Here is a 51,796-nt window from a genome sequence, read left to right on the forward strand (position 1 = left end):
AGTACAAGGGAAAGTATATCAATGTCTAGCAAAAGTCTTCATTTTGCATGAGCCATCTCCTATAGTAATTGTTAAAACGGGACCGCATTCATGCCAGTGCAAAATAAAAAAATTAAATAAATTAAATGAGATTATAAGTGGCATTCATTTTTATATGTATACAAAGATATGGCATTCAATATTATTTAATCATATTGGAGCATTATTAAATCCGATTAGATGGTTAACTTTAAGTGCTGTAATTATTGAATATGATTATGTATAATAACATTGTTATCATTAGTATTCTTATTTATAAGATTTAATTTGTGTACTTAACCTGATTTAAAATAAGTTTAATTCCTTCTATTTAACTTAATTACTGTTAGTTTTTTTTTTAAAAAAAAATTTCATAAGTTTTATACGGGTCCTAATTAAGGGCTTTGATGTAGGCTGTTGGCTGTACACGGTACAATCAAGAAGGGGTTGATGAGGCCATTAAGATGTTTTGAATTCATCCGGCCGTTAGGCCATCAACCTTTTTTTTTTCAAAATAAAAAATCAATTATCTAAACTGAAGAAAATTATACAAATAAGGTAGTTGTTATAGAGTTTGAGGAATGGAAAATTAATAAAGCATCAATTTTGTACAAGGAATGACTGAAAAAAAAGATTGAAGCAGCATACTAATTAATAGTACCATTTTTCCAGATGCTACTGTAATCAGAATGGATCAAGAAGCTATTATTGAGCAAATTCTTGTTACATGTGAGTATGTGGTGATCAATGTGGTTCAAGGATGCAGAAAATGTCGGGACAACTTGAGTAACCCAACATAGCATCAGTTGCAAGAGAGACAAGAATTATACGAACGCAATTTCATGGACATGAAAGCTTAAATTTCATCACGTCCAAGAAAAATTGTGAATATGTAAGAAGTATACCTTTGAATTTTAACATTTTTCATGTGGATTGTCCAGTCTTATATATGCTTTGTGCATTTATTTTTTGTCCCATTTTAATTGTCAATTATTAATACATACAAGTTTCATTTTTATTAGATATTTCACCTACCATATTATCACTTATAATAATTATGTTGTTTATTTAGGGCGTGGCAGCACGTTTGCACTCTTTTACATGTTACTCATTTACCCAAAATAATATACTCCTCTGGTTCTTAATATAGAACCTAATTGTTGAATATAAGACCATTTCTTATATTTATCAATTTTTTCTAAATTACCTTTATGGATACTCCCTCATCCATAATCAAGCAGAAATAGGAGAGAGGATATTAAAGAAGATGATTATGGTGTTTTAGAAAAAACATGTCATTTTTTTATAATTAACCAACTTATCTAACTTTCTTAATCTCATTAAATTAATTAAACAGGTCTTATATCAAGGATCGAAGAAGTACCATTTTTATATGATCATTATCCAAAAGTATGGATGGGGTCTTTATCTTCTTTTACCCCATAGAAGAAACTTACGTGAGTGCATCCAAGTAGGGTGGCATATGCAAACTCATGCAAAACCAATGGTAGCCGCGCTATATATCTTTTGAAAGCAAGCATGTGAATTCCTTCTAATGATGCAGCTTCAAAGTAACATGTATGTACTGCTGAGTGTTCATGCGTTGAAGAGAAATTATAAGTGTAGCCAGAGACTTAAGCTTTGGACGGTCTCAAACCTGCTGCTAAATTGGAGACTACAATCAAATCCGGGCCTGCTTTAATTTATGTGGTGTTATTTACCTCTTTTCTATTCTCGTTATTTTAGTTTTTTCAGTTGTTTTTGTTGTTGGCTTATCCTGCTTTCTTATTTCACTCGTGTTAGGCCGACCTTCTTCTTTGATTCATTTGAGCTTTGCTCAAATTGATCGAGAGTAATTGGCCAGCCTTTTTATTTAATCTTTTTATTTGAATTTGAATAAATTTGACATTTTATCAAAAACAAAAGACTCAAGCAAGCGTTAAATTGAGCGAAATGGTTCAGAAATGAATAAGGTAATATGCAATAATATGAATGAGGTAAAAATGATTTGGGAAAATCCAAAAAAAAAAATAACTGTTGAATTTTAAAATGACAAATTAGGAATTACTACAAAAATATGTTGTTATTTACTTTGTAGGTATAGTCATTTTTTTATAAATATAATAACCAATACTAATTTGTCATTTTAAAATTTAACCGTGATTTTTTAGGATTTTTCCAAATGATTTTTAGTAGTACTATTGGAGCCGCGCCAGGTCATTTTGGTATGGAAAGAAGTCAATGCTTTGGACCGAAAGGTCGGTCAAATGGACACCGATTATCATATTAAAATCGGCTCCATCAATAAAAAGAAGCGATAAACCCCGCCAATCACGCGACGTGCCTGAAGCAAAACCCCACCGCTCCTTCACTCGGTTCACACCCCCAATACCGTTCTTGTTTCTTCTGAGCCCCATTTATACATTTCGCAGCGGAATCCCACACTCGGAAGCTCACAAAGCTCGAAAATTTTGTGGCAATGGAGGACAACGAGGAGGTGGGTGAGGAGTATCTCTTCAAGATTGTCCTAATTGGCGACTCTGCTGTTGGCAAGTCCAATTTGCTCTCTCGCTTTGCTCGCAACGAGTTCGATAACAATTCTAAGGCTACAATTGGGGTTGAGTTTCAGACCCAAGCTGTGGAAATTGATGGCAAAGAAGTTAAGGCTCAGATCTGGGACACTGCTGGCCAAGAACGATTCAGAGCTGTCACTTCTGCTTACTACAGAGGTGCTGTTGGGGCTCTCGTTGTTTACGATATCAGTAGGAGAAGCACTTTTGATAGCACCAAAAGGTGGCTCGAGGAGCTTTCTAGTATGTTTATTCTAACACGCTGCTCTTAATTTCTGTTTGCTTTTATCTTTATCTGATATCGACATGATAAGATTAAATATGCAGTGTATGAATGTAAGTTGAAATATCATGGTGTGTCTAGCGTAAGTGTTCTAAATTCTATACCGTGTTTTTCTTTTTGAACTACTGGTGATTCATGGATCTGTTTCATTTCTCCTGATAGTTTTGAAAGGGAAAGCAGGCTTGCCTTGTTCCTCTCCTTTTGTTTTCACGACTTCTGTTATTGGTGAATCTGCTTCGAGGGGTTTACTAGTATAATTAAAAAGGATTTTAAATAATAGTCAGCTGTATTAGATGAATTCTTAAGAAAGTATAACTAATAATGCAAACGAATGAACGTCAATAATCTCAATTGTTGATGCATTTGTTGTGAAACATTTTTAAGGTCTACAGCTGTTGATCAACTCAATGTGTGCGTACTGCATTGTTTGGTTGAAGAATTTAAAAGGATCAAGCAAGTCATTCTCAATAGATGAAAGCTATCTTGAAAACCGGATAGAGCCCCTAATCCGAATTAATTAGGATTGTTGGTAACAGTTGCGTACATTATGTAGCATCTCTTCTCATCATGCATTTGACATTTTGCTAGATGTTGCTTCAGTTTACTTCTTTGTTACTGTTACTCTCTGCTCTTAATTTTGGTTTGCTTTCATTGTTTTCTTGTTTTGGATTGCACTCAGAAGGAAAGTAGGCCTTCCCTTTTCCTCAGTTTTGCTTTCATGGTGATTAATTGTTTTGTAAGTGAAGTTAAATCAGAGTTGGGTTTCCTTCTTTATGTAATGCCTCTGCAATTCAATGTAGTAGGGTTTTTGTTACTTAAATTAGTTGCTGGCACTTGCTTAGCTGTTTGTTATTTCTTTCTTTATTGGAACAGAATATATATGAAAATAAGTCAATGAAAGTTCGGGTGGTTTTCATGGGGATATTATACCCAAATAACTACTTATGATCTGATGAGAAATTTTATAATAGAAATGAACTGTGCTTGTTAACTGATGATAAAAATGTCTGGCCAAGAAAAAACTGATGATAAAAGAATGTCATAAAATTATAATTTTGGAACTTATTCAAACTGGTAAAGTGACAGAGATGCTATCAATGATGGACCATCCATGTACATAATGGAATTGACAGCTTGTTTGGTGGCATTTATAAGGTTTATTAATTAATGTTATAGATGGTTGGAGTTTGAAGAACAAGGGGGTTTTTTTTTTTTGGGGAAGTTGGAAGATTCTTTTCTATTGGACATGAATAGCATTTTGCCTATAGCGTTAGATACACAATTAATTGAGATGACCTGTCTTCTTTGATGATGTTTACTAGAGTGCAATTTCTTAAGCCCATTTGGTATAAAAATAAAAAATAGACTCCGTTTCTAACGCAAAGAAAATGAAATATGCAATGTTTACTATGTCATTCGGATCGTTATCAACAGTGGCTTTTTTAATTCTTCTTTTTCTACCCATGGCAATGAGTGTCATTTTTTGCTTCATTCCCTCTCTATACGTAGCATTTGATATACCAAAGAGCTCCAAAGTGTTTGCTGTAATTTTTCTTTTTCAAAAATAGGAACAAGTGCCAAAGCACCCCCTAAAAATTAAAGAACTGAATCAGTTTGGCTTAGACTGCCTTCTAAGTAGAAAGAATAAGCATACCCAAGAATTTCTTTGCTGATAATTAACCCTTGATTTGCAGAATCGTTATTTAATGTGCTTATGATGATGAAACATCTATCAAAACAATTCTCAAGATCTCCCCCCCCCCCTTGGTTTTAAATAAGACTTCATTTTGAGGCCTGTATGGTTTGCCTTGCCATGTCATCTTTGATGCGACTTGAAACATTATGTAGTTACTTACTCTTCATTTAATGAATTGTTGTTTTGAAGTTCACGAGTTTCTGACTCTTGCATGAACGACCCTGCAGTTCATTGTGATACCACAGTGGCAAGAATGTTGGTGGGGAATAAGTGTGACCTGGAGAATATCAGAGAGGTTAGCATAGAGGATGGCAAAGGCCTCGCAGAAGCAGAAGGCTTGTTCTTCATGGAGACATCTGCACTTGATTCTACCAATGTTCAAACAGCTTTCGAGATTGTTATCAGGGAAATCTACAACAATATCAGCCGGAAAGTGTTGAACTCTGATTCTTACAAGGCCGAACTGTCTGTGAATCGAGTCAACCTCGCTAACGGGGCGGGATCAAAGCAAGGCCGGCTGAATTTTTCATGCTGTTCTTCATGAGCCTTGTTCCAGACTTGGTTTTGTTACTGCCGTGGATATTTTCGGTGTAGCCTTCCTTTACTTTTCCTTGATAGTATGAAATCTCCTCATCCTCTGTTGTGCCCCCCCAAAACAAAGGAGGTCAATATTTTTTCTAAAGGTTCACATATTGCAAAGCATGTTATTCATTTTCAATTTACTAGACCTTCTTCCTTAATTCTTGAGGCCCTTGATCCTGATGTGACTGAGACGGTACAAAAAAGGAGTATACTCTTCCTTATATCCATATGACCAAAAGCCTATTTGGACGAGTTTCATATGATTTCTCCCTGCCACCCTTGGTTTCCATCCATTTCTTGGATGGGATGATTAAATTTAGATGGTTTAGGCGTAATATTCTATAAAATGATTTTTTTTTTCACTTGCTTTATAATGCATATTTAAATTGTTCAAGTTGAATGCATGCTTGTTTAACTTTAAAAGAAAATGAAAAAATGATGTTGGTAAACCAAACATGAAACAACCATCACTTGCTTAAATCCTATTTTGATCAACTACTTGGATTAGCTTTTAGAAATAATTACTTAAAAAGTTAATTTAAGTGGTTAGTCAAAATAAAGGAAAATCATTTTTTTTCTTGTTAATTTGAGATATGGTTGTTTCATGTTATCTTATAAGAGCCACATTTTTCAAATAAACACATCCTAAATTTGAATAGTTTGGATTATTTATTTTATTGTTTTAAATTTTTAATAACCTTTTATAAAATATTAAAAATGACTAGTTTAAATATAAGAAAATAGTTTAAATGAGAAGTGGTGAATTCTAAATTTAATTTGTGACGACAGGCTTTGTGGTTAAGGCTAATTAGGAACGGAAAGAAAATCAAACTCAGATGAGCTTGGCTTTTATTTGTTATTTCAAACAAATATTGAGCTTTTAATTATTTTAGCTAGTTCAACATTTTAATTAAGTAATTATAATTTTTGACAAATCTCACATCTAAATCAACTGAGAGCCTGTTTGGTTAAGCGGTGGGATATCAAATAAGCCCGTTTAAATTCAAATAAGTGCTTATGAAGCATGTTTAGGGTGTTTGGACGATTTTTATAAAATCCCGATGAATCATGATTTTAACCTTTCACCGCACTTTTAGGATAAGCAATAAGAAGTAGCTTTTGCGTTTGAAAAATCCCAATGAATCTTCAGTAACTAAATTTTCTCTAATCTACCGCTCATTCTAATAGTAATTATTTTAATTTTTTTTATATTTTCATTCATCTCTTATTTATATGGGGTCTTTTATTTAATATTTGTACTACACATAAATTTTGTAAGTAATTTTAAATAATAATAATTTTAACATAAAATAATATTTAAATATTCATGTCATTTATTAAATTATATTTAATAAAATTTAATATTTAATAAAATTTATTATTAAATATAATAATTATGAAAATGTAAACAACTTTATTAACTTCATGTCCTTTTAGTAATTATACACCCATAAGTGATTTTAATAAATAAAAACCAAATATAATAACAATTCTTAAAATCACTTATAAAAAAAATATCCAAATATAATCACGATTAACTAGTGTCACTTATAGCCAGTATCATTTATAAAATTCACGATTATCTAAAATCACAGTTGTTCACCGCTAATCCAAACGGGCACTGAACAGTTATAATTCATTTTAAATGATATTCTTGTGTTTAATATTGAAAAAATTGTAGACCCTTGAGCTTGGTTTACTTTTACAACGTGTGTGTATACATCTACATAAGTGTTTGTCATCAAACACTTTATTAAAAATATTATATTCATTTTCTTAACAACTTAATACCACATTATTAGATGGTCCAAAAGAGTTCCTTTTCCACCCTATGCCATCTTATGTTGACCTGTGATCTTAATAGTAAATAATTAGTTCAATTATATCCTTAATATAGAAATTATACAACCAATTTGATGATATTAAAAAATTAGTTATTTGTCACAAATATGTGTTAGTCTTCTTAAACTAATTTGAAAATATTAAAACAATTAATTAAGTTAATTATTTGTCACAAATGCAGTCTTCTTAAAATATCCTCTCCAATCACACTTAACAGAAGTATTTTGAGAAAAGATTAGGAACAAAATAGATTAAGATATTATATTTAGGATCAAATCTAACCCTTCCAGCTAGCTCTTATATTAAGAACAGGAGATAGCATTTTTTTTTTTGGGGTTTTGACGTGGAAATTTGTATCAAGACTAACTTTATTTCTGCAATTAAGTGAATGCTACCACTTTAAGAAATAAGTTAAATGACCCACGTGATTGTGGGAAGCTTCAGGGAAGCTTGATTTGTATCTCAATCTTGTAGGCTTAGTCCCCAAGGCTCCCTCATTCCAGGTTTAATTCTGCAGATCTAAGCTTTTCTTTACTGCCTCGGAAGGTTGCAATAAAGCTATCAATACTCTGTAGCTCCCATCCTCAAACAAGAGGAAAAGAAGAAAATTTGTGAAATACAGATTATACTTCAATGCGCTCAAATTTAATCATAAGGCAAACATAACCTAGCTCAAATCATAACAGAAGCTTTGCAGGTCGCTGATTGGATGACAGAGTTTGCTCTGCAGCTGCAAATTGGTTTGCATTTTTTTTTGGTTGGTTGCTCGGAATATCCTCCCACCCGCATAATAAAAGACTAATCTCTTACTGTTTGCATGTTTTTTATATAAACGGAAAACACGTGTGCTATTGATATAATCAAAAAATATTTTTTTAACCTCATTAAATATCCATCTTACACGTAACATCCAAGAAAAGAATGAAATTCTAATAACATGAGCACCTGCACATAACCTATACAACCTAATTTCTATTGCGCGATACTAAAAGCATAGTTTCAATCGTAAAAGAGGAGAGGAGTTGAAAATTGGACCCTCTACAATCATATAAAGTCATACATTCAAGGAGAAAGTGACATTAAAAGAGTGTCTGTGGATGACATGTACCTCTGTTCAAGCTCATTCTCTTTCATCTCTATCTCTCTCTGAATGCATCATATGTCATCACTTATAAGTGTAAAGGATTTGAATTGGTCCTTACGGTTTCCTCAAGGCAGATGCTGCCCCATTACAATGGCCATCACAATGCCGATACCAGCCCCTATTGATGCGCCCACTGCTGCGGAATTCAACGAATTTGCCTTCGCTGTGGCATCTTTACTTGCATCGATTGACATTGGATGTTCTCGTGCCAACTCCATCATTAGTCTATCTCTAGCAAGTTCCTGTAATAAAGGAATTAACAATGAAATTACTATTATCCATGTTTGTTATAAATTTTGCTCTATCAAATGAACAAGTAAACCGATTCGCTTATGGAAAACCCTTCACAGCTAGCTCTTCCTGGAGTTGACAACCACCAATCCTGATACTGATTGATAGACACGTAAGAGGGATGGGGAAACCCTCCTAGGAGAACCAATCCACTTGAATATCACATGAAGCATCACATATTACTCAATGTGAAAGTTCAACTAGATGTCACATATTATGTTGGTTCACATAAGAAAGCTATAAATTTCACGCTCCTAATTTGAATTTACATCACACCCCGCTTATTGACTTTGCACATTCAAACTTGAATCTTTGGACGAAATTTCTAAAAAGAAGCTTCACTTAAACCTCAATTTGACTGCATTAGACCTTTCGATTGTGAACTACTCAATGACTGACCAGTTTTTGCAACTTTTGTTTGCATGTCCTTTCCTAATTTTTTGTTTCAGATATAGGAAAAAATATAAACAAATAAAGTAAAATGTCATGTACATGTCAAAATAAGAATATTAATTGAGAACAAAGAGATCTGATACTATGACAAAAGATTCTCACCTGAAATGAAGCCTCTTCGTGATTACGTAGAACGCTGTGGACCCGCTGACAGAGGGAGTTAACACCTTCAACTGGAAAAACAATTTCCTTTCTCCGGAAAGGCCTCCTAACAACATTAATAGGAGCAAATAAAAGCTTTTGAACACCAATTCTTCTATTGAGTTTTTCATTGCTCACATGTGGTGACAAGGAAGCCTCAGAAACAGTAGCCATAACATATGGACTGGAATTTAAAACTTCAGTTGTGCTTGGAGATGCTTGGTATGCTTTTAAAACTGCTTCAATTGCAGCCCTTTGGTGGTGTGCACTAACAGAGAATTTGTTTGTTATTGCAAGAACACAAGGAATCCCAAGAGATTTAGCCTCATCCAGAAACAGGGACAGGACAGGCTTTTGTTCAGGCACACTGGAAGTATTGTATCGAGGTATGGTATGTGATAGATTATGAACAAAAACAATCAAATCTGTCTTCGAACTCAGATCACGGATTCCCAACCAGAGTTCATCCTTGAAGCGAGAACTTTCTTTATTCAGCTCCTGCAAAACAATGGGATTGCAAGTGAGTGAGTGTTGCCATACACAAACAAAGAAACCAGTTGAAGAGATGGCTGAAAAGTTGATCCATAGACTGGGCCTTGCAACTTATCTCTTTATTGACAATAGAATTGTACATATATAACTTAGGAATTATATAACCAACCACACAACATGCACATCATATCAGCAAAATATCTGTTATCAGAGAGAAAGGAGAGAACGAACATCTCAAAAGGCAAGTTTTGGGGGGAAAAAACAATTTTGAAAGTTAAGGCTTCTGAATTAGGAGTGTTATAGGATAAGTATCAGCATACACGAGGTTTAGAGTTTATTATTGTCCAAGTGTTTTTAAGTTATTTCTCGAGATTATATAGCACATAGATAGTGTATGTTGGAGGAAATTTGGTCTCTTGGAAAAGCAAGAAAGAATATGTGGTTGCAGGGTCTTTGTTGAGCATGGGCCTCAGTATACTTATGTCAGAAAGAAAGCCCATATGTAAACCGATCTACGTGAGGGGGCATGAGTTGTTTGTTGAGGGTAATTGTGGCATTTACTTGGGGGACGGTTAGAGAGGGAAAGGATATATGTGAGGATTGGTCATGGAGAGAGGCACGAAAATAGTTTGAGAGTGGTGAGGAGAGTGGTGTTCTCGAATACACCAGGCCACCGGGTTGTATCTTCCATGAGGTTATACCCTGTGAATTGTTTTCTGTTCAGTGAGTAATATAGGAGCCGGAGTAATTTCCATCAGTCTTGCACAGAATCTAAAATCATGCCATGTCCTAGCAAAACATCTGAGCTTATTTGGCTAAAGCAATATCGTCTGGAGTTGAAGTTCGGAAGTATTGATGAGAGGGACTTGGTTTTTGACAACCAGGCAGCAACGTATATTGCTTCTAATCCAGTGATTCATGAGAGGACCAAATATATTGAAGTTAAATTGTCACTTCAATAAGAGAAAATATTCAATCCGGACATCTTGTTACCAAAATTGCAACTCAAATGATCAACAAGCAAATTTACTTCCTCTCTTAGAGGCCCTCCAACTTGCATCAGTATCTCAATTTCAATTCAAACATGGGTTTGATTCACACCATGTTCTGAAATTAACTATGTGTAACAAGCTTGGTGCAAATCACCTTTAGATACTCCAAATTGAAAGGGATTGTTAGAATAGCAGTACTAGTATACGGTCTAGTATAGCCTCTAGGGTTTAAGTAGTACATTGCGCTGCACTGTACCTGTCCCTTTCCACATTTTTCGCCCCCTATATATAGACGTGTAGAGGAGGGAACAAACAAAACTTAAATTCATTCGGCTACTTTTTTATCTAGTACTCCCTCCATTCTTTTCTCTAAGAGACAGTTAATCGTTGATTAAAAAAAAGATAAAATTGGTTAGAGACAATAAGTATGTAAAAGCTATAAACTTTTTTTTTCAAATAAGAAATACCCTCACTTATAGGGTGAGAAAGAGTATAAGAGAAACAATAAGGAGATTATTAGAATAAAGAAGATTGTGAGAGAGAATGTGTGGTGGAGAGAAAGTGTGAGTGAAAGGATTGATACTTCAAGGGCTGTGTGATAATAAATGCATTGATATTAAAATAAGTAATTAAATGGGGACAAAATGGGAAATAAACAGAAAATTTGAGACATACTCTAATGCTATGTTTGGATGGAGAGAAAAGGAGGGAGGAAGAAAAACTAAGAAGGAAAATGGGAGGAGAAATGGTTTTTTTCCTGTTTGGATGAGGGAAGAAAAGTGGGAGGAAAGAAAAGTTGGCGAGAAAATGAGGTGGGTCCTACAACCTATTTTCCTCCCAACTTTTTTCTCCATATATAGAGAGAGAAAATAAGAAGAAAACATATTTTTCCTCTCTACCCTTACATATATTTTTTCAGCAAATAATACCTATTTATGTTTTTCTTCATTTTTTCTCTTTATTTATTATTATCAAGTCTTTCTTCTGTGTTTGCTTGATTAAAAAAATAAAATAATTAAAATTAAAAAAATCCTTCTAAAATGAACTGAAGGGAAAAACAAGTAGTGTTTCGGTTTTTTTAGTATTACATTACACAAAATGTTATTTTTTTCTTTTGACAAAATATTTCATATTAAAATATAATAACATGATAATATATCTTTATCAAATAATTTGATTTTAAATTATCTGATTATGTTAATGTAAATATGGTTTTTTATTATGATATTTAATTTGATTTTAATCAAGATATATTTTGATATAACAGAAAAGATATTTTAGTCATTTATATATTTACTTATTTTCTTTTCTTTCTATTTTCTCTTGTCCATCCAAACATAAGAGGTGATAATATTTTCTCTCTAATTTTCTCTTCTCTTCATTTTCTCTCCTCTCATGTTCTTTCCTCTCAACTTTTCTTCCCATCCAAACAGATGGTAAATGACTCTTATAAATAAAAACAAGCAATAGGTGGAAGTTGTTCCTCATAAAAAGCGGAGAGAGCATCTTCTCTTTTATCAAATTTATCAGCAGTGATTTCCATATGGCATCCCACTCATTTGAAAGTTCTGAATCAAACTAGGGGCCAATTCACCAGTTTCCCAGTTGAACTGATTAGTTCAGTCCAATTTTCATAACCTTGGAAACCAACATAAGTAAATCCTAAATAAAATGAACAGATCAAGATAGAAAGGGGGGAAGACCTGCATGTTTATTCCAGCAGAATCATAGTAGTATAAGCCATCCGCAATACCTTCTTGCACATCAACCTCTGGAATGAGAACCTCATTGGTAGTAGTATTTACTTTACCTTTGTTCAAGATTGCCTTTAAAAGTGTAGTTTTGCCAGAACCCTGCATCCAACTATAGCAAGTCAAGACATGTCTAGTGTGAAATGAAATAGATCCTAGGGGGAAAAAAATATTTATACCTCAAGGCCAACTAACGGACCCTACGAATTCTAACATGGACCTCTTTGGAGACAGTAGTAAAATCACTGGTACAGAATATTAAAAAATTATTCAAACTCTCAGGACGGATGGATTTCTCCTTCTCAATAGGCCCTGAAGTATGTTCTCCAACAAGACTGTCTGCATCTGAATTTATGGAAGGAAAAACAGGCATCAAAGAGTCTAACACTGTTAGGTGCTTCGGTGGGCTTCGTAACGGAGGACCAACTAGTACTCTCATCTTCTGTAAGTCAGGTTGGCTTCCATGATTTGAAGAATATTTTGGAGCAGAAGGAAAGGATTCAACTGTAGTTGAACACCTATTTAAGAAGAAAAAATACACATAACATAACTATATGTTCAACCTATTTTATATAAAGTAATGAAAAAACAGTAACTTGAGAAAAGGCACCATTTTATGCCTTGACTAACCAGTTCTAGACGATTTACAATGAAAATGCATATATAGAATAACTGACAAAATACTTTAAAATTGTATCATCCCATGCCGCCAATCAAGCAATCTAGATTGATATTATTTTTGCACAGCAAGCCCCAAAACAAACAACATTATACATAAGTATATTAAGAAAGTAGCTAATGTTTAACAGATGAAATATATTGGTGCAACTACTACCTACTCTTCACTTCAGAGACCAACCTAGTAAGGGATCCAAAATCTATAGTCCATTATATTATATGCGACTAAGTGACAAATATTTGCCTAATGTTTTCCCTCTATTTTTGGCCCCATCCATTATGGGGCACAAGAACCACAGTTTCTCTGACCTCAAGTTCTCGGATTGCAACAGTCATCAAGGCATCAAATTTTCTATTCCAAGAGGACACTTTTAAGCCACTCCATTCCAATTTTATCCATCTTAGGAGCTTGCTATCACAATCCTCTAGCTTTTCTCAAAGATCTCTTGTTTTTGGCGAATTACAAGACCTAATTGTTTCTGATATCTAATGTTTGCTATCATTCAATTCATTCATTGCAAAACACAATGTCTAGTCCTCACTCTATTCACTTCCTCCACCTCCCACCAAAAAACAAAATATCTGAGCAGGAAAACTTGCCAAAACTCAATAAATGAAATTGTTTATATGTAGTGTATTGTAGGGAAATGCCAATACCAGTTACCATTCACTTGAGCATGGACAAGAGAGCACAGATGCAAACCAAAACCACTAATGTCAACTTTCAGGGGTTCTCCATTTTTTGAACCAGGCACACCATTCCATCCCAGAGGAACAATTGAAGTTGCGGTGCGAATAACTGGAGACTCCACTATATGGCCAAGTTCAACAGTCCCAGCAATTGCAAGGCCAAGCCATTGCTGTAAATGAGGAAGCTGCTGCCACTGCTCAATTCCTAAGAAGCGTGATGCATCGTCACTCATGCACAAGTCATAGATTCTGCAACCACAAGGGAAAAGCGGACACAAGAATGGTTAACAATTTTGAAGTTGAAATATTAATGCAGCAAAAGTGCTTTATCAAAAGATATAAAGAAAAAAAGCCAATGTAGGAATAATAGTTTTTATGAAATTGTAAGGGATAGCTCATGGTTATGGAGGTAATTTAGTCACACATGGCTTAGACATTCACTTACTTAAAACCTTCAACTATGAAACGGCATATGTCCAAGGAAAATATATACATATGTATGTATATAAATGTAGTTTCCCAGATTCTACATTGGGGCACTGAAGAGTCCTGCCGAATTGGAATATCTAAACGAAAACATCTTCCAAGCAGTCTTCTTAATAAAAAACATCATGGATTCCTGATAATCTAGGAATATAAATTCCATGCATAGAGTTTGTCCAATAAAACTTCTGCCCGACAAATAAAAGACAAAATTTCCAAAATCTAGAAACATATCAAAGGCAACTGCAGATGTGCTGTACCTCTTCCTTTGCACACATCATGATGCGTTCCATCCAATATCCAGAGACAATTTATAACAATTCAGGATGGTGAACAAGCATAACTTATCTTTTATATAGCTGAAATTATTAATATTTACAATTACAATAATTACCTTTGAAATCGAGACCGGTATGACTTCATTGAATGTGATTGAAATCTTTCCTTCAGCTCCGCAATAAGAGATCCAACCTGAAAATGTCTTTGCCAGAAGAAAGCAAACAAAATGAGAGAACTTCTTCATTCATGAATACAAAGTTGGAATCCTTAAACAATTTTAGATGCTTTTGGACTTAAAGCCCAGCAGAAACTATACAAAAGATAGATAAGCAAGGAAGCTCATACCGATGTTAACTTTGAGTACTCCGCACCTGATAGTGTCTCCACTGAGGAGTTTCCCAATAAATAAAGCTGTTTTACATGAAATAGGCTCAGGTGGATGCATTATTCCATTAAAGGAAATAACACATGGCTAGTGTGTAAAAATAAACTGAAGATTGTACATTAATTGAGGTAAGTAGCACATTATTGAGGAAAAACAAGGAAAGATTGCACAGGTTATACTGAAGATTATACCTGCCCAAATGGAACATATGAAGGCAAATATGGCACTCTGTGCCATGTCCTTTTATCTCCAATGACAGTATTGCTCTTGGTGTCTGTTTTCTCATTTGTCGTTGCCTCCATTGCATGTTTGTCAGTGTTGGGAAGGGGCTTAAGTGATATACTATCAGAACCCTCTTGTATTTCAAGAGACTGCGGTTCAACCACTTCCTCCTCAATTAAAGTAGAGGCAAGAGAATCAGGCACTAAAGTTGTTTCCATAGAACTAGCTTGGCTTTCTCGGTGTTTACTGAGTTGTCTTCTCAACCCTTGCAAAGGAACTAGCCTAGAGAGTCTCCAGAAGGATCTCTGCACAGGACCCATCCCCAAAACCAACCGCTCTCTCCCATTCTCTTTATCCTTTTCTGCCCCTTGTTCATTTGTTTTTAGCAGCAAGCCATTAATTTCATCTTCACGAGGCACCAACTGAGGCTGAGCATTATAATGATGAAAATAAGCCGGAGACAAAATACGGGGAACCAGATCCTCTGGGATACAGTAACTCTTGAAATGATGCTGCCAGCCTTTTCGATTAACATAACTAGAAAAAGAGGGGAAAGGAGGGGAAATTAATATATTCATATACCATAACTTATAAATTTATTAGTTCAAGTTTAACGAAAGGAGTGGAATGAAAACAATTAAGACTGGGGGAAGGGGCAAAAACAAGAAAAACGTACTCCTTCAGAGCAGCATTTCCAACAGGAGAGCTGAGAAAACGTTATGCATTTGACAGAGACCTTCTCATTCTCCTTTGAAGGAGATGTAGCAGCAACCACCCTCAAAATGGCAAGGGTAGCTAATGCAGCTACCTACACAAAACCAAGGAACTGAGCGTAAGAAAACTTCTTAAATATACCATAAAGCATTTTTGTAAAATAAAGTGAGTGAAAAAACATACAGCTCCACCAAGTGAATGGCCACATAAAACAAGTTTGCGTTTTTTCTTCTGAGCAAGCCTATACAATTCCAAAGCAGGTATTCCTTTTGCGCGAGCCATAAAACCCTGAGAAATAATATCAGAGGCAATTATTAGAAACAAGAGACCGCAAGTTTACATATCCATATGACCAAGCAGATAGAATTTAGGATTCCAGTGGTCATGAATTTCTTTGACCAAATCACATAATAACTTCCTTGATTGAAACATGATGCATCTAATGAGATAATTAAAACGTAAAAGGATAAAGAAATCCATGATGATTGAACCACAAACCAATCAAAGCAGAAAAAATTCAGTAAACAAATCGAAGACGTTCACAATAGAGAACAGTCACATTTACCCGATGAGCAGCAGGTAGGGATTTATTCCTCAACTGTTTAGACCTTGATTCTAGGGGCCACATGGTCTCCGCTTTACCATTTTGGTTTCCATCCTGGTCAAGTTCAGTTGCCGCATGGCCTTCAGGTTCCTCAACAGCATCCTCATGAAAGATTGCACCTTGAAGTATATTTGCATCAGCAATAACATCCCTTTCAAGAAAGAGATAAATAAACGTAATATTCTTGAATATATTCCTGAAAGTTATAATGCCTTAGGAGGATGAGACAAAGGATTGTCTAAAAAAAGTACCCACTTGTACTGCTTTGTTCCTATAAAGGAAGCAAACAATGTGTCTCCGGCCTCTGCCAACAAATACCTGCTACCACATCATCAATCAAATCACTATTTGTAAAATTTATAGATATCAAATTTAAACGTGAATGATCTTCAATAGTTAAACACCATAAAACACTGATGAAACATGTAAGCACATGTACTACTTAGTAGGAAAACACAACCAACTAAATTGCAAACAAAATGACTGCTATTACATAAACATTTCTCTTAAAAATTGGGAGCTCTCACAGATTTCACATCTTAGAAGGTATGGGAAACTACTAAAATAATCTGAGTGAAAGACTATTCTAAATTATAAAATGATAACAATAAAAGGTCTCCAGATATCAATATTAAATGTCAGATGTGCAATTAATGAAGCATAACAGAGAATTCAGAAATAATAAATAAAAAAACAAAATTTGACAAAATTAAAAAAAATATATATTAAGAATAGCAAACCTATGAGGAACATGATCTGATGAAGGTTGTACCCGCTCCAAAGAAACAACTTGTCCACCAAAATCAGCCTTGAATTTATTTACAGCTCGAATCAACTCAGTGGCAGGTCTCTATGATGAGGAAGGGCAAACATATAAGTACTAGTAATTCACAGATCATACTTAATTAAGAGATATTCAGGCAATATAAAAATAGACCCTCATTAAGGCTCCAAAGTGGTCATAAGCGTTTGTAAGAAGGGAATATATGATTCAAGCACTTCCTAGATCTTATGTAATTAATCAATATCATTGACTCTTTGTCCATAGGGACCCAACAGAGTCAAAAGAAACGTTAATTCTTGTTAATACGTTCCAAAATTTAAATGAAGGAATGGAATTGGAGGGTAATTAGTTCCATCCCTTACCCCACAAATCAGTAATATTTGTCCCCCAGGAAAATTAACACCAAGATTTACAATTCAGATGACTCGTATTCAAACACTTCGCCAAAGGCTAAGCTCAACCTTATCTAAGGGGTTCTGATAAAACAATCCGCAATTTGGCGTAGTTATCCTTACAAACAAACTTCCCATTCAGCTTCCTTACCATTGGTGGTGTCAAACAAACAAACAAACAACCTGTAATTTTTGTTACCACTTCCTTATAATTCAAGCCAAAAAATGTATTTCAAGTGACTTTTATCATTAAATTCCTTTAAAAGATAAAAAATTATAGTTGTCTCCGAGGTCAATACCAGTTGAACAGGCAAACTACCTTGTAAACGCACTCAGAGAGAACCATGCAACAAAGAATTTCCTGCAACTCGGAAACTGACTCGGCCTTGATAGCACGGCAGAGATCCTGAAGCTGCTTCTTCCTTCGCTCGTATTCCTCCTGAATCTTCTTCTTCTGCTCCCGCTCGTTGCTCCACGGCCACTTCATCCGCCATTGCAGTGGCCCCCAAGAGACCTTCAACAGCTTGGCTCGCTGATCTCTGATCCACGGTTCCACTCGGCTCTGGATGAACTCCATGGAGATAGACGCTCAGGATCGGAATCTACCAACCTGACTGGACTAAACTGAATTCAAAATCGAAGGAAGATTTGCTTCGTTCAATCTCTCTTTTAATGCAACCAGAGAAACGGCATCCTCTCTATACGCGGAGGAATATCCAGCCATCTACTCATCAGTCGGTCTCTCACTTCCTCACGCCAATTTTCTTGGCCCTTTGCTGGTTTTTGGGCAATTGGCATTTTTTTTTTCTTTTTCCAATTTTAATTTAACGTTAAACATTTCAAAATTGAAGGTCATATTATTCTTAATATAAATCTTATTTGATTTTTTTTAGATTTAAATATAAAACTTAAATCCATTTTTTCTTATATTTATATATTTTTTAAAATAATTCTTTTAACAATGATAGTTCTAGTTAATATACTTGTTAGCAAGATATTTTAAAAAACACAACACATATTTATTACAAATAACTAACTTAACTTCTTTCATTAATCTTCTCAAATTAGTCAACTATTCTTATAATTAGACAAGAGGTAGTAGTATGCAATCAAAATATTAAATATGAAATTGAATTCTACCGACCCATTGATTAAATTTGCTAATTTATGTGAGCCGGGTCAAAAGTATGGAGTATAATTAAATTTAATATTAAACGTTTCAAAGTCATATATCATATATATATATAATATATATAATTAAAATACTGAATCCGAAACTGAATTCCATTGACTGATTAATTTTTTTAATTTATTAAGGTGTCTAAAAAATATGAAGCATGTTGAAAAACGTATATATAATTGGACAAATTAATTTGTTAACATTTATAATTTTATCTTATTTTTAGTCACATCATTGTAATTTTTTTTTTCCTTTTATTGAACCCTTACAGTTTTATCAGTTATAAGCATTAGTCTATATGCCCATAATTTGTTAATTAAGGGCTGATATGGATATTGACCAAGCGATATGCAAGGTCTTACAAAATACAAAATAAAAAGAAATTTTTAAAGATAAAACAATGGAATAAGATTTATTATCAACATAAATTAAAAGTTAATTTATCTATAATTTTGGTTTATTTTTGATTTTCTTTATATCCATATGGCGAGATAAACCGATAATATAAGTGAGAACCATGCCATGTGGTTATTTAAGAAGACTAATCCGAACCGGCTCATTGATGAGATGGGATCGTATCTATTTTGCTTAGCCTAATGATCTTTTTAAATGTTTTTAACGCCTGAACTATTCTTATTTGCAAGATGAGTTTTTTTTTTTTTAAAATGCTTGTTCACTGTTTCCAATATGCAGAAAACAATTGATGTAAAACACGAAGGCAAATTGAGAATTGAGGAGAAAATGAAGGAAATTAGAAGGGAACAGGAAGAATGAAGAGAAAAGCAGATAAAACTGAGACTAAAAAGTTTGTACCTTTCAATCGAATCTATAACGCAATATGCCATCAAAATGAAATTAATTATAAAAATAAAATAATAATAAAAAATCTGAAAATGAAAAGGGAGGGAAAGTTGGGTTATGATAACTGCCCATTAATCATTAACTATAAATAAATAATTAAAATTAAAATTAAAATAACAGAAAATCATAAATATTTGCATCACTAACTAGTTGAAGATTATCTATTTCATTGTTATATGGTCGAGTTGAGATTGGATGGTTATTACGCCAAGGTAAAAACATTTGCTGTATTATGGGAAAATGCAGGATGAATCGTCTCGAATTAATATTGAAAACGGGCCGGCCTGATCCTCCAGGGCCAGCCCGTCACGAGCTCGGGCTTAAACAGGCCGACTCATTTAAACCCGAGTAAATGAACCATTTTTCCAAGCCCGGCCTTGAACTGATGGGCTTTTTTGTTGCATATTTTATCAAATAATAAAAATAAAACAATAAAATTACTAATAAAAGGTATAAATATAAATAAAAATAAGTCACAAACATAAACATCATTATATCTAAACATCTATCACAGTGTAATAGAGTCTATTGAATAAATAAATAACTAAATAAGCATTAAATTCAGTAAATAATTATAATACGAATGATCTAGTTTAATTATAAATAATTAACAAAAAAGTTTAACTAACAAACATGGTATACATAAAGAATAATCATTTGTCCTACTAACAAAAAAGAAAAGAGTCCATCATCCTTAGTTCTAAATTTATTCTAACTACAAAAATGATATAGATCTTTATTTTAATTCAAAAGATTCTTTAACCAATTCTATTTCAAATATAAAAAATACGGGAGAATGACAAATAAAGATTGTAAAATTACACATGCAATATTTTAACAGGTTTTGACAACTTATAAATGACAATATATTTTTGTAAATATACCTAGTTTTAAATTTTACAACTTTCCCTTTTTTTTGGTTATTTTCCCAACAACTATGGTGATTTTTTTGTGTGTAAATGTTATCTGTGTGAGCGTTAGGGTAAATGAAACTAAGAGTATGCTCTGTGTAAAATGTTAGGGTTTTCCTTTTTAAGTTAAGAAAAAAATAAAAATTTAAAAAAATTTGGCGGGCTTAAACGGGTCGCCTGTTTATTTTTCTGCCCTACAAGGCTAATCTTTTAAACCCAACTTCTTTTTCAAGGCTTCAAAATGCAAGCCCAGCTCTCAACTTAAACAGGTTCGACATGTTTTCTTAGCTCTAATCACGGATTTGTTTCCCCTTGTTAGGAAAAGCCCTTGTACTATTGTTGAGATGGGACATGGGATGAGGTTTTCTTGATCCGATTTATTTCTCTCACAAAAAAAATTAAATTGACAAATTATGAGTATAATAAAAAAATTACAAAACAATAAAGAAAAAAGTACATGAATTTAATTAAAAATTAGAAGAAATTTGCATATTATTTTTTCTATATAATTTAAAAATATTAACAAGTGATACATAAATTTTGTGACATATTTCTCAAATTATATTCAATTCACATGACCCATGAAATTATACATAAATCAAACTAATTTAAAAATAATTGATATTAGTATCAATTAATTTAATTGATATTACTTTGCTATTACTACTAATGCAAAAGTGAAAACTTAAGTTATAACATATCCAAGCTATTCACAAATCTTAGTGCTTGTTTGAAATTGTTAATTGCGATTTATGAAATATGAAAGAAATATATGAAGAGTTTTATCTCAACTTATGTAAATATGTTTATAATAAATACTTAGTATAAACAGCTTCAAATAAACCCTTAATTATTTTTTTGACCGGCAAATAAACCCCTAATTAAAAAGTATGTTAAGAAGTATTTTCATATAAGAAAACATTAAAAATAAAATAACTAAAAATAGAGCTGTCAAAATGGAGGATCGAGATTGTGTTTTAGCGGAATCGAAACAAAAAAGAATTGAGTTTAAACGGACTAGCCTTTTGGGGTCATAAATTAAAAAATGTGAACCTTTTAGGATTGACGACTAACCCGTTTAAACCAGTCTAATTTTTTTAATTATTAAATCCTAATAAATTATTAAAATAACATAATATTATTAGCTATCAATCACTATTCACCGTGTGAGTGACGCTGCAAGTCACTCAATTGAAAAAGAAAAAAAAACCTAGGTATTAGATAATGATGAAAGGATGAAAGTTTTGATATTTTTCCTAGAGTCTACTTATAATAAAAGGCAATAATGAAGATGAATATGATAGCAACATTGATGTTGCTAATCTTTAGCGGCTTGATTTTCTATCTTTATGATTTGTTTGCTTTTATTTAGTTTTGGTCCTTTTTGAATTTGAACAATACTTTATTAGTATTTGACATTTTTTAATATATCATTTGTTTGCGGTTTGGTTTGTATTAGTTTGAATTTGTTTAACACTTTATTTTACTAATAGTTATGATTTGAATTAGGAATTTTAGGAGATTTATTGTTTTATTTTTTCATATTTCAAAATATTTAAAAAAATTTGAAATTTACTAAAATAATACTCCTATATTTTTTAATATAAGATCTAATTAGCTAATTTAAATAGATTAGATATTAGTTAAATTAGTTACTATGATATGTTTTTTTTTAAAATACCCTAAACATTTTTCTTGATTCTTTCCCTTCCTCTCTTACTTGATAATTGTTGGGAGAATATTAATAGAGTTGATTTAAAAAAAATGATAAACATATAAAACAAGTCATAATATAGAATTAATATTAACTTTCTAATTAACTCCTATATTAAGTGTAGAGGAGTATAAAACTTGAGCAGGCAAAATAATAATAATAACATGATATATGACATGCGGGTTCTAAAGTTCGGCACTCTTAAGCCCTTTGGATTAGGACAAGAGAGATATATTGCAAAAATTTCGAGACAAAAAAAAATTAAAACCAACAGAAAAATGGCCTAAAAGTCACTTGGAGTGAAATTTTTTTTTGATAAATACTTGGAGTGAAATTTTATCCTTTCTTTTGAACATTCCAAGGTAGTCAGAGAGACCCCATTTTGTCTCTGTTCTTCTCGCTGCACGGTTAAGAGAGGAAAACCAATGCTTTCACAATTTTGTGCTCGTTTGGATTAACAGTAAATAAATGTGTCTTAAAATAATTGTAATTTTTATAAGTGGAATTGCTTAAAAGTGATATTAATTAAATATGATTTTTGTTTCTGCAAGAAAAATAAAAATTCTAAATTCTGTTTGGATATTTTAAAATCACTCACGGATCTAAAGTTGTGATTGATTAGGGTGAAAATTACCCAAATGGTGCAAAACCGCTTCATAATCATTTTTCTATATGGGCATGCACCCAGGCACTTGTTGTTTATTATTTATTTTTATTGAAAATGATTATTTTTACTTAACCTATTGCCCCCTAATACAATTTACACCGAAGTATATAATTGTTCACTTAATATATATCTGGATTGAAAAATATAAAAAGAATAAAAAAAAAACACCTATGGATCTTCGTCAGAGGGACGCAAGAAATTAGAGATTGTTTTACCTAAAAATGTTATTCGAATTAGAATTGAATTAAAATAATTACATATTTTGTTCAATATTTAAATTGGCCTGAAATTTTGACCGGAAAGGGAGGAATTCCGTGGGAGAAAAATAGTCGTTACTCACAGATAAAGGGTCGAGACTTGCAACGGCATTTTCTGACCGTTGCTCCTTCACTTTCAGGAGAAATCAAATCAAATGGCTCTGCGAATATCTTTCACGTGATTTTTCATTCCTAACCCAACGGCATTTTCTTCAAATTTTCAGAGAGAAATCAAATCTCTCTGCCAATATCTTTCACCTCATTCCCTCTCCCAACTAAAATCCCTCTGAAGATTTTTCGTTGACGCTGATGCAACTCTGTTTTCACTCTCTGGATTTCGTTTTGGTATTCTTAATATGATATCTTCGGCCGGATCCTCTCCACTGAGCAATTTGAAGTCACTCGATCCGTCTTCCTATGAACGACAGAACTCCATACTGTGCTAAATGTCCTCTTCGTCGTCATTTTCGAGATCGTTGCCGCCGATTACGTTCACCTTCCGTGCTGCCCTCCATATGAGGAGTAGAAATCTGAAGATCCGGAGGAAGACGAAGAGGAGATTTCAGGGAAGGCGGAAAGAAAGAGAGGGCCCGGCGGAAGAGTGAGATACAGACAGAGGGAGCCACGAAAGAGTGTGATTGCGTTGTGGAAAATCCAGAGACCGAGAATCATGTCAGAGTTGAAGGTATTTTCTCTCTAACCATGCCCGTAATTCCTTTTCCTTACAAAAATTGATACGTAGCTCTGACTTTGTCGTAAAGGTTGCTTGCCAAATTTATATCAGTATCCCATTTGCTGCTCAGTAGGTGATGTAGAGATTTTCTTTTATGGAAATTTTTGTTGCTTTGACGAGTTCATCAAATTCATGTCTCATATGAATGCGAGGAACGGCTTCTTATTTAACAGAGGAAGCTGATAATGAGAGTAAAAGATGTTTGCTTAATAGAGAGGAATCTGACACTTTCATGATTTTTTGTTTATTATCCTTTAAGGTGGCAATTTTTGCAGCAAATTTCTTATAATATGGCTGCGGTTATTTGATATTTCTTTTCCAGAACAGATTCATAGAAGTCGGTTTGAATGGAGCCGATTTTAATATAAAATCAATGGAAAATTTTTACAGTTGGTAAGACTTCCATATAGTTATAGCCAACCAATTATTTTCATACCATATCGTCCTGGTGGCATCAGCTAAATTTGCCTCCCATAAATTGCAATAGTTGAAGTAGAAAGGTAACTCTAATCTTGGACATGAAGTGCATAACTTGAGATTATTACTCATCGGAAGTCTTCATTGAATGGCTCTCTTATTTCTTTTATTTCTCATGCCCTCACTTTCCAGAATAGGGAAAACTTGGGAAAAATTACTTTGACTACATCATTGACGGACTATGATAATGAGAGTGCTCTGTATTCTTGTCCATTACAAGAAGGGAGCGAAAGATTTTATAACTCGGAGTTGCTATGCAAATATATCTATTATTCTTTTCTATTACATTTGTTTATAGCAACACCACTTGCTGAAACTAAATGAGCATAACTTATAAAGCAGTTTAGTGAAAGCCAACACTACTTTCTGTGAATATATTCGATGGTTTGAATTACTCTTAATTTATATCTGGGGGTGTTTTTCTTTTTTCTCCATATGACATGTTCGTACATATGTTCATTTTTTATGTTTATTGTCTTGGGTATTAAACAATGCAATTTTTATCAAATCATGCATTATATTTTGCAGGATATGGAAGGTTGTGTGTTGTGGTGAGGGGGCATTGGCTGAGTGTGCATATGTTGGCCAGACACGAGCACTGGGAGATTACTGATGGTAATTTATTTTAATTCGCAAACATGCAATCAAGCTTCGTACAAGGTATGTGAATCCGCCTCATGCAATTTGATTACACCACGAGCAACTATATAGAATGCAAAAGAATTCTTGCTCTGCCAACTTGCCAAGCATTTAGTCAATAAACGGCATGCAACCTTTGATAATCCATACATGCTTGCAAGCCAGTAACTGTATTAAGCAGGAATAAGTTCATTTTGGGTGTTAGCTACTACAACTATGCCTTTTTTTTAGGGACACATTGAACAAGGCTCGCCTAGATTACATACGCAATACAAGCAAAAAGTCAATCACACCCCCAAACTTAAACTTTTGCTCGTCCTTGAGTAAAACAACAAACCAGCAACTAAGTAACAAATTGCACATCAAAGATTGTGCAGCATATCCTCATCAAATGCTCAGGAAAATATAGAGGATAGGAAATTACTGAATCACCCAAAGAAACAAGTTTCATGAGTTTAAAATAAACTTTCAATGATTTTGGAGTGTGAGTGTGTGTATAGAGTCAATGAACATCTCTCATGATAATGTCTCAGCAGAATGGGAGACTTTAGCCAATGTACTAACCTTCAACCGCATACTTTCATAAGTTTGACTTCTTCTCTCTTTCTGCCTACAACTTACCCCATATAAATTTGAAATCAAGGGACTTTTTGGCTTATAAGGTGGCCAAGAGGTGATGGTTTAGGAAAGAAAGGGAAAATAGAGTATACTTTGAGACAAATACTTCAACCACTTTCATTCTCCTAAACTTTACCAAAATTTATTTATTTTTTTCTCTTTTTTATTATTATTGTTTTTTTTAAGGACATTAAAAACAATAACTCACAGCTTAGTTTCTAACGCTTTAAATTTTCAGAATATTTGAACTACCCCTGCCAACCATTCAAAATCTCAGCATCTCATCAAACTCCTTATCCTTCCAACTTCCATTTATCTCAAAGCTAGGGACTTCATGGTTTTTCTCAATTGGTTTTGGGAACAAAACGTAAACATATATACTTTTTTTTTACGGCTCAAAGTATGGGTTCAAAGGACAAGATCTTGAAGGTCAGCTTGAAAGGCTCAAACGCATTTTAAGAATTGCCCTAAACTATAAACTTTGAGAAATCAAAAGAAGGATCTCAAGCAATTTAGTTAAAATAAAAGTATGAAGACTAAATTATCTACTCAACCTCAACATCATCACTTGGAATATCTTGACCCTTTTTTGTTCATTAGTTTCTCCAAAATTAAGGAAACACAGGTTTTAACCTCACAATTCAAGCATCAAAAACTGTTTTAAAATTTACTCAACAAAAGCGGCCTTTCAAAACTTTTCAAATTTAACCCTGTTATCCACAAAAATCCTATTATCCACAAAAATCAATCATCACCTCCAAACTTAAAACTGACAGTGTCCTCACCGTCAACAAGAGTAAGTGAAGATCAGGACATGCAGTCAGAATCCAAAAACAATATATCCGCTGCATGAAAGATCAAACTTGGCTTTTTTCCTGTACAAATATAGCAATATGCACAACTATCAACAGTATCGCTATCAGATAACCACAATGAAATCAACAATTACTATTGGTATCCACAAATTAAGCGATAAAAAGATCCGTTAACAATCCACATATTCAATCAGTTCTCAGCAGTTAACGCAGTTATAATCAACAGTGACACATATTGTTCAAGAGTCACAATCAATCCAACAGGCCATCAGTAGCCTTTTCAGAACCAGACAAGCAAATAACAGCACACAAAATAAATCAAGACAAGCAACAACAGATTCGAGATGGCCCCAGCTATAACGCAGTTATAATGCAAGAACACAAACAAAAACAAAGGCAAAAAAAAAAACAAGCAACAACAGTAGTAGAAACGGCCCCAGCTAGTCATCACCCTCTGCAAACGGATTGACGGCCATATCATCTCCCGAACCAATACCAGCACCAGAGGTTCCAGCTTCATGTTCCTCTCCCGGTGACTCTACCTCAATGCTTGTATCTTCCACATCTAACGCGTTAATGTCCAGTTTCCTCGCCATCTGGACTAACAGTTCCTCCATGCCCCTGTGACGTATCTCTCTATCCAATTTCTCGTGGAGGAGATCCAAGCTTCGAGCGGTAGGGTCAACACTAGCACTGGCTTGAGCTTCCTGTTCCCTCCTATATTCCTCAGGAAACTGTTCAACGTACATGGCTTCAGTGATCCTTTGATGTTCTCGTTTAGGAACCAAATTAGAGTAGTTGAATGGTGAAACCGGCTTGAACTTTCGATCTTTTTCTTTCCATTCTATCTCCGCTTTAGTTAATAGATTCGAGATGAGATGAGGCATGACGAGATTGGTGTTGTGGGCTCTATTAGCATCCCATATGGCATCAAAAATCAATTTCCCTATATTCACTGTCGCTTTGATCATGAATAGATATATCAGAAGTGTCAGATTCCGTGGGGCTTCACTAAGATGAGTGGTTGGCATAACGTTTCTTGTGACAATATGCAACCGGATTCTGGCCTCAGGTATCATGTCCTTTCGCATAATATAAGCCTGGCCCTCTTGGGTCTCACATCAGAGCCGGTGAGTGTCGCTGAGATTGCACCGAGAGGAATCTCCTTTTGGTTGCTGAGATACCACTGATATTGGCCATTTTCAACCTCGAGAAGTTCATAATAATCTCTGATGCACTCTGGAGTAATGAGGACATGTTGATACCGGATAAACATCTCATTACTCATATTTGTTGCCACCCTAATATAGAATTTCCTAACTCATTCACCTCGCTTCTGGGTCAATCAGATTTAAGAATTTGAGCTTCCTTGCTTTTTTATAAAACCCAAATTTGTTTGTGCAAGGAAATTCCCTTTCTTGATGCAACCCTCTCCTTTCAATAAGCTCCTTGATTGGGGGATCAGGTATTTTGTCTTTTTTATACTTTCTTGATTGTGCAAGGAAAGTTTTCTTCTTTTTCTTTGTCGATTGTTTTGTGATTGTGGTGTGTTATTTGCTTAGTTTGTGTGTGGTGTGCTTTGCTTTTTCTTTGCAGGTAACAATCCAGTGGGGAAGAAAGCCCGTGCCACCTCCCCTGATCCTCCAATTAAAGAGCTCATTGAAAAAAGAGGTTTGCATCAAGAAAGAGAATTTCCGTGCACAAATAAATTCGGGTTCTATAAAAAGCAAGGAAGCTCAACCTCCTAAATCTGATTGGTCCCAAAGGTGAAGGGAATGAGAAGCTGGTCAGAAAATTCTATGTTCGGGTGGCTACAAACTTGAGTAATGAGATGTTTATACGGTACCAGCGTTTCCTCATTACTCCGGTGCGCATCAGAGATCACTATGAGCTTCCTGAGGTGGACAAGTGCCAATATCAGTATTATCTCAACAATCAGAAGGAGATTCCCCTCGATGCCATCTCAGCAACACTCACCGGTTCTGATGAGATGTGGGTACGGCCTAAGAGGGCCAGGCATATATTATGAGAAAAGATCTCATCTGCGATATATCAGGAGTGACAGATTCTTTGGGGCTTCATTGAGATGCGTGGTTGGCATAATGTTTCTTGTGACAATATGCAACCAAATTCTGGCCTCCGGTATCATGTCTTTTCTCATAATATATGCCTGGCCCTCTTAGGTCGTACCCACATCTCATCAGAACCGGTGAGTGTTGCTGAGATGGCATCGAGGGGAATCTCCTTCTGATTGTTGAGATAATACTGATCATAGTGATCTCTGATGCGCACCGGAGTAATGAGGAAACGCTGGTACCGTATAAACATCTCATTACTCAAGTTTGTAGCCACCCGAACATAGAATTTTCTGACCAGCTTCTCATTCCCTTCACCTTGCTTTTTTATAGAACCCGAATTTATTTGTGCATGGAAATTCTCTTTCTTGATGCAAACCTCTTTTTTCAATGAGCTCTTTAATTGGAGGATCAGGGGAGGTGGCACGGGCTTTCTTCCCCACTGGATTGTTACCTGCAAAGAAAAAGCAAAGCACACCAGACACAAACTAAGCAAATAACACACCACAATCACAAAACAATCGACAAAGAAAAAGAAGAAAACTTTCCTTGCACAATCAAGAAAGTATAAAAAAGACAAAATACCTGATCCCCCAATCAAGGAGCTTATTGAAGGAGAGGGTTGCATCAAGAAAGGGAATTTCCTTGCACAAACAAATTTGGGTTTTATAAAAAAGCAAGGAAGCTCAAATTCTTAAAATCTGATTGGACCCAGAAGCGAGGTGAATGAGTTAGTAATGAGATGTTTATCTGGTATCAACATGTCCTCATTACTCCAGAGTGCATCAGAGATTATTATGAACTTCTCGAGGTTGAAAATGGCCAATATCAGTGGTATCTCAGCAACCAAAAGGAGATTCCTCTCGGTGCAATCTCAACGACACTCACCGGCTCTGATGTGAGACCCAAGAGGGCCAGGCTTATATTATGCGAAAGGACATGATACCTGAGGCCAGAATCCAGTTGCATATTGTCACAAGAAACGTTATGCCAACCACTTCTGATACTTCTGATATATCTATTCATGATCAAAGCGACAGTGAATATAGGGAAATTGATTTTTGATGCCATATGGGATGCTAATAGATACCTCATCTCATCTCGAATCTGTTAACTAAAGCGGAGGTAGAATGGAAAGAAAAAGATCGAAAGTTCAAGCCGGTTTCACCATTCAACTACTCTAGTTTGGTTCCTGAACGAGAACATCAAAGGATCACTGAATCCATGTACGCTGAACAGTCTCCTGAATATAGGAGGGAACAGCCAGGAAGCTCAAGCCAGTGCTAGTGTTGACCCTACCGCTCGGATCTCCTCCACGAGAAATTGGATAGAGAGATACGTCACAGGGGCATGGAGGAACTGTTAGTCCAGATGGCGAGGAAACTGGACATTAACGCGTTAGATGTGGAAGATACAAGCATTGAGGTAGAGTCACCGGGAGAGGAACATGAAGCTGGAACCTCTGGTGCTGGTATTGGTTCGGGAGATGATATGGCCGTCAATCCGTTTGCAGAGGGTGATGACTAGCTGGGGCCGTTTCTACTGTTGTTGCTTTTTTTTTTTTTTGCCTTTGTTTTTGTTTGTGTTCTTGCATTATAACTGCGTTATAGCTGGGGCCATCTCGAATCTGTTGTTGCTTGTCTTGATTTATTTTGTGTGCTGTTATTTGCTTGTCTGGTTCTGAAAAGGCTACTGATGGCCTGTTGGATTGATTGTGACTCTTGAACAATATCTGTCACTGTTGATTATAACTGCGTTAACTGCTGAGAACTGATTGAATATATGGATTGTTAACGGATCTTTTTATTGCTTAATTTGTGGATACCAATAGTAATTGTTGATTTCATTGTGCATATTGCTATACTTGATTTCATTTTTGGATTCTGACTGCATGTCCTGATCACTTACTCTTGTTGACGGTGAGGACACTGTCAGTTTTAAGTTTGGGGGTGAGGATTGATTTTTGTGGATAATAGGATTTTTGTGGATAACAGGGTTAAATTTGAAAAGTTTTGAAAGGCCGCTTTTGTTGAGTAAATTTTAAAACCAATGATTGAACAAAATGCTTAGTTATTATGCTTGAATTGTGAGGTTAAAACCTATGTTTCCTTAATTTTGGAGAAACTAATGAACAAAAAGTATATATGGTTTTATGATATTCCAAGTGATGATGTTGAGGTTGAGTAGATAATTTAGTCTTCATACTTTTATTTTAACTAAATTGCTTGAGATCCTTCTTTTGATTTCTCAAAGTTTATGGTTTAGGGCAATTCTTAAATGTGTTTGAACCTTCAAGATCTTGTCCTTTGAACCCATACTTTGAGCCGTAAAAAAAAAGTATATATGTTTACGTTTTGTTCCCAAAACCAATTGAGAAAAACCATGAAGTCCCTAGCTTTGAGATAAATGGAAGTTGGAAGGATAAGGAGTTTGATGAGATGTTGAGAAAATTTTTGAATGGTTGGCAGGGGTAGTTCAAATATTCTGAAAATTTTGGTAAAGTTTGGGAGAATGAAAGTGGTTGAAGTGAGTTCTGATTTATGAATAGAAATTTATCTCAAAGTATTTGTATATTCTATTTTCCCTTTCTTTCCTAAACCATCACCTCTTGATTTTTGATATATGGGGTTGTAGGCAGAGAGAGAGAGAAGGAGTCAGGCTTATGAAAGTATACGGTTGAAGGTTAGTATGTTGGCTAAAGTCTCCCATTCTGCTGAGACATTATCATAAGAGATGTTCATTAACTCTATACACACACTCACATTCTGCTGAGTTTATTTTAAGCTCATGAAACTTGTTTCTTTGGGTGATTCAGTAATTTCCTATCTTGTATATTTTCTTGAGCATTTGATGAGGATATAGTTGCACAATCTTTGATGTGCAATTTGTTACTTAGTTGCTGGTTTGTTGTTTTACTTAAGGACGAGCAAAAGTCTAAGTTTGGGGGGTGTGATAACCTCTCAAAATTCCTACTTATTCAACTTGTTTTAGTGCTCTTTTATTTGGTTTGAAAGTCAATTTTGCAAAAAAACCCTGAGGCGAGTAAGGAATAGAGATCAGAAGTGGAGAGCTGAAAAGAAACCATCCGCCGTGGCTCATGGGAGCAAACGCCCATGAGCAAACGCCACGGCGGCTCTGACAGAGAGAAGGGAGTGCATTTTTTTGTGTGAGGCATTGCGGCTCCTGGAGGAGTCCCTATTTGGTGTAATCCATTGTGGCCGATGATCACATGCGCTGCGGTGCCAAAGCTGCTCACAGCAAGCCATTCTATGTAATCCGGCATGGACGATGACCACAGCCGCCGCGGTGCTTGACCCCTCGCAACTGTGCGTTTTATGATGTAACTTAAAAATTAGGGCATACAAAGGGGGGATGCTGGGTTTTTCTGGATATACTTTGACTTTGGAGTGATTTTAGAGGCTTGCTCTGCTAGGGTTTGGAGCTTTGAAGGCTTGGGATCTTTGAACTCGAAGCTAGAAGAGATTCAAAGCTTGTTACTTGATATTTCTGGGTTTCCTTCTTCTTCCCTTCTTGTTTCTGCTATGACTACTGGCTACTCTTATAGTTGTAGTTTTTTACTTAATATGTATAGCTAAATATATTTTTCTGGGGTTATTTTGATCTATTATATGAATTGAGACTTGGTTTTGCTTTCTCTTGAGTATTAATGATAATGTTCAGTTGTTTTTTACCTTGAGCTAATGCTTTCTTATATCTGGCCAACATTTGGGTTGATTGTTTGATTAGTTCAAACTTGAGAAAGTTAAGTTAATCTGTAAACTTTGGTAAAAACGTGCTAGACCAAAAGTTTAATTAAGTAAATAGATGGGTTGTTGATAGAATAGAGATGTATTTGTTAACCTAGCATAGACTAAAGGGGTTTTGGTTCAAAGTGCAACCTTTTCAAACAAATGCAAGAGATTGCTACGTTTTATCGTGTTTGCAAACATTTGGTTTTGACTTGAGAAAGCTTAATCAATTCTGTGAACCCCGACTAACTGAACTTATTGCTAAATACTACTTGAGAAGTGAATAATTCAGTTTTATGAAGTATTTTAGTGAAGAATAACCCTAGTCTCTAATTGTTTCAAAGTCAAGTAGATTTTATAGTGCCTTAAATCATTGCTTTCCTAATTTCATTTCACAAACTCTTTCACAACATTTGTCTCACTTAACCTAATCAAGAACGCAATTATGATTTTTAACTCATCTAGTCTTAGTCTCTCAAGGAACGACGATAAATATTACTTGCGCCATTTAATTTGTCCTTGGTTGTATAGGCAATCAAAAACAATAGAGAAAGGGTATGCAGTACATTGATGCAACCTAAGTGTCAAATCACTTGGTCTAATAACTCTAATTTCTAAGTAAAATTAACATAGTTTACTTGTAGAAAATATAGAGCTAGAACAACATTTCATATCAATACAAAAAGATCTTTGTCGATTTTCAGGTGCAGTACCAAAATGAGAGTGAATGAAAGTGCAAACAATACTTTGGAACTTAAGAAAAACAATCAGAGTATCAATTCTCCCAAGAGTTTTGCTTCATCTTCATCGCATTATATAATCTGGAGCTAAGTATCACCGAATGTGCAAATAACTAATCATTCTTAATCAAACAAAACTTCCATTCGAATGACTCAATTAATCAAACCACAAGGTTCAAATCACTGAATTGAAACAAGAATCTGATTAATTTCTAACTCAAGAATGAATTACCAAATTCTCTACAACATTTGGTTGCACAGCATTCAATTCAATATCTGAACAGAGTACAACTAAACTCTAATCTAATTACCCTACAACTAATAAAAGCAATAGAAGGAGATAGATGAATGTAAACTCCCTCTACAATCCAATAGCTCAGATTCGATGTTGCTCTTGGAAGAAACCACATAATTAGCTACACATGACAGCGACTTCTCCTCCCTCAAACTCAGGCTGTAGCTCATGAAAATATCAGATTCGGCAATTATGATCAGTGACGGAGCAGTAGTTCTGAGAAGACAGAGAGGAATGAGAACCAGTGAACAAAGGAGTATCTCCTGTGTATCCGTCAATCCGCGCAATCAAGTAGCCAGAAAAATGAAAAAATGGTTCGGTTCCATTTTTTTGGGTTCAAGTTGCTGTAACTGATTTATTTGCCAGGTCCCAATGAATTTCTGAACCCTTTTTAGTTTTCCCACTTCTCCATTGAAATTTTCGGAACTAAGTGTAAGTGTTTTTTTTCCTTAAGGAATTCTTTTCCATTTGTGATAGAAATCAGTTTCTATCAGTAATGGAATTGCTTTTCCTCTAGACTCCCCTTTCCTTCCTCATTGGAAATGTGTTTCTGCCACTTTATCTTTACTATTCTACCCTTGAATTTAGAACAATAACCTAGAAATAATATCTTTACTATTAATGCAATTAATGTTCGATCTATTCCTTAAAATAGCCTAAAATATACATCCCAAGCGTATAAAAAATATGATTTATCAATAAACGTTGTCAAACCTCCACCAAATAGGTCACAAGTTCCTCCTTCAACAGAAGCATCCCAAGAACCTTACTAAAGAGATTCACAAATTCAATTCACTTAGCCTGAAGGACTCCATTTCCCTCAGCCAAGTCTCCAGCCACAACTTCCATTTCTTGCAGGAGAATCCCAAGATCCTAACTAAACAGATGATAATGAGACTCTGCTCGCAAAACTCGAAGAATTCTACTGCACAAGAGGACACTATGACTCGGATGACTCTGATCCAGAAAATGTCATGAACCTGTCATCTAGCCATGAACCTATTTGTAAAATTCTACAGTAGACACAATCATCAATGAGATAAGAGGGACCCGTCAAGATAAGGGGGACCTGCCAGAAGTCTACTTTATGTCATCATCTACTTTTATTTTTATGTCAAGTCGTCATAATAGTGTTTACTATTAGGATTTGTCATGTTAATGCCTAAAGCCTCTATGTAAACCTACTCTGCCACCAGTTATGGGCAAAAAGAGTTGTAAGAACTTCTCAATATAATACACAGTGTGCTTTCCTCATGAATTCTCTCTAAATTTCTATCTTCTTCTGAAAGCCTCACTTATAATATTTTTCTTCTATTACCAAAGATTCTGAGTATGCTCTGCACTTGCCTCTTTAAGAGGATCTTGTGCATCAGAAATAGAATCTAACCCCGATCTATAAAGGAGTGTTTAGTGAAATTCTTTCTAATTATTCTAGATCTGGTATTCAAAGTTGAGAGTCCTAACATGACCTATTGATGAGTTGAGAATGAGTAGCCTTATTTAGACTAAAGCTTTGGATATCATACTATATTAGCTTGGTTTGTTTTAGCTAATACACCTGAATTCCGAGTACTAAACCCAATTTAAAAAAATTTATTGTTAAAAATGTGTGCTTAACTTTCCTTTTATTTCCTTTTGTACTTCAACATCATTTTTATTTTTATAAAACGGATTTTTTCCAAAAAAAATTAAAGAAAAAGATTAAGGTCCGAATGAATATTCCTTTTGGCTCTTCAATATAATTTTCCAAAAAAAAATAGAGACTTTTTTTTTTGCCAATAATGGAGGTAATTTTTTATTGACTTTATTCAAATAACAATTAATAAGATGAAAAGTTCCATGCGGGGATGATGCGAATGATTTAAATTTAATTTATCAAATTTTATAATATATGCATTTTTTTTTTTGACCATGAATTTTTTTTTTACTATTTAAATTTAATTTTATGCTCATATTTATTATATTTATATAAGCCTAAGAACTCGGCCTAGGCCCTTACAATAGGATAGATTGCGTTTTATGATGCTTCTTGTTTATGAGCCCGAACTCTTTATGGGTCAAGCCCATCGTCAAGAGTTAGCCCATTAAAGCTGAGCCAGCTCATTTCTCAGCTCTACTATACATGTACCCATGTAGTAATATTATGAACGGAAGTTAAGCCTCCCGAAAGGGATTAGTTCCTCATAAGTTACAACATAATGAAATAGTGTTTGAATTCCTGCCGGGGAGATGTGCCAACATTGACACTGACACTTATGCCCTCCAAATGGGAAAAAAAAACTCTTATGTAAATTGTAACGAAAAAAACCTATTTAGTAAATAAATATTGGATGATTATTAGTTAATGTATTATTACATTATGGTAAATTATATTCAGTTTCCTATGTAATAGGCTCCCCTCAATCATGTGGAAAGGAATAAACGAAACGCAGTAGCACTGTATAGTACATAGATGGATTTGAAAAGGTGCTAAATAAAGAAAATCAATTATATTATGTATTTACAAATAAATAGAACTTATAGGTAATAAAATTTTTATTTAGAATCTATATGTAGTTCTCTGTTTTTTCTTTTAAAAAAAAAAAAGTTTGCCCGGTTGTGAAGAATAACTAGACTCAGGTAATCAAAAGCTTAGAGATTAGGAGTATTTAAATTGTGGGTCTAGGACAAAAAATTTAACGCACATTCAGACTTCCATTAATTCGATTGCTTTATTAAAGCAGACTAGAGTCGTTTCCATTCATGATGTTTGTCACGCAATGTTGGAAGAGCGATTTATTAGTATTGTCACAATTAGAATGGTAAAAGTTTGTCCAATCAATACAACGTCAATTTATAATTCATAAGATTGTGAGTTTAAATATTATAATTAATATGAAGATTTTATTGGTGAGAAATTAATAAGCACTTTTATAAATATTTTTTGAGTTTAACGACATATCTTAACTCTATTAAGTCACAAAATCCAACTCATCTAAAATTTCCTTCACTCATGTCCCTATTAGAACTCACTACTCACATTTTGAAGATACGTAAGTAAGTATAATCAACTAAGGAAAGCATTTATTATCTTTCTAAAAGTATCCCAGTTTTTAATAAAAGACAATTATATTAATAGCATTTTGAAAAGATGCCCTGCAAAGAGCAACTTCTAGAAGACAACACCTCCATTCTACATGAGTATAACCCATGCTGATCAGGGGCTTTTAGAGGAAATAAGTTATTCTCCTGGCATTCTAAACAATATACTCCTCCGGTCCTTAATATAAAAGACCCATTTAATTAATTTGATTAGATTAAGAAAGTTAGGTAAGTTAGTTAATTATAAGGAAAGTGACACATTTTTCCTAAAATACCATAATCATCTTTCTTAATACCACCTCTCCCTCTTCTACTTGATTATAGTTGATAGAGTATCCATAGGGGTAATTTAGAAAAAATTGATAAATATGAGAAATAGGTCTTATATTTAGGATCAAAACCAATTCAAAAATTGGGTCCTATATTAAGGACCGGAAGAGTATTATTTTGTTGAGAAAATAGCTAACAATCTCTTAGTATAAAATTTATTGTCTCAAGTTCCTCCATCATTGAGTTATGTGCAAATAACGAATAATAAATTGCATGTAAGTCCTTAAACAAATTTCATATAGCTTTGAAAAATATATTTTATATTGAGAGATTTTTCACCAATTTTCTTCTTTTTTTATTTGGAATTAATTATTTTCTTGTTTGAAATATTGGATCATTTATGGTTTTTTTTTACCAGGATCATTTATGGTTTGAAGTTTTGTGTCAAGAAAGTGACTAATTTAATTCGTTGTGTGAGATCGATTGCGTATAATATATTTTTTAAAAATGATAACGTAAAGCAAAAAAAAAAAAAAAACCCTCTAAAAATTTTCTTATATTAATTAAAATATACGATTGCATGAATGATTGATTGTATGGAATCATGTTGGTCAATTATAATTTATAAATGAACTTAAATTTGAAATTTGACACATCCAAATTTGATGTTCAACTGCTCATAGCTGTTGCCAAGGTGACATATAATTTGGACAATTTAAATTTAAATTTTTCAATATTGAATTTTTTAAATAATACATTTTTCAAAAGATAAAATTTAGAAGATTATCTTCATTTTAAAATTTGAATGTACTTTAATAAAAATATGAAAAATGTAAACCATCGCCAACCTGGTCAAAGGGTAAGAATGGGATAATGGGATGATAATGTCAAAAGTTTAAGTTGTTTTAATGTATAAAAAATTAAAAAAAATTTATGTAATTAAACATACACATACACACAAATATGTCAATGTTATACTCAAGTTCGAGACCTTATCTAAGTGGGGCAGCTTAGTTACTAAGACAACTTGTTGCTTACTTACCAATATTCCAATGTTGACTTCAACTGCTAGACCAAAAGAATAACGAAAACAAATGGTGCTGTCCCTAACAAAAACTTAAGACCACAAACCCAAAAAAAAAAAAAACAAAAGAAAAAAAAAAGCAGATGATAATATGCTTGTGGTCTAAGGGATGTTCTCGATCACACACACACAGAGGAGAGTATTAGTCCTCCGTTCTAATATTTAATTATTGAGTTGATTTTTATCTTAAATATAAGATTCAATTATCATATTTATTAATTTTCTCTAAATTACTCTTATGGATACTCTCTCAATCATAATCAAGTAGGAGAGGAAAAAGAGGTATTAAGAAAGATAATTATAGTATTTTAAGAAAAACGTGTCATATTTCTTATAATTAACTAGCTTACCTAACTTTCTTAATTTAATCAAATTAGTTAAATGAGTCTTATACTAAGAAGTGGAGGAGTCTATATTTTGAATTTGAGTAAAGTTATATAAATATTTTTCATATTTTAAGATCATTATATATTTAAAATTGAACAGTTTTTTAAGAAAATATCTGTTAAAAATAATAAATTATCAAAATATATTTTAGTACCGTCAAATTTATACACATCTAATTATCTATATATTTAAAATACATTCAAATTATACTTAAAAATATAAGTTAAAGTATATGTTTTGTGCTCTTTTTTTTTTTTTTACATTTACATCAAATATTAATTTAGTCCCTTAATTTTATAAAATCTAATTTTACTTTTTTTTTTGTCTCAGCATCATTAGCCTTGTTTAATAAACAAAATAAAATGTTAGCTCAACAAATTTAATTGATGACTTTACAATTAAATACTAACAAAACATGTTTAAGTTTTCAAATATAAAAATTGTTAGTTTAGAGAATTAAAATTTAGAATAGGTTTTATTAATATTTAATTGCAATATCACTATTTAAATTTATTGAGTCAGCATTTCTTTAAATGAAGATAATTTATTAAAATTATAGAACTAAAAACACAGTTCATAAATTTAAATGACTAAATTGAAATTTGATGTAAATTTAGAGATCCAAACATATTTTTACTAAAATTGAAAAAACTATATACTTTAATAAAATGAATTCATGTCACATACTGTGCAAAAAGGCCTAGTGCATGAGTTATGAACACTGTATTTTGTTAGAATTTAATATTAAATTAAAATTAGATTTAGATTAAAAAATGGACTGATTAAAACAAAGTTTGTGGGAAATTTTAGTCAAAATAAAAATAAAAATAAACTGCATAATTTAGTTTAAAGAAAAACTTAATGAAAAGTTTCTATTTAAAAAATTTATTGGTAAGAAAAATATAAATAATGGAAAAGGTATAAAATCTTTTAGAATACTGATGCTTTCTATGTATAAAAATGAATATAAAAATTGATGGCAAAAACAAATATGAATAAAAAAATCAAAACCAAAGAGTAGGATAATAGTGAGATATTAGGGCTCATATATTTGGTTTCTTCTATATAATCATCATTGCATCACTATGACATCAGACGCAATGACCCATTCGTTTTGCTAAAGAAAAAGATTTCATTTTTCCCCTTGTGAAGATGTGAAAGCTACTGAATATGAAATCAAGGGCTATTAAATTAATATTACTTAGATTACATTTAATAATTATGTCTGCGTGACTTCACAGCTCATCACAGTTATCAATTAGAACTGTACGAATAAGTTTTTTTTTTAATTATAAAAACTATAAAAGGTAGGACTCAATTTTCAGATTAATTTTCCTCAAAACTCCATGCATTTCACAATATATGAAAAAATGGGAAAAATTATCAAATGACGTTATTCAAGGGAAAAATAATATATTGTATTATGAAAAATGAAAAGAAAATGAACCAAATTGATGAAGCTACATGGGTAATTTAGAATGCATGAACCAAATTACACAACCCCAAAATAGAAAAATTTAAAAATGAAGTAATTCCAGGAAAAATACGAACCAAATTATTATTTTTTTTTTGGGTCCATATGAACCAAATTAATTAAAACTGATTTATATCGTCATGAACCAGAACACAAGTTTCCTTTGGAGTCATTTTATTTAGATTGTATTATGACGTTTTATTTTTAATATATATGCATTTTGTATGTTCTAAAAAAACAAGTTTTCCTATTCTGCAAATTGAATTAAGAAATGAATTGCTTTCACTTTAATAAATCGTAACACTATATCTCTTTCTTCTTTTAAATTCACTTTGCTTCAAAGTTCCAACTTTATCTTTTTCATTTGACATGGTTGTAAACCGGTGGTTGAATCGAAAAGGACCTCAATTACTTTTACTAAAGTTTTTTTTTTTTGCCAACTACTAAAGTTAAATATATTCGAATCACATTTATGAGTGGAACTCCATGGTACTAAAATTTAATTCAATAAATAATTACATTGAATATCATATAATTGTATAAAAATATTGATGTGCACATATTATTTATGCAGGAAATCCTAAAATCTAAAATAAAATAATAGTTTTAATGCACTTAAAACTCAATCCATCAACTATGACCAGATATAACTTATTCCTTAAACTTTTAACTCAATTAAAATTCAGTCCCTAACCTTTTTAATTTTCAATAATTTTGTCCTTATCATCTATGAGCCATTTTGGAATGATTTATAAATAACTTTTTAATCGTAACTTATAAAATGTGAGGTAAAGATATAAAAGAAGTTTTATCCCGACTCATATAAAATTTGTTTGTAAGTAATTTTAATCATGATCCCAAAGAAGGGCTACACGCTATGCCAAATCATTACTGAGTCATCTACAAACTAGGCAATCTCACTCTCCTCCTCAGCTCTTCTTCATCACTTCTTATTCGACTTCCCCGTTTTCCGGTGACTTAACCCAAGGCTCGAACCACACTTTGATAGCTGGCCATTATTCCTAAGAGGCCACCAATTGATCCCAGTTTTTTAATCAAATCCATCTAGAGAGCTGAGCTGGAAAGCCACGTGGGAATTTTTTTAATATATTTTTTGCTATGTAGGATGACCCAATGATGATTTTGCATGGGCTATACATGAAAAAGACAAAATTATTTAAAAAAATTAAAAAGGTTAGAGACTGAGTTTTAACCGAGTTACTTAAAAATTCAATAACTAGTGGAGGAATTGAGTTTTAAATGAGATATGTATGTATTTGAAATTGATCAAATTTATTAATTTTTTTTATGGGGAAGGACATGTGAGGCACACAATAAAATAAGAGCGAGAGGTACATTTGACCTCATTTGCCATTTGGTATGAAATAAAAAAATGACAAAAATGAATGAAAATAAAATTTTTTTCTCTCATAAATATGAGAATATCTCTTAACAAGACCACTTTATAATTTATCAAACACAATAAAAAATACTTTTCTCTCATAATGTTTTTCAAAATACTTTTGTTTGTGCCTACCATTCAAAAGATTGAACGGCATGCATGTGGCATGCCATGTGGAGAACACGTCATGTTGTCTCCAAGATATAAAAGCAAATCAATCATCAAATCAAAAGAAAACATGCATGCATGTAGTCCTTACAAAATATTTCAAAGATAGAATGCAAATTAAAGCAAAGTGTGTGTGTGTGTGTGTGTGTGTGACTTTTGCTTTTGATTAAAGTTTTTTTAGTGGGGTGTGAAATATGGGAAATGAGTCTAATGTGTAAAATTTGTGATGTTGAATAAAGTTTATAAATTAATTATCAGAATTCATGGCCAAAAGTGTTGGTCTAACATGGAAAACCCCTCTTCATCTATATCTTTTTATATTTTGTTTTAAGTTTTAGGTTAATACTATGTTTAGCTCCTTAAAGTTTGACCTCATTTTGTTTTTAGTATCTAAAATTTGAAACTAATTATTATTGTTTTTGAAATTTGATATCATTTTGGACCTTTTATAGATTTTTTGTCCCTGGTCCTTGAAATAAAAAACCACTAATTTTAAAATTCAATTACCAAAACCAAAATAAAATTTAATTTTAAGAATTAAACATAATATTAACTTTGATTTTTTGTTTTCATTTTATTGTACTGGCTTACAGTGATATGAGAAAATTGTGGTAAAAGATTTTGGACCTGCAGGCAATCAAAAGTTGCATTCACCTTTGACACATCTAGAAACCTTTTGACACTCTGAAAAAATGCCAACAATCATATATATTAATGATCAATATGTTGATAGCTTACCAAAACTTTTTAAATAAATTAACAATCTATTTATTAAAATCAATGAACTAATCCAGCTACATATATACATATTAATCATACATTGTATTAACATAAAAATATATATTTAACATTTTTACACATTGATGATTATCCCATCAACAAATTATGTACATTTATTTACACCTTCAGGCGTCATATCTAAACTCTGCAGGTTTCTTCAAGAAATTTCTTTAAAAGGCTGAAAAAAGTAATTGACAATCGGCTTTAGGAAAGTATGATGTGGCTTTTATTTCATTTCATTAGACAATAATAATGGACCCTTTAACTAATTAAAGTGAGTGACATTATTGTAAATAAAGTTATTATTAGCGTTTAGTCAAACTTCAACATCATAATAGATCTTTATACCATATTTATAGTGCACGTCACCATCATTCTCATTTTTTTTAAAATTTTACTCATTTCAATTCCAACGCGTAGATTAAGGGCAAAGCACACACAAAATAGTGTTATAAAATAGTGCTTTAAATATATATATATATATATATATATTATAATACACAAGCTAAGCATCAATAATTGACTTGTTTTACTAGGGTGAGGTCAATGACCCCATTTTGATGAGACAACGTTCCAGAAAGGACTCTAGGTTTTGGATTCTTACTATTATCTTCTTGTGTTATGTGTAAAGTGAAACTTTCGAAAATAATACTCCATGCCCTCTTAAATTTAAAAACTAGTTAAAGATTTATTTTAGTTATAAATATAATATCTTAGTTGATTTTATCTCTCAAATGCACAATTTTCTTCTCAAACTATTTTTACTTGTTACATATATTAAAGAGATTATATTATAATGGGTGAAAAAAATATTAATGTAGGTAACTTTCAATGCAGATGAATAGAAGATATTTTAGAAAAAAATCAACACATATTTATAACAAATAATTAAATTAATTAATTTTTTAATCTCTATAATCTAACAAAAATATTTAGGGTTAGAGCCAGTATTAATTTTTTTTTGGGTCTAATTTATGCATCAATTATACTCTTTCAAACTCAACTTCGCATTTAAGATATACTTAAAGGAGTTTTTTTTTTCTAGCTAGACACAAATATCTTCCTATCAGAGATAATCTTATTTGAGACATTATTCAATACTAAATGTGAGTAATTATTATAAAAGGGATTCGAATATTTATTTGCTATATTATGAGGGACTTCTCTTTTTTCCCCCCTTCCCGCACACCCTGTTGGTTGAAAGAGGTATTTGGTGTTATTGAGATATAGCCAAAAACCCCAAGCAAAGAGAGTATTGACTTTACAATGCAAAATATTTTCCCTTAAATAATTGATACGGTTCCAGGTACCAACTTGGTGTGACAAGTGTAAATAAACGTTTAACCTTCCCTTTGTCTCCATTAATACTTTTTCCCATTAACTTATTTATTTAACAGAAAGGTTCTTCATTTACTACCTATCCTATTCCTAAACAGCACCACATAGTGACAACATAAATGTTAGTAGATCATATTTATTTTAAAAAGACTACACTCATTCAATAAAACAATACATTACACACACTATAACCGATTTCCTTTGCCCAAAAAAGTTGTTATTATTATTATATATATACATATAGTATTCAAGATATATCGAGATAAAATTTGGGATAATATTTTTTTTACGAACAAAAATAAGAAAATAATTTATAGTAAGTGGAGTAAGGAAGAGGTAAGCATGATGAATCTAAGAGAATTATGTGGTCCAGGTTCTTCTACAAGAGATGTAGAAGGAGAAGCAATAATAATTAGCTTATGAACATGAGAAATTGCTTTCAAAGTGGGCAAACACAGAATTGCCCATAGTACCCACTTGATTTCCAAGTTTTGGAACCTTCCTATGAACCTGATAAGCACTGCATATACTTAAAACAAATGGTGATGGCCTTATTTGTGGTCTCCTTTGTTTCCAATCTTGAATAAGGAGTTTTATTATACTTCTATGAAATATATTTAATTATAATTTTATCATATAGTTTCAAAACTTAATTATGTTTTAGAAAGTGAGTGATGTGAAGTAAAGAAAAAAGAATGACTGTGCAATACCACATAAACAATTTAATTATTAATTATTAATTATTAAAACATTCATGGTGTTGTCAATGTGTCATAACCTATTGTCATTTCTTACAATAGGTTTTGTCATTGTATACTACTCATTTGTTGCGGGACTTTTCAGTAATTAGATTGTTTATGTGGAATTGCATAAAAGTAAAATTATTTCTAAGGCTAATTTATTCTATGTACACACATTTCTTATATGTTACCTATGATCCCTAATATAAGAGTTGGACGGAGATTATATTTGGTTTTAAATATAATACTTCAATCCATTTCATTTCTCATATTTTTTTTTTTTCCCCTCAAACTGATTTACTCAACTTATAAATTAATATGTAATCTAATGCTTTAGAAGGGCATTTTAAAGATATCATGTCATATTGTTGTACTACCCTCGGCCTATAAAATCCAATTGACTAATTTAAATATATTAAAAAAGTTAAATAAATTACTTTAAAATATTATATTTATTATTTTTCTTCAAGCTAATTTATTTGGCTTATAAACTGATATATAAGACAATGATACATATAAATATTTCAGATAAATTATGTACTATATGCTGTAATTAAATTTTTTTTAAAACTATCTTAATTTTCTTCAATTAGTCAAATACATTTTTGTATTAAGGATTGGAGGTAGTAGTAATTAATTAATTTATCTGACTTTTTTTTCCTGATATATTCAAATTAAGTTCGAAGAATCTTAACTTCTCCTTTATGAAACATATGATAAGATCTTCTCGTCATATCTCTGTCTCGTTTATCATATGCAAGTTTGATCTCAAAATCCTTAGCGTAGGATGAACTGTAGAGTAACCAAACCTATCGATGGAACACTCAACACTCACCAAGGAAAAAAAAAAAAACAAGGAACCCTCATCCCACCAAAAAAAAAAAAACAACAACAATTGAACAATGCAAACATAATGTAGAAGAATCTGTACATATATGCCAAATAAGAATCACTGTTCAAACAAAGCAAGCAAGGTTAAACAAAAAAAAAGAAAAAGACACAAGCTATGTAACAAATATAGAAGCAGTAGACATGTAACATATCAATACTACAAAATCAGAGGCTGACATGGCAGGGCCAACCGGACCGCACCGGTTAGATCATGCGGCAAGTGGCTGTTGCCGGCTTTGTCCATTGTTGTACGTATCATAGGGCTTCGTGGACTTGTTAGACTTTCTCCTCAGCACAATAATCCAAGTGATCGCTTCTAAGAACAAGGCAATTCCTCCCAATGCAGCAATCACTATAATGTAGGTTGTCTTCCATTTCTGTTCAGGTCTCAGGATGTCAAAACCTCGGAATATATTGATGATTCCGAGGATGATCACAGTGTATCCCATGCTGTGGTGATAGATGTTCCAGTAATATCTATACTTGTGATCCTTCTGCGGTCGTATGAACAAAGCAAAAATCTGGGAATCCAAACAGCAAGAATTTATCAGAATGAATGACAGACACACACAATTTCACTGTTACATTACATCCTTTGACATTATTAGCATATTACTATGTTCCATCCATCCCTAGTTCCTTCAACAACCCAGAAACTGACTAAAAGCTAAAACACTTTATAAATTGCTCTGTTCCAGCACTTTATGTGTTTGGATAGAAACCAAACCATAATTTTAAAAATAATTTTACAATATACCAAGTAAATATACGAAAAAGTTTGTCTCAATTTACAGAAACGTGTAGGATATCCAAACACTCTCTAAGATTCAAAATTCTCTCAAATACACACAAAAACCTGGTTGAACCAATACAGATGAGAACTAGTAATTTTGCAGTATCCAATATAGTTTTGTCAGGTTTTGAATAGGGAATTAAACTATTAGAACATTTTTTTGCTTTCATTCACAAAACTCAAAGACAAGACACTCCTTGTCAATAACCTGGCACCAAAGATAAAGAGAACTGAGGATTTACCTGTAATGTGGCGAGACAGAAGGCGGCGATGCCGATGTTGCGGTGGCCGGAATATTGGATGCCCTTAGATTCGCTTCCGAGCTTAAGACCGGTGGCCCAGCCGGCTACTCCGATGGCATAAGCAGAAACCTGGCAGGAAGCATGAAGATAGAACCAAGCTGGATCTGCAGATGGGAAGGTTCTCAGATACCGTGCTATGATCGCTCCAAGGGGAAACAGAATGCCCCAGCTCACAGCATTTAGTACTCCATGAATCTGCAGGTATTTCAGGAAAAAAAAAATCAATAATTTTTGGTGAAATATCATTAATTCATAAATAATAAATAGGTATCAACTTCAAAGCAAAAATATTATAGATCAAAAACTTTGAATGAAAATCAGAAAAAACAATGAACCTTAAATCCCCCATAACAGATAACTATCAGATGCTGCAAGTAGAGAAGATCTTACCTCTTAATATCTTGAATTTTTGGTAGTTTTAGATTCAGTTTCTGATCATTATTATAGATTTTTTTTCCCTTAAAAGAAAAAAAATCGGTAATCAAAGCTCAGTCAGCTAGTTAGCGGAGGACGGAGACCAAGACAGAGTCAAAGGTTACGTTAAAATTCTAATCAACAAGTTTTACTGAAATTAAAACATTTTTCCTTTGATTTTCAACCGTTGCTCAAAAGAAATTCATTACTTTTCGTTGAGAATAGCCATTTCTATCTTCTTCTAAAGAGATCCAAAATCAAATCCCATTGAATGAGACAGCACAGCTAAAACAAATTAATCAAATTAGAAAAACCAGAAAAATCCATTTCATCAAATTAAACAATAATAATTAAGTGTTAATTAAAGATTGAAACTCACGTTCTTCTTCTTTGTTGTTGAGTCCACCCCACCACTAGTGGTACTCTGGCCTCCACTCAAGCTCAGAGTACCTTTCGATTCCATATTCGCCGGCGCAAAGGCATGCTGATCCGGCATGCCGTTGGTGACAGAGGGCCCCATCTGCCACACATGGCTCAAACTATCCTTCTTTTCCGGTACCTTAATCTTCGCGAAGATCATCATGAGCCCACCGGATTCCTCTGCCTTTGTGTCCCAAACGTCGAACGACAGCTTCCCAGGTACTATAGATTGGTAGGAGCTGATGTTGTAGGTCTTGACGGTCATCGCGCTGCTGTTCTTGAACGCGATCAGAGCTTGAGCCCCGACCATGCCGGCACCGGTAGGATTGATCGCCCACGAGACCCACCCGTTGGAACTCGAAGGAGCGGCGACGAAAGCGACGGCGAGAGAGGAATTGGAGGAATTATAGGTCCAATGAAGGTATGAAGAGAGTAGAGGGAGATCTATACAGTTTGAGTATAGTTCGTTGCTTCTGAGTTTCTGCGACGTGCAGGTGAGTGAAGCGACGGGCGTGAATAGCATCATCGTCGCCGTCGAACACAACGACAGGATGAAAAAGAAGGAAGTGGAGAATGGCGGAGACGCCATTGGTGGTGGTGGTGGGTGTGTGAAGTTGCGTTCGGATTGGCGGTTTCTAGAGGGAGAGAATCTGAGTGTGAGGACCAAAATGGAAGGGAAGTGGGGGGAGAGAGAAAGGTAGATGCACAAACTTTCGAAAAGAGGCGCAACGCAACAGGGAGTTTAAGGAGGAATAGGAACCAGAGGGAATGGTTGGGTGCGGGAAGTATCAGAAGAGATCAGGTTTAGTTGCGAATTGGAAGATGACACGTGGAGAAGTTGATGTGATGCGGAATTTTCGGGCGTAATTTTTTTTAATGAGGATTAAATAATGAAAGCATCAATATTAATAATAATAATTGTTTTTTGGGATAAGGTGTTTAAATGCCCAAAAATATTTTCGAAAGAGCACTCGCATCTAAAATTTTTTTGGCTCTTATGTGTCTTAAAAGTTTATTTTTGTAGTAAAAATATACTAATCGTTGTCTATCGTTAAGTTTAATCATTAAATTATACAGTTTGATTAGTGTCTTTAATGGTCAAGTTGATAGCGCATAATGGTTCAAGACAAAAGTGTTACAAAATAAAACTTTTAGGACATATAATAATAAGAAAAAGCTTTAAAGTTCTGAGTATTCCTAGGGTTATTCATGAGACCCAATAACCCGGTATGCCGGGCCGAGCCCACAAAAAAAAAGCTCTACTTGGCCCAAAAAAACAGTCCGAAGAAAAAATAGGCATTTTCGAGTTGGGCTAATCATAGGTAGGGTCGGGCTGCGGGCAAGGCGTGCAACCCTTCCCATTTGGCCATGCTTGAAATATATATAATTATTTATATTATAATATATATTTTTCAATACCCAAAACAAACATTACTCCCTTATATTATTAGACTTTACATTTTTAAAGTTCTAATTTTTTTAAAATACACCACATATTTTAACTTTTCTGAATTACTTTGCTGTGTACTATAATTGTCTTTTAACTTTTTCAGGTTAATATTACTTCACATGTCATGGAACGATACTAATTATCTAATTTGAATGTAATATATAGATCTCTATAAATTATGTTGAACCATAAGTTAATAATATAATTGAATATGTTAATATAGCATGTATTCGTTTTATATGCTTCATCATTTTCTCAAGTTTGTGAAGATTGATGGAATATATAGATCTCTATAGATCTCTTTAAGGTTTTAATTACAATTTTTTTATTGTCTTGTTTTTAATAATTATGGATATTGTTTAATTTTTGAAGCACGGATATTTGTTAAAACATATGGTAGTATTTTAAATTTCATGACTCAAGTTGTAAATTTAGACCAAAAAAACCCGTTATGCCCAGTCTTATTAAACTAGCTCAAAATAAATAGGGCTTCTACCAAGCAGGTGCAGCCCGTTCATCTTTCGGGCTGGGCATCAGGGGGTCCTGCCCTGCCCAGTTCTGCCTATGTACACCTCTAAATATTCTTTTATGGATACTTCTTGAATATTTAAGCACCTAATCCCTTATATTTTTTACTAGGATTAAATAATGAAAGTATCAATACTAATATTAAATATTAACGTGGAATGTGAAAAATACAGAAGGTTATGCACTTATGGCTTATGCTATGTAAATTTATTTTATGTTATCTGCATCATATGAAATCTATTATTATATTATATATAAAATGATCCAAAATTTAATGGGTTAAGTTAAAATATTTCAAAAAAAAAATTTCTATTGTTAAACGTTAAAATAAAATCGTATTCTAAGAAGTTTGTCTTTCCTTGAAAAATCTTATTCTTTCCCAATTTACTCCCAACTAAATTGGGTGTTTTTAAAAAAAGTTAAAATATCATGAAATTCTAAAATTACCTACAACATTTGAGGACAGACTACAAACCTATCTACTATCTAAGAAGATGGGGAGGATCACAATTACTTCTTACATGCTCTCAATAAATAACTTTAACGCTGGCATCTGGTACACACATATTCATATATAACGCTAACATTTTGAAACTGGGTTAGAGTGCATCAAACACCCCAAGTATTTTTTTAATGTATTTTAGTGTGTATAATATCTTAAAATATTTTAGGATATTAGATACTCTTGAAAAATAGTTTAAGATGTAAGATGCATAACAAAATACTTCAGGTGCTGAGTGCACGTGAAAAAATATTTCCGAATGCATCTTAACCCTTGAAATTATTATGAATTATAATTATTTATAATAGTTGTAGAATTATCCTTCCATGTTTATTAAGACCACTAACTTTTACAAAAAACTATAAGTATTTTTTTTTTTTTTTACAAAATAATATTTTGCTTTTCACTTTATCTCCCCCCCCTCCCCCGGAAATGGGGAACGATGAAATGGACTTTATATCTTTTTTGGTTAGTTATACTTACCCAATGATTAATTTTTGGAACACAAATATTTGAAAAAGTGTGAAAAGGTTGCGGTCACGAGCAATGCATTTTTTCAGGACAAACCAAGAAATGTATGAAATGAGCCATCGAGTGCGTGATTCCACAGTCAAATTGCAAACGGAACAGTTCAAATTTTGGTATGCGAAGACCTTAACAACAAAAGAATTATACTTTGCGATTGGCCGAAAGAAAAAAATTATATTTTATTTCGTAATATAAGCCATTTTAATCAATTTATCGATATAAAAAAAATATTACTTCCGGTCCTAATTATAAATTCTCATTTATATAGTAATAGTTAATTCATTAAATGTGCTTTAGATTTTTTTTTTTTTTAAAGTTTACCTATATTAAATGGGGTTGAAAAAGTGAGAGAAACATACAAAGAGTTGTGTTCAAGCATTAATTGCAGGAACAAAATTGACAAATGATAATCAATTACTCTTCAAGTGATTTATATTTTAGATCAAATTATTTTTCTATAAGCCACTTATATTGTGAACCAGAAGGAGTATAAGTAATATTTTTTTGGGTTTTCCTTACAACAAATAGGAAAAATCCCAAAAAAAATAGCTCTTAAATTTTAAAAGAATTAATATGCATCTAATACCCCCAAAGTATTTTTCCAAATACGCCTATCATCCTAAAGTATTTTATAGTGCATCCTATACCTTAAAATATTTTTTTAGGTGCATCTAGTATCCTAAAATATTTTGTAGTGTGTTTAGCACTTTGAAATATTTTTTAGATGCATCTAGTATCTTGAAAATTACTAAAAAATATTTTATGGTACTTAATACACATTCATTTAATAGATATTTTGAGGAATTAATGATGAAGTTAAAAATGTTCATGAAATAATACTTTAAAAGCACAGCTACTTTTGAAAATGTTAATACTTTAAGAGCAAAGTTATATTATAAAATATTTTAGGATGCTGGATATACCTAAAAAAAATATTTCATGATTATGGAGGTACCACAAAATATTTTGAGATATTGAGTGCATCTGACAAAATACTTGAGGGTACTATACGCACCTTAACCTATTCAAAAACTATAAATCAATCTTATTTACTAAACTTTAATAATAATTGACTATATTTGAAAACATATTGATTTCTGATTTAAGGTTTTGAAATTTAGGAGGTTTTTTTGGATTTTTTTTTTTTACAAATAACCCCCTTTAAAAGTTTTTACCGAAATAATCCTCTTTTATTTTTTTAACTCTTTCGCAAATAAGCTCACGCGTGTACTGTTTAGCTTTAACAGACAGGGAATCAGTTACTATATGCATGCCTTCACAGACGAAGGAGTTCATGGTAGAAACTAGAAAAGTTTAATTTTTTGCAGAGATATGTGTATTTTTTTTTTATATGTCATAAAAATAAAGAGAAGATACATATTATGAATGCATGGCAAAGAATATAAAATTGGAAGAGTTTTTTAAAGAAAAAATATGAGGAACATGAGAAAAATTTAAGGAAAGAAGTTGAGCTATTTTCCTCAGTAGTTTTTTTTTTCAAATCAACGTGGAGCAAAATGCTGAAAAGGACAATAATGGAGCTTCAAAATTCTTACTCTTATTCTTTACAAGCCAGCGAAGAGATTAGTCACTGCGTCTGCTGGTGGATACCCTGATATTTCATTAAAAAAAAAAGGAAACTAGAAAAGTTTAATTTTTTTTCATGGATATGTGTATTTTTTTTATATGTCATAAAAATAAAGAGAAGATACATATTATGAATGCGTGGCCAAGAATATAAAATTGGAAGAGTTTTCTTAAGAAAAAATGAGGAACATGAACAAAACTTAAGGAAAGAAGTTGAGCTATTTCCCTCAATAGTCTTGCTTTTTTGGCCAACGTGGAGCAAAATGCTGAAAAGGACAGTAATGGAGCTTTACAATTCTTATTCTTATTATTTATTAAAGCTCTTTTAAAGCAGTTGGGGCTGGTAAAACGCAGGTCCTAGCTGTACATTAGGACAACAACAAAAAGTTTTAAATTCTCAAAAGTCTCAAACTTATAACAACCACACCAGCCTTGTCCCT

At 33.0% G+C, this 51,796-nt stretch overlaps 2 protein-coding genes and 1 pseudogene across 2 annotated transcripts; 1 reads left to right on the plus strand and 2 right to left on the minus strand.

Moving 5' to 3' along the window:
• The first annotated feature begins 2,363 nt into the window (after positions 1-2,363).
• On the plus strand, positions 2,364-5,345 carry LOC114733968 (ras-related protein RABA5c). Its single transcript, XM_028921450.1, has 2 exons — positions 2,364-2,831; positions 4,795-5,345. Exons 1-2 carry the CDS (start codon positions 2,498-2,500, stop codon positions 5,109-5,111), a joined length of 651 nt encoding a protein of 216 aa, XP_028777283.1. The 5' UTR covers positions 2,364-2,497; the 3' UTR covers positions 5,112-5,345.
• A 2,555-nt stretch (positions 5,346-7,900) lies between these two features.
• Positions 7,901-18,238, minus strand: LOC114734195 (uncharacterized; annotated as a pseudogene).
• A 26,614-nt stretch (positions 18,239-44,852) lies between these two features.
• On the minus strand, positions 44,853-47,429 carry LOC114733947 (cytochrome b561 and DOMON domain-containing protein At3g25290). The gene is made up of 3 exons (XM_028921431.1): positions 46,721-47,429; positions 45,868-46,122; positions 44,853-45,353 (listed from the first exon to the last, which is right to left on the minus strand). The coding sequence occupies exons 1-3, from the start codon at positions 47,348-47,350 to the stop codon at positions 45,042-45,044; spliced, it is 1,197 nt and encodes a 398-aa protein (XP_028777264.1). The 5' UTR covers positions 47,351-47,429; the 3' UTR covers positions 44,853-45,041.
• Between the last annotated feature and the right edge of the window lie 4,367 nt (positions 47,430-51,796).

This window comes from Neltuma alba, unplaced genomic scaffold (assembly GCF_004799145.2).
Source record: "Neltuma alba isolate B1F8T4 unplaced genomic scaffold, ASM479914v2 tig00002618_pilon, whole genome shotgun sequence".
NCBI lineage: Eukaryota > Viridiplantae > Streptophyta > Magnoliopsida > Fabales > Fabaceae > Neltuma > Neltuma alba.

What these genes read in the sequence shown, in the direction of transcription:
- LOC114733968 (XM_028921450.1), top strand. Translation starts at nt 2,498, where the DNA reads ATGGAGGACAACGAGGAGGTGGGTGAGGAGTATCTCTTCAAGATTGTC. An exon ending in GTGGCTCGAGGAGCTTTCTA is followed by an intron (nt 2,832 to 4,794) that starts GTATGTTTATTC and finishes ACGACCCTGCAG; the next exon opens with TTCATTGTGATACCACAGTG.
- LOC114733947 (XM_028921431.1), bottom strand. Translation starts at nt 47,350, where the DNA reads ATGGCGTCTCCGCCATTCTCCACTTCCTTCTTTTTCATCCTGTCGTTG. An exon ending in CAACAACAAAGAAGAAGAAC is followed by an intron (nt 46,123 to 46,720) that starts GTGAGTTTCAAT and finishes AAATACCTGCAG; the next exon opens with ATTCATGGAGTACTAAATGC. An exon ending in TCTGTCTCGCCACATTACAG is followed by an intron (nt 45,354 to 45,867) that starts GTAAATCCTCAG and finishes TTGGATTCCCAG; the next exon opens with ATTTTTGCTTTGTTCATACG.